Below are 72,089 nucleotides of genomic sequence, written 5' to 3'. Positions count from 1 at the left end.
TGCTATGTACTGATGTAATGTGATAGATTTGGTTACAGAAATACAATTCTAACTCAGTCATAGGCACGCCCCCAGGGACCCATACAGGACCAGGCGTCATTTGACAAGCCTGTTCTATGGGCACTATAAAACACCCCTTGATTTACATTTCCCCAGACCAGGCCTACACTCTATGGCCAGAGGTTTGACCATCCAAGTACTCTACTGAAAGTGAACTATACCACGTGGTTAACCTTTAGACTATCGATACTGACAGAATAAGAACAAATCTTTGATATTAATTATTAGTCTGCAGCTAAGTAAATTATATCATTGAATGCGAAGACCAACGAAACAACCATTCGATGACGACATTAATGAATGTCGCTTTGAAAGATCCATTCTAACCGAGAGAGAGACTCTCCAACAGAACCGAACTCTCCAACAAAGAACGACGACACACTGAGCGTAAATATATATTGATTGCAATTGTTCCCGAATGAGTGAGCCTTCAATTGTCAATTGTTAATATTAATGAACTCTGTGTAACTTCTCAGCTGACCGTTTATGACCCATTGTCTAACAGACCAGCCATGCTTGTTAGCCATTAGGGCACATTACTATACCAATCCTTTGTGATGATAATTACTGTTTATGTTTTCTGTTAATTACTTAGTGTAGTAAATAAATGATTTTAAGACAATTGATGTATGGATGATTTTAGTAAAGACTGGGTTCGTGCAGATACAACAATTTACGACGTTTGGAATGAGACTGGACTAGAGGTAAAATACACCATTTAAACCAGAAGATAATTGGCCTATACTATAATAGAATATAATATTATAGTACAGGAAAGTTATATTAGGAAAATTATAGCTTTGTAATCTGAATATTCTCCTTGGTGCCCCGATCTCCTAGTTAATTACAATTAAACGATTAATCAATTTAATCGCGTGATAATAATTACAGGGAGCTAATTGATAAACATATCTAAAGTTTAATGGTACCCCCAAAGACACGACATATTGGAGCCCCCGTGCGAGGAATCTAAGATAGAATTGGACTTTGCTGTGAAATTCTATATATCAATTGTGCAAACAGAATTGTACAAACAGCCTGCTATGTAAACAAAGTGATTGTGCATTTTCCATTGAGAGAAGCTATTTAGAGTAGCTCCGGTCTTATGTCGATAGCAGTGAGGGATAAATTCCAGATTTAGTCCGTTAGGCCAAACGGTACTATTTCTGTCGGTCAATATTAACTTCTAGAGTAAGGTTAGAAATTAGAAGTTAACTGTCCGGTAACCGAGCCGAAAGACAGTGTGGGCAGACCGTATGCGTATCGGTATTTAAGTACCGCGTCGCTCCGGTCAGCATAAACGCTAGCAGAATATGCGGAATGGGGTTAAGGTGAGACGTCACTAGAAAACCCACCCTTTCCTATTTTGGTGCTTGGAAGGATACTCCTGAACCCAGTAGCAATAGCTTAGCATTACGGGTAAGCTAACAGAGAGGGAACATTTTCCTCTCCCCGTAACACGTTTAAAATTCATCCGCTAGCGCGACGGAAGTCCGACCTTTGTACTTCCGTTTAATTTCAGCATTCTGCACCCTGGTGGTGAAGAATTGCCAGTACATCTCTAGGGGAAATTCAAACGTGGAGCACGGTAACATATCCAGACAATCACAATTGACTGGATATGACGTCTCATTCAATTTAACTAACAAGTGAAATTGCCAGATTTACCTTTTCAAGTGGATCTTTCAAATAATATCCAAAATTGATTGGGCGTCTACAATGAGACATGATTAACTTTTTCCAAACTTAACTTAGATGAAGCAATGCTCTCAGGTTAATTGAAAGTTAATTCCCAGATAGCCTATACAGGTTTGATATATCATAAATAGATTAATCAGTAAAATCTGCTTTAGCAAGGCACAGTCAGTAAAACCCCTTTACAGACGCTCAGCCCCAGGGAGGAGCGTACCCTAGTGGTGAAGGGTCCCAACATTTGACCTACGGTTTACACTTATGATATCCAATCAATGGAGATTGCATGGATTATCGTCTCATTCAATTTAATAAGTTAAATTGTCGAACATACCTTTCTAGGTTCTTCCAATTAAATGAGACAACTTAAACTTTGCATATTAACCTGGATGAAGCAACCTCTCAGGTAATTCAAGTTTAATACCCAGATAGCCTACCCAGGTAGGACTAATCATTGGCATTGATTAATTCAATTTGCTTTTGCAAATTCATTCACGTCCAACTTCCACAGTACTGTACAGTACTGATGGTTCATTAACGTCTATAAATAGATTAAAATCGTCTTTGCAGTTTTCCACATTCCAAAACCAAATTTTGGAATATTAGGAAAAACATTTTTTCCTTTCAAATGTTCTAATAATGTGCAAGCTATCAGAGGGGGTGGTTCCCACTCGCCCGCTAATTAGTGAACCTCCACCCGTAAATGGATTGATCTCTGACCTCAGCAGCGATAACAACCCTAATTATGCCATTAGTGGAAAAGCAGACAACAATGTTTTCCAAAATCAACCATCGGGCGCAGGCCTCGTAAAGGTTCTCTCCAGTCTAGCTCTGATGTCTTGCCATCCGAGATTGCCATCTGTCCAATACCGCAGTGCACAGCTGAAGCACGAGCAGGTAACGGTAGACATAAAGGGACAGGTGGAGAGAACCGGGAAACCAATGACAAATGCAGAAAAGGGAAAAATTCTGCTAGCTATGGAACTGCGTTCGAAAACTGAACAATTAAATGTAATTGCAAAAACGTATGACGATGAACAAGCACAAGCTCTTCAACAAAATCGTTTTCTACAGGAACAACTCGATTTAGCCAAAACTAAATACGATGATGTCCATGCCAAACTAGATAAATCTGAAGAGTTATCTACAAACAGGAGCGCTCAACTTGACAACGTGCATGCTGTTTTGTTGAATGTTACTCAAAATAACACGGTGCTCCTCAAAGCGCTGCAAACCAAAGACGATCAGTTAATGAACACAATGACAAAGTTGGATGATAAATCAGCAGAACTTATTGAAGTCGCTGACCAAATGAATGAAGAGAGAATTCAGGTGATGAGGATGGAAATATTGATTTCTAAGCAAGCAGAGGAAATCTCATCACTGAATCTCTCGCTCCGTACTCAAGACCTCTATCTGCAAACCATGACAGATAAGTTTGAGACCGAAAGGAGCAGGTGTGACACTCACGTGTCCAAAATCAGTACTCTAAGCGTTCAAGTGGACTCTGCAATGCAGCAGAATTCCACCCTTAGGTACCATCTGGAGGAAATCCAGAATGGTCACGCTCTACAGTGCGACTACCCATCCAAGCAACCAGACTCCGGTACTCAAAGGAGTGAAGACGATAGGTTTCAGACATTGCCTCCATCATGTGTCCCTCAGTCTTCTCCTCTTGGCGATTCGGCACTGAGTAATATGGAGCCTCTTGGCCAACAAAGCCAAAGCTTGGCTTCTCCTCTTGGCCTGTCGGCCCCAATTTCTCCACAGGATGAAGCCAACCCTCTCCGCCCGCTTTGCGCGGAATACCTTGACAAACTCGTCAAGAATTTCCCCACCTTTGACCCCGTTCCAGGTCAGCCAAACGATACTGAGACGTTCCTAGCTGACATAGAGGACGCGTTGGGTGGCTACCCGAATGCTACGGGTTCTGACAGGGTTTACCGGTTGAAGCGAACGTCGAATAGACACGTGACGAGGTTCATTCGCCTACAACAGCAACACGTGCTAAATGACTACGCTAAACTTGCCACAGCTTTGAAATTAGAATTCAGTGGTTCTGCGACTCGCAAACACGATAGCTCACTGTCTAACACCGTCAAACAAGCTCGGAACGAACACCCACAAGCTTACTATCATAGGCTTCGTTCAGCTTACTTTGGCCTACTCACTGAAACAGGAATGGAAGAGCTGTTACCATTCAAACAAATGTTTCTGTCAAACATGTATCCCACCTTCATTACCTACTTGGGCCCTGCAGCCCACGTTGGCTTGCCTATCTTACAACTCAGAGAGCTTGCAAGCACAGCTTTTGAGGCATCAAAAGTTCACAACGCTAAGAGCCCTGACCACTCAGTTTTGAAGTTTAACCAGGAGCACTCACTCCAGTTAGAGGGTGCATTATCAGGTATTGGAGCGTCGAGAGATGACGCACAACAACAGTTTCTACCACGAAACCATGATTCCAATAACCTCCGCGGTTGAAATAACTGTAAAGTACGTAGCCATCAACATGACTACCGCTACAATCGACCCGTTCGCTACGTTCCTGCACCCAACCCACAAAAAGTGTCAGAGCACAAGGGTAACAAAGGGTTGAAGGACGATCAAAACGTAGACCAATGTTCTCCAGAAGTCCCACTACGAGAAGAACTTAAGCGAGAACAATTTGAGAAAAGGGTAAAAGATAAGTCACAAGGACTAGACGGGGAATTACCGGACACCAGGTCCGCAGGAATTAACACCCATAGCATGGACGTTCAAGTTCAAATTTCTCCCGCTCTCATTCAAGACCCTATCCAGGGCCCGCTTGATCAAGAAACAAGCCCCCGGGCTCTGTCTATAGACTCTGATACAAAAGTTGCGAAGAAAAAGGTCAAACGCTTCGTTAAAGCCAAGCCCACTCAAAATCGGAAAAGTCAATCTGCTTCCATCTTGAACAGACATGGCACATCACATCGTTGCGAACGACCACTCCACTTTGTGGGGAATATGTCCACTAACCACGAATCTAAACGGCCATACCTGGAAACAGTCCTGGAGGACTGCTTAGCTTGTCATGCGCTAATTGATTCGGGTCCGACAATATCACTCATCTCTCAAACATTGTTTGATGATCTCAAAAGGGCTTTGAAGCCAACTAAACGTTGGTTAAAAGTGGAACGATGCGACACTAAACTTCGAGGGGTCACTCAGACTACCTCGCCTCTCACGTTGAGAGTCATGCTGAAACTACACTTCCAGGACGTATCGCTCGTTCACCCTGTGTATGTTACCAGCCTCGAAACTGTAACCCTGCTACTTGGAGCAGACTTGATGGATCGGTTACTCCCATTGATGGATTGGAAAACCAACCAGGTATGGTCACAGGCCACAGTGCCTTCTCCACTGACCACACCGTCTCCCCCTAACGCTAGCTGCAACGCAGTCATTCACGAGGGGTATCTGTCGAAAGCACCTTGGGAAAAAGACGTTTAGAAACATCTTGGTACAAAATCCGATCCACGGAGATAGTACGATATCTCGACACATTCCATCAGCCGACCTGATTGACCATTCTTTTCATGATTTCGAGCCAGCTGTCTCTGTGAATAAGCAACTTCCCTCCTCCTTGCAGTCATGCAATACGGTAGTTGAGATGAACTTTTCTTTCCCTTTGGACACTTCCGCAAGCACTGCGGCCGTCCCAGCAAGAAAAACATTGATGCGCAGAGTATACTCTGCTTCCGATGATACACCTTCCGCTTTGTTGGGGACTGTCACCCCTTACAATGACACTAATGGCGTCAGTCCAGCAACTGACCCGATGACTCCCACTTGTGAAACACTTTGCGATATCACAGACCGATATCCTCGTCTCAGTTCGCAGGTAATGAAGAGGTTGCCAACCGCGGACACGGTGGTGACTGACATGCCTCGACAGCCACTGAGCGTTTTGAAGCACAAACACCAGGAGATTTGGTTGAAAGGTTACAGCCACTCTCATAAAAACGCGGCCGCTGACAACTCGTACATAGGGTCCGACCTTTTCATTTGCGCATCGGACACCAACACCACCCGCTGGTGGGGGGGTCCCGAGGCACAAAGGGGGGGAATAGCAGCCCAGACCCATGATGAGCCTCATCGAGGCCGGTGGGGGGGTCAAGACTACGGACAACACCGTACGAGGCCGCCAGAGCATAAATCAAATCTAGTTGTAAACTCTCCTATGAGAACAGTGAGGAGCAGACAGGCCCCTAGACGGGGATTATCTTAGAAGACATCTAAGATAGTACTGAGGTGTACCACACTGGTCGTAAAGGAAGTCCAGTGGACTTGTCCACCTCCAAAACAAATGGCAACAATAATCATTCTTTGCCATGTGTAGGTTCAACTACAATACAACTAGTAAAATGCTCCAATCATGTGTTCCGGTAGATAATATTTCAGCATAAATCGGTAGGATAACTGGTCCCCTTGAGTACCAGTACCAATACTAGCAACAGTCAGTCCAGCTACAATCAGTAAGAAGGTTAGAGACTTAACCAATCAAATTACCATTGACAACAGCGACATAGGAGTCACTCAGAGTGCAACACGTGGAGGGGAATCTCCAGTGCACTCTTCCAATGGTTAACACACATGTCACTAATAAATAGGATCCTCCATTCAGGAGGAAAATTATTAGAAGTCATGAACCATGATCACACCACGTATGACTGGTCCAATACTTAAAGAGTACTTCCGTCGTGAGGTTAGCTCCTCCGTGGACAACATAGCTATGAAATAGACTTCATACCTATCGCCACTACAAAAGTGGAAGAAACAGTGACTTGTAGAAAAACTACTACTGTCACGTCCTGGCCAGTATATAAGGTTAATTGTTTTGTAGTTTGGTCAGGGCGTGGCAGGGGGTATTTGTTTTATGTGGTTCGGGGTGGTGTGTTTGTGTAAAGGGTGTTTGATTTAGTATTTCCGGGTTTTGGTTTATGTTTAGTTAATTCTATGGTTAGTCTAGTGTGTGTGTTTCTATGTTTGGTTGATTGGGGTTGGGACTCTCAGTTGAAGGCAGGTGTTGTCTATCTGCCTTTGATTGAGAGTCCCATATATTAGGGTGTGTTTGTATGTGTTATTTGTGGGTGATTGTTCTGTGTTGAGCCTATGCTTTGCCAGACTGTTTGTTAGTTGTTCATTTTTTTCGGTTTTGTTATTTTGTATGTTCATTTTTTGAAGATAATTAAAAATCAAGATGAGCATTCACGTACCTGCTGCGTTTTGGTCCTCATTCACCGACGACAACCGTGACAGAATCACCCACCACCAAAGGACCAAGCAGCAGAGGAAGGAGCAGACGGAGTTCGAGTTGGACTGGCGGGAGAAGTGGACTTGGGAGGAAGTTCTGGACGGGGCCGGACCCTGGCATCAGGCTGGGGATTATCGCCGCCGCAATGGGAAATTGAGGCAGCCAAGGCAGAGAGGTGGTGGTACGAGGCCATGGACACGCTGAAGGAGAAGCACGAGAGGCACCCCCAAGAAGATTTTGGGGGGGGGCACACGGGTAGTTTGGCTAGGCGTAAGAAGAGCCGGAAGCCAGCTACCCGTGGTTATATGGAGGAGCGTATGGGGTGGAGAGCGCGATGTTTCGCTGAGGAGCGCACTATCTCACCCATACGCACGCACAGTCCGGTGCGCGTTATTCCAGCCCCTCGCAGGTGCCGTGCTAGAGCGGGCATCCAGCCTGGTAGGAGGATGCCTGCGCAGCGCATCTGGTCGCCGGTACGCCTCCGAGGACCAGGCTACCCAACTCCCGCTCTACGCACGGCTACCATCAGGCCCCTGCACAGCCCAGTCTGCCCTGTACGAGCACCCCGCTCGTACAGGGCTACTAGTTCCATCCAGCCAAGGCGGGTTGTGCAGGAGGTAAGATCTAGACCGACTGTGCGCCTCCATAGCCCTGGGTTTCCAGCTCCTGTCTCTCGTGCGGACCCGGAAGTGCGTCCACCCAGTCCGACTCGTCCTGTTCCCGCTCCCCGCACTAGCCTGGAGGTGCGTATTCATAAGCTGGTATATCCGGTACCAGCACCACGCACCAGGATTATAGTGCGTCAGCCCGCCAGTCTACAGTCTTCATCAGAGCTGCCCGCCAGTCAACAGTCTTCATCAGAGCTGCCCGCCAGTCAACAGTCTTCGTCAGAGCTGCCCGCCAGTCAACAGTCTTCGTCAGAGCTGCCCGCCAGTCAACAGTCATCGTCAGAGCTGCCCGCCAGTCAACAGTCATCGTCAGAGCTGCCCGCCAGTCAACAGTCATCGTCAGAGCTGCCCGCCAGTCAACAGTCATCGTCAGAGCTGCCCGCCAGTCAACAGTCATCGTCAGAGCTGCCAGTCAACAGTCATCGTCAGAGCTGCCCGCCAGTCAACAGTCGCCAGAGCTGCCCGCCAGTCAATAGTCGCCAGAGCTGCCCGCCAGTCAACAGTCGCCAGAGAGGTCAGACTGCGCTGAACTGCCGGAGTGGCCAGACTGCGCTGAACTGCCGGAGTGGCCAGACTGCTGAACTGCCGGAGTGGCCAGACTGCGCTGAACTGCCGGAGTGGCCAGACTGCGCTGAACTGCCGGAGTGGCCAGACTGCGCTGAACTGCCGGAGTGGCCAGACTGCCCTGAACCGCCGGAGTGGCCAGACTGCCCTGAACCGCCGGAGTGGCCAGACTGCCCTGAACTGCCGGAGTGGCCAGACTGCCCTGAACCGCCGGAGTGGCCAGACTGCCCTGAACCGCCGGAGTGGCCAGACTGCCCTGAACCGCCGGAGTGGCCAGACTGCCCTGAACCGCCGGAGTGGCCAGACTGCCCTGAACCGCCGGAGTGGCCAGACTGCCCTGAACCGCCGGAGTGGCCCGAGTGGCCAGACTGTCCCGAATTGCCAGACTGCCCAGACTGTCCCGAACTGCCAGACTGAGCCTATGCTTTGCCAGACTGTTTGTTAGTTGTTCGTTTTTTTTGTTTTTGTTATTTTGTATGTTCATTTTTTGAAGATAATTAAAAATCAAGATGAGCATTCACGTACCTGCTGCGTTTTGGTCCTCATTCACCGACGACAACCGTGACAACTACAGACTCCCTTGACACCAATTCTGACTGACCTCCAGGCATTGACCAGAAAATTACCTGACTACGTCAGACTCATTCTGAACAAGTTGTAATCTGCCCGGATACTTGGTTTTCTTCCCTTGACATGCGCACTTGTGTAAGCATAAGCGCACATGCACAACGGAACATCCAATTAGGATTTATGCTAGGACCACTTAAGGGCCCAAGCAATATACCAGCCTTAGTAAAGTTGAACATTTACTTCTAGGCCTTTGACTCTACAGCACTCACCAGTTTTCTTCCCAGAAGTCCGTAGGTCATACCTGTAGACTGCCCAAAACCGGTGCATTACAGCTGTAGACTTATCATATAGTTATCAACTTAGGATAGCGCCTAAGCAACACACCAAGTAGGAAAAGCCCTAGATATGGCATTAGAGACAATGCCATGATAATCATTTTGCCAGAACATTGGACGTATATAGAATACAGTCCAATTAGATGATTTTTTTTGTGTGAACTATATTTTGTATATTTTTGTTTTGTTTATGCTTTCATTCCTTTTCGGTTCAGTTCCTTTGACACTTAGGAAGTGATAGAGCCATAAACAAAGTCCCCATACAACCATCACTTAGTGCCACAACGCCGCTCATTGGGGAATGAATGTAATTATATATATTTCATGAGTGTGTGTGCGTTGTTAACATCTGCCTAAGTTACTGCCCAGATCTTCTAGTCTGGACGACGGGTCCGGAACGGCGACCCCAAATCCGGACACCCACAGCCTATCCTTGTGGCGGCATGCCCGCTGTCAGAGAGACTACCAAGGTAAACCACCAGAGGGGGGGACCGCAACGGCGATCACCAACCAGGACATCCCCTGGCCCTTCCTCGGGTACTTTACAGCTTCCAGGAAACCTACCAAGGTACACCAATTGAGGAGACCGCAACGGCGATCACCAACCGGACATAAACTGCCCATCCTTGTGGTGGACGGCTCCGCTTTCAGAGAGCCTACCAAGTTCAACCACCAGAGAGGACTCCAACGATGATCTACCAATGGGACATCACGTGGTCATGATTTTATGTTGATTTGTAACTTGCAAGATAAACAAGATCCAAACCACCAGGGGGGGTATGTCATGATGTTGGCCTCTTTTGGTACAGGGAGGACAGTTGACCCCTCCCTTTTGCACCACCACCCCCTACCTTCCCCCCCAATCCACCCTGTGTGTAAAGGGTCGTAAAAACTCTAAAATTCCAGGAGAGTCTCTGGCCACATGGCCCATAGAGAGACGCAGGAAATTCTTCCAACTCATAGAATTGGAGAGCCAAGCGACATTTTGTGTTCTGGAGAAGGTATGGAAGATTGGTGAAGAATCCAGCTACGAACTGATCCGCTTGGTACAATTTTGTGATACTCAGAAGAGACAATATAGCCATATTACCATAAAACTGTTTATATAATAGCATCATAATGGTTGTATAGAATGTATTAATAAGGATAAAGCTTTTGTAAGACATTGAGATGCTATGTACTGATGTAATGTGATAGAATTGTATTTCTGTAACCAAATCTAACTCAGTCATAGGCACGCCCCCAGGGACCCATACAGGACCAGGCGTCATTTGACAAGCCTGTTCTATGGGCACTATAAAACACCCCTTGATTTACATTTCCCCAGACCAGGCCTACACTCTATGGCCAGAGGTTTGACCATCCAAGTACTCTACTGAAAGTGAACTATACCACGTGGTTAACTTTTAGACTATCGATACTGACAGAATAAGAACAAGTCTTTGATATTAATTATTAGTCTGCAGCTAAGTAAATTATATCATTGAACGCGAAGACCAACGAAACAACCATTCGATGACGACATTAATGAATGTCGCTTTGAAAGATCCATTCTAACCGAGAGAGAGACTCTCCAACAGAACCGAACTCTCCAACAAAGAACGACGACACACTGAGCGTAAATATATATTGATTGCAATTGTTCCCGAATGAGTGAGCCTTCAATTGTCAATTGTTAATATTAATGAACTCTGTGTAACTTCTCAGCTGACCGTTTATGACCCATTGTCTAACAGACCAGCCATGCTTGTTAGCCATTAGGGCACATTACTATACCAATCCTTTGTGACGATAATTACTGTTTATGTTTTCTGTTAATTACTTAGTGTAGTAAATAAATGATTTTAAGACAATTGATGTATGGATGATTTTAGTAAAGACTGGGTTCGTGCAGATACAACAATTTACGACGTTTGGAATGAGACTGGACTAGAGGTAAAATACACCATTTAAACCAGAAGATAATTGGCCTATACTATAATAGAATAGAATATTATAGTACAGGAAAGTTATATTAGGAAAATTATAGCTTTGTAATCTGAATATTCTCCTTGGTGCCCCAATCTCCTAGTTAATTACAATTAAACGATTAATCAATTTAATCGCGTGATAATAATTACAGGGAGCTAATTGATAAACATATCTAAAGTTGAATGGTACCCCCAAAGACACGACACTAGCTAACTATTTGATTTGACCAGCTAGTTAGCTGGGTTCCAGTTATTGTCTCGTTATTGTTCAGCTATCTTGTTTGAACACCAGATGAACACAGGCTGCTTACCAGTTGGTGCGGTAGCTAGCTAGCGATCCCTGCCTCAGCCATTGCGTTGGCTATCTTGCCAGCACGCATGGATAAATGCAGATGTCAGTCCTGTAACATTAGCAAGCGAAGACAACCCTCATTTTCAATGAATAAGCTGGCTTGGTAGCTACATCAGCACACAAATATTTCCTTACCCGATACTGGTTCCATAGCATGCCATACATGAGTTGCTGAGCTGGGGCTACGAGGTTATCAGAAAGCCTAGCTAGCTACTTGTCTGGCTACTACTACCAATTCTATCTTCTGAGATTTCTTTTCCATTTGTGCTGTACAATTAATGACCATAGCAATAAACACCAAGAAGCCAACCTTACTAAAGCACAGACTGAAAGCAGGACACAGCAAAGCAGGACACAGCTCTCGTTCCAAGTGGCGAAACGCGTAGTGCCCTCTCCATCTGTGCAGCAGACACACAAAAAATCAACACAAGTCCAGCTCCGGATACTTTGACCGAATTGACAGAACCCAAATTCTTCCTCACCCAGCCTGACACCACAAACGGATCGGCCAAAAAGCATGGATCCACTTTCTCCACAATCCATATTTTCCTGATCATTGGGGTGAGGATCGGAAGCCTTCACCTCACTTGACGGCGCAGGTTCTTCCTCTTCACTAATGTCAGGTTTGTCACGTCCTGACCAGTATAGGGGTTATTTGTGATTGTAGTTTGGTCAGGACGTGGCAGAGGGTATTTGTTTTATGTGGTTCGGGGTGGTGGTTTGTTTAGAAGGGTGTTTGATTTATTATTTCTGGGTTTTGGGTTATGTTCTATGTTTTTGTATTTCTATGTTCTTTCTAGTTTAGTATTTTCTATGTTAGGTATTGGGCGTTGGACTCTCAATTGAAGGCAGGTGTTTGTAGTTGCCTTTGATTGAGAGTCCTATATAGAGGGATGTGTTTTGTTTGTTAATGGGTAGTTGTCTTTAGCACTGCTGTTAAGTGTATAGCCTGCTAAACTGTTTCCTGTCGTTGTTGCTTTGTTTATTGTTTTTCTGTGTTCACAGTCTTTATTTAAAATAAATATTAAGATGAGCACGCAACCCGCTGTGCCTTGGTCCTCTCTACCCGAAGACAGACGTTACAAGGTTACATTTCAGGGTTTTCAGAAGCCTAACGGAATTATCTCTCCTGTACTGGAGTCAAAGGAGAAAGTATTCGGCTTGTATTTCGCAGATGTCGGTTTCGGTTTGAACCTCACATCCTTCTTTCTGCCTCGCTTCTTCTCACCATCTGCCATTTTCCTCACCCGGGCCTCCGACATGAATTCCATCTCCGTGTGTGGGACTTCCCCAAACGACTTCCTTCAGGCTCAGTCACTTCTATCCACGTTATCAATTGCGAACCAACGTGGCAAACTAACTTCACATAGCCAGGTAATGGAGGTAGTGGTTCACTACCGTCATCTGCTAGATAATTGTGAGATTACACCATGAAATAGCACTGCAACATTGACAATGATTCATGTTATTGGAAGGTCGATTTTTGTCAGCTCCTTACTGTACTGTCAACTACATTATGCAATTACTGATTTGTAAGTACAGAGCACAACCATGCAGAGTGGTTTTCATTCCCCAATCTACATATATTTAGTCCTCTGTTCCCCATCATGTCTTTGTGTGTAATTGTTTGTTACGTGATTATTTTGTCAGGCGCTGCACTTTTGTTATAGACCGTGTTTGTGGCACTAGTATGTTTTACGTGCTGTCGTTGTTGACCGGTATTAAAGTGCGCCTGTTCAATATACTCCACTCTCCTGCACTTGACTTCGCCTCCCATATACATGCCTAACACAGAGAACCATGCACAGAGCGCAACTTTTTTTCACCCAGAACTACATTTGTTTGCTATTGTGATATCATGGTGATCTCTCATATAGAATAGTGTAGTATACTGTAGAATACTATACTAGAAACTGTAGTATCCCTTGATCGTGTAGTGCTTACTATATATAGCATTTTGTAGTATACTGTAGAATACTATACTACACCCTGTAGTATCCCTCAATTGTTTACTCCTTACTATAGAAGTGCATAGTATACTGTAGAATACACTACACTGTACCTTTCAGTCATTACAGTTTCTCAATAGTGTACAATACATTTTAGATCTGTGTTAATGTAATCTATAGCAGAAAAGCAATGATCAAACTTCTGATCATTTTCTTCCCTTAGTACCTGACTTGCATATCTTAGACTACCTTTCGCAAAACATGACATAAAAATGTCATCAGTGAATACAAAATTCACTAAGTGTTTAGTTCACAGAATATTTGCAAATTGTTTTCATCAGAAGAGAAATATGTGCAATTGTGTTGACTGTTTCCGGCTATCAGTAAATGCTACTGCACAAAAGGAAGGACGCCTATATCTTTGTAGTGACTGGGTGTATTGATACATTTAACATTTAAGTCATTTAGCAGACGCTCTTATCCAGAGCGACTTACAAATTGGTGCATTCACCTTATGATATCCAGTGGAACAACCACTTTACAATAGTGCATCTAAATCATACACCATCCAAAGTGTAATTCATTGGAAAACCTCCCTGGTCTTTGTGGTCAAATCTGTTAAAAATGCACTGCTCGACTGAGGGACCTTACAAATAATTGTATGTGTGGGGTACAGAGATGAAGTAGTCCTTAAATAATCATGTTAAAAACTACTATTGCACACAGAGTGAGTCCATGCAACTTATGTGAATGTTTACTCCTGAACTTATTTAGGCTGCTCATAACAAAGGGGTTGAATACTTACTGACGAAAGACATTTCAGCTTTTCATTTTAAATTCATTTGTAAAAAAAAATTGAAAAACATTATTCTACTTTGACATTATGGGGTATTGCATGTAGGCGAGTGACAAAATAAATCTCTATTTAATCAATTTTAAATTCAGGCAGTAACACAACAACATCTTGAAAAATTCAAGGGGTGTGAATACTTTCTGAATGCACTCATAACAGTTGTGTTCCTACATTGTATTCACCTTTATTTCTATTGTGTTTCTGTGCAACAATGGAAAGTCTACAAACCTATGAGCAAACCAACCTTTGTATTGAACACATGTACTGTATTTGGATTGTGATAATACCGATGAATGAATGCTGCACACAACGTGCTTATTTTGATTATAAAAATGCATCAGAAATAATATTTGATTTGATGTGTAGGCAACCGTTTGGTTAAATATGCATAAAAGGAGAGTAATATCCCATAATGCTGCACCTTTGGATAGTTTTACTTCTAATTTTGATCATCATGATTTAGTGACTGGAAAGAAAATGTATTGATCTACTGAATTTTTAAAACAACTTTCTCTTTGTCTGCTTGGACTCAAGAGATAAGTATGGTTGCATAAATCTTTTTTCAGGCAGTCATGTTCTTTTGATGAATGTATTTGCAATTTTGATGGTGTTATATAGTTTTGATTAACATATTTGTGTTTTGAGAAGGCAAGTACTTTTATTTTTCTTTACCCACTTTTTCTCCACAAATTCGTGATATCCAGTTGCCGTTCCAATTACGATCTTGTCTCATTGCTGCGACTCCCCAACGGGCTCGGGAGAGGCGAAGGTTGAGTCATATGGCATGCTAAGCCACGCTTCTTAACACCCGCATGCTTAACCCGGAAGCCAGCCGGACCAATGTGTCGGAGGAAACACCGTTACACTGATGACTTAAAGTCAGCCTGCAGGCGCCCGGCCCGCCAAAAGGATTCGCAAGAGTGCGATGAGCCAAGTAATGCCCCCCCCGGCCAAACCCTCCCTAAACCGGACGACGCTGGGCCAATTGTGTGCCGCCCTACGGGACTCCTGGTCAGGGGTCAACTACATTTTGAAAACTCATTGAATGAATAAGATAACCTTGATTTATTTCCATAAATACAATTAACACCCTCATACCCACATGAAAAAATAATAGTTTACCATAGAATACTATAGAATTATGTAGTACACTGTAGTACACTGTAGTAAACTGTAGTATACTGTAAGGAATACTATATTCCCCTTATCCCAATTGTGCTACCCATGAGTGAGAAACCTACATGCCAAGTATAGACCATACTGTATATTGTGTTCGCTACAGGTTATAGAAAAGAGTAGAAACTTTGAACCTACCTATTCAAACCCCAGTCCTACCTACTTAAAAGTCATGGAAAAGGTGCTGCTGTTTTAATATTTGTCCAGTAGGTTTCCTCAAGGAGAAAGCCCATTCTTCTATGTCAAAGATAATAAAACAAAACTCTATAGTAAATACTACAGTATACTACAGTCATGTCCACAAAAACACTACAGTATACTACAGCCATGTGTTTTTGTGCACAAACTAGTGAATACTACAGCGAAGTCCACAAAAACACCACAGTGAATATTACAGTATATAAACTTAGTAATACAACAGCATTTATACCATAGTATACTATAATATTTTTTCATGTGGGCAGGCTCTCACAGATCTCTTCATAATATGGATTAGTCAGTCAAAGTTTTCATTATTGGTAGGCAATCTTGGTGTGTTTAATATCCATGAATCCATGAATTGCTGGCTTTATGTGAACGTCTATGGGTGACCAAGCTGACTATAAAATGCCGGTGTGGGATAATTCTTTCCTACTTTTTATAGTGAGGTACTTCCCAAATGGCACCCTATTCCATATTTAGTACACTAAATATTCCTATGCTCTGTTTAAAAGCAGTGCACTATACAGGGAATAGGGTCCCTTTTGGGATGCAACATGATCATGCCAAGAAACCACCATTGTAACTTATAGCACCCACTCAAGACAGAAAGCGCAGCTCCCAAAGACCATATGGGTGAACTGGAGGAACTGTAACCCCTGGGGCTTAATGCTATATTAATGGCGTACAGTATTAAGACTTCCTGCTTAAAAAAAAATGGATTATCTCGATCAATACACTGCAAGGTAATACTTTCAAGGGGGGCAGAGTAGGGGTGACAATAGGCTCATGCTCTAAGCTAACGTTATCCCCCTTAGTAAACAACATATTTCTTAGTAAGTGTTATTTGGTTTATTGGTCATTCAGCACTTTGTCGTCAGCAAGATATTGGAAGGCCACTATAGAGTGAGAATCACATTGTTGCCTCTTTTACTTTGCCAGAGCTGCAAGTGACAAGGTGTCTATGCTGACAAGTTACACACTGCTTTGATGATCTTTTTTTAAGGTAAACCCTGCCTTTGTGTTTCCTCGTGAAACATGACTGCTTATTTTTGACAGATTCATAGTTAAGGTGCTAGGATGTTTATGCATTTAACGTTATATATGTCTCAACATGAGTGATTCATATTTCATTTCAAGCTCTACATTAATTGAAAACCCTGGGTCCAAGTTCATTTCTGATATTGCCAAACTGTGTGCATTACGAATGACAATGGCATCACGGGCAACATTCTCATTTAGGGGTGATATACACTACATGACCAAAATGTATGTGGACACCAGCTCTTCAAACATCTCATTCCAAAATTATGGACATTCTTTGCTGCCATAACAGCCTCCACTCTTCTGGGAAGGCTTTCCACTACAGCTACAAGAGCATTAGTGAGGTCAGGCACTGATGTTGGGCGATTAGGCCTGGCTCGCAGTCGGCGTTCCAATTCAACCCAAAGGTGTTCGATGGGGATGAGGTCAGAGCTCTGTGTAGCCCAGTCAAATTCTTCCACACCGATCTCGACAAACCATTTCTGTATGGACCTGGCTTTGTGCATGGAGGCCTTGTCATACGGAAAGTTGGAAGCATAGAATCGTCTGGAATGTCATTGTATGCTGTAGCATTAAGTTTTCCCTTCACTGGAAGTAACGGGCCTAGCCCAAACCATGGAAAACAGCCCCAGACCATTATTCCTCCTCCACCAAACTTTACAGGTGGCAATTTACATTGCGGCAGGTAGCGTTCTCCTGGCATCCGTCAAACCCAGATTCGTCCATCAGACTACCAGATTGTGAAGGGTGATTAATCACTCCAGAGAACGCTTTTCCACTGCTCCAGAGACAAAGGCAGCGAGCTTTACACCTACCGACGCTTGGCATTGCACATGGTGATCTTAAGCTTGCTCGGCCATGGAAACCCATTTCATGAAGCTCCCGATGAACAGTCCTTGTGCTGACGTTGCTTCCAGAGGCAGTTTGGAACTCTGTAGTGAGTGTTGCAATCGAGGACAGACAATTTTTACTCGCAACGCGCTTTAGCATTCTGCGGTCCAGTTCTGTGAGCTTGTGTGGCCTACCACTTCACGGCTGACCCATTATTGCTCCTAGATGTTTCCACTTCACAATAACAACGCTTACGGTTGACCGCAGCAGCTCTAGCAGGGCAGAAATTTGAGGAACTGACTTAATGGAAAGGTGGCATCCTATGACTGTGCCACATTAAACGTCACTGAGCTCTTCAGTAAAGCCATTCTACTGCCAATATTTGTCTATGGAGATTGCATGGCTGTGTGCTCGATTATATGCACCTGTCAGAAACGGGTGTGGCAGAAATAGCCAAATCCACTAATTTGAAGGGGTGTCCACATACTTTGTATATGTATTGTGTCTCATCAAGGGATAAAATACAGCTGTCAGATTCTGCGCCTCAGGACTAACCCTGAGTGACAGTGTGAGACAGTACATCTGAAACTGGGAGGGGAGGGTACATTTGAATTCATGTGGTGTTACAGCACAGCAGATGACATTGCACAAATGGCCGTCCTCATGTAGTTCATCTTCAATCGCCCACTGGCGCAAACCACTGTAGCCTATCTACTGACTCTCTGGACACCAAAGATATTTTGGGAATAGCTGGTGGTTTGTTTCCAGTGCCGGAAGGAGTAGCTAAGTCATACATTTTTTGGGAGGGGAGCACAGAGCATATTCTTTTCAAATGCATCTGTTTCAAAATGTGACTGTACTGACATGTTCATTGTAGCCTTTCATGACTTTTAATTCTCTAATTTGTCTTTTGTTTTTGAAGCTTTGGTGCGTTGTTGAAAAACCTCTAAATGACCTCTAAAGTAACAAATATCATTGGAAGAGTAGATTCTGTTTACGTTAAAGAAAATGTTTGAAACCTAGCTATTTCTCTATAAACATTTGCTTTTAACCAAAATGCTTAGCAAACGAACAATTAAGTCAAATGTTACACTGGCGTCCATTCAATCTCTCCCTTTGCAAAGCTTGTGGAAGTGGGGGCTATACATGTTCCCGAAGGCAAAATGTCACTTGAAGTCTGCAAGTTTTGATGACAAGATGCAAGATTAACTTCCTGAAATGACTCTGTGACCCAACACTTCCTCTACATTAGACAATGAACTGACAATGGTGCTTTCCCCCCAAGTTTCATCATTATGAAGCAAAACACAAAGTACATACAATAGAGGGTGGCCTCCAACTGCTCTTAAATGCTATAAAAACAAAATACATGCTCTTCAACTGATCGCTGCCCGCGCCCGCCCGCCCGTCCGACTAGCATCACTACTCTTGACGGTTCTGACTTAGAATATGTGGACAACTATAAATACCTAGGTGTCTGGCTAGACTGTAAACTCTCCTTCCAGACTCATGTTAAGCATCTCCAATCCAAAATGAAATCTAGAATCGGCTTCCTATTTTGCAACAAAGCCTCCTTCACTCATGCTGCCAAACACACCCTCATAAAACTGACTATCCTACCGATCCTTGACTTCGGCGATGTCATTTACAAAATAGCCTCCAACACTCTACTCAGCAAATTGGATGCAGTCTATCACCATGCCATCCATTTTGTCACCAAAGCCCCATATACTACCCACCACTGCGACCTGTATGCTCTCGTTGGCTGGTCCTTGCTACATATTCGTCGCCAAACCCACTGGCTCCAGGTCATCTATAAGTCTTTGCTAGGTAAAGCTCCGCCTTATCTCAGCTCACTGGTCACCATAGCAACACCCACCCGTAGCATGCGCTCCAGAAGGTATATTTCACTGGTCATCCCCAAAGCCAACACCTCATTTGGCCACCTTATCTTCCAGTTCTCTGCTGCCAATGACTGGAACGAATTACAAAAATCACTGTAGATGGAGACTTATATCTCCCTCACTAACTTTAAGCATCAGCTGTCAGAGCAGCTTCCCGATCGCTGCAGCTGTACACAGCCCATCTATAAATAGCCCATACAACCAACTACCTACCTCATCCCCATATTTGTTTTTGTTTTTCTGCTCTTTTGCACACCAGTATTTCTACTTGCACATCCTCATCTGCACATCTATCGCTCCAATGTTAATTGCTAAATTGTAATTACTTCGCCACTATGGCATATTTATTGCCTTACCTCCTTACTTCATTTGCACACACTGTATACAGAGTTTTTTTATTGTGTTATTGACTGTACGTTTGTTTGAAAATGTTTGAAACCTAGCTATTTCTCTATAAACATTTGTTTTTAACCAAAATAATTAGCAAATTAACAATTAAGTAAAATGTTACACTGGCATCCATTCAATCTCTCCCATTGCAAAGCTTGTGGAAGTGTTCCCGAGGGCAAAATGTCACTTGAAGTCTGCAAGTTTTGATGACAAGATGCAAGATTAACTTCCTCAAATGACTTTCTGTGACCCAACACTTCCTCTACATTAGACAATGAACTGACAATAGTGCTTTCCCCCCACAAGATTCATCATTATGAAGCAAAACACAAAGTAGACACAATAGAGGGTAAAAGGAAATTGTAAAATGTGTGTTGCTTAATATGCTTACTCACCTTATCCCAAAGCGGAGTTCACCTTACCTCCTTACTTAATTTGCACACACTGTATACAGATTTTTCTATTGTGTTATTGACTGTACGTTTGATAATCCCATGTGTAACTCTGTGTTGTTGTTTTTGTCGCACTGCTCTGATTTATCTTGGCCAGGTCGCAGTTGTAAATGAGAACTTGTTCTCAACTGGCCTACCTGGTTAAATAAAGGTGAAATAAATAAAAATGTGTGTGGCTTAATGTGCTTACTCAACTTATCCCAAAGCTTAGTTCTCCTCTGAGTCCATTTTTTCATGTAATGTGGACGGGCCAACACATGGTGGTGCTTGAGTGTTATTTTACAAGACTTAACATATCAATAATGACATTTCATGACGACAGATGAAGCAATGCCTTGTCGTGTGTAGTTCACTTGCAGTACAATAAGTGATTATTAATTTAAATGCTGTTTTTCATTTTGTTTCACAATTTCTAGTCCTCTGACTCACTTTATGTAAATTAATCTGTGTGTATCATATGGATAAAATACATTCATAGGTCATAAATGGATGAAAGTATAAAATCTAATAGCAATGGTTATACATTTTCATTGTATTTCACAATTTCTAGTTCTCTGATTCACTGTATGTAAGTGAACCTGTGTGTTTCATGGGCATATAATCACTAAAGTAAAAATATCAGCCAAATAGCAATGCTAATTCAGGGTAACAGTATGAGTCATGGTGTATAATATGAACAAGTCATATGGAGATTTTAATTTCCTTAACCTCTGACAGGAGTAGTTACTGCCCACTCAAAATTGTGTGTGTGTGTGTGGCATGCTTGCTCCACTGGGTCCCAATGACGTGTGTGTCCCAGCCACCCTGCCCCTGGCCTAACTTTATTTACGCCCTCTGCCAGGGCATTCAGATTCAGGTTATTCTGGTTTCATACTAGAGCAGGCCATGAGTCACCCCGCCTTCTTACAGATAGATACTGATCCCCACCTGATAGAATCTAGACTAAAACACTACTTAGCAGCTATTCTTGTTCCACAGCCACTTGTCTTTGACACAATAGTGTTACAAGATTTGCAAGCAACGCTGGACAACACCTGTGATGTTCGTGTACGCAATGTAAATTAAGCCCCAGGTTCAAATTTTCTAAATAAAATCCTATTTTATTACTTAATTTAGTAAATGTGTTAACCTTTATCAGTGAGCGTATGTCACACTGAATGCCAACATGTTACACTTCCATAGTAAATGTCACCAAATGATATTGCTGATGTAATATGTTTGTGAATAATGTTATTCTATCTTAGGTAATGACACCTGTCTCACTCTGACTGCATATACCAGTGCCTTGCAGTGGGAAACAGTACTAGGAGGTGTGGTGTACCTGTTATTAGAAATGGGGAGGACCATAGAGATAAGATTGTTAAGAGAAATAAGAATGCACCTGATACGTGTGACACACAATACAACAAAAACATCACTGCAATAAACAGGTTAAAGCACACTTCATGTCACAGAGATCCATGACCCTTTTGTTAGGTCCTCTGACTTGACAAAATGGGACTCTCAAGGGAAAAGGAGATTAGAATGAAGCTACGTTCTTGATTCACCTAACACTGTGCCTGATGAAAAATGTATAAGTGTCAATATCAGACATCAGCCCAGTGGCTTGAAATGGAACCCTGTTGGAGGTGATACATTACCCTATTTTGTCGTTAACAGCTGTCAGCTCCGAAACTAAAGATAGACCAAACAAACAATAAAATGGGTAACCAGTCTATGAGCCTACAAACACTTTGGATCGTTGAAAAGAGCTAGCTATATTAAAGATAATTTGCAATTATCACTAATGTGTCCTACTATAGTCTTAGATTGTCTCATAAAACCTTTATTAGAACGTAACAGTAGGTGGATCCATCAAGTTCAACATTTTACAGAAATGCTATCAGTAGCAAAGCATATAAAAACAAGCAAACAAACATTTCATTACATTTTACATTTCTGGTTTGTTCAATAAAATGTGGTAGATTAATTGAAAAAATTATAAAAGTAAAAAATGGTAAAATCATTTTGCAACTGTAATAATTGACTTTGTAGCCCATCATTACTTTTTAATTCTAGGTTTGCTTTCATATGGTTAGTCCTCCGAGAGAGATCTGGTTCTGCATCCCAATTCTCTACCCGTCTACCCTAAGTGTGCATATGTTCACTTCCCTTCATGGATTTAAAAAGAAAGGACATGTAGGCCTATGATGGCAATTCCCTCTAGTCTAAACCACGCTTAAACCAATACTTTGCTTTTGAATATGTAGGGGGAGAATGAGGAGAATGATAGAGAATTGGGATGCAGAGCAGGTAGATTTCTTCTTTACCTCAGGGTATAGGCCATGCAGTACATTACACCACAGCCCTCCATGGTTTCCAATAGTAGACTTAAGACCTTCTCTTCTTTGACTGAGAACTTGTTCTAGTTTAGAAGGACTTCCTCCTGACGGCCTGAAAGATGGTGTGGATGAAGTACAGGAGTGTGGCCACGTAAGAGAACACCTGGGAGAGTAAGACTATACAGTGGGGAGAACAAGTATTTGATAACCTGCAAAATCGGCAGTGTATCAAATACTTGTTCTCCCCACTGTATATCAGCAACAAGCGGGGGTGACATTGCACAGATAAAGATATTCAACTGGGACTCAAACTCTGGTCCAGTGACTGTCAACCCAACACCTTAGCTGTTAGGCCAAGACATCCGAACTCCTTGACAAGGTCACTAGGTGTTTGACTGAAATCGCAACAATATCTTCCGCCTTTGGATGGGTAACAAACACACAATGAATACGCCAAAGTTTGGGGAACTCAGTACATAATCTAGCCTACTGTTAGACAGTTGAACGCCCACAATCCCTACTAATAAGCAAGAGTACCAAAATGATTTCAAGCAGTGTCACAACTCCTACCGTAGGTAGCTCCCCCTCCTGTTCGGGTGGCGCTCGGCGGTCGTCGTCGACGGCCTACTAGCTGCCACTGATTCCCTTTTCCCCCTTTTCGTTTATTGTGTGCACCTGTTTTTGGTTTGGGCTGATTAGCTGGGCTATTTTAGCCAGGAGGCCCGCCTGCTCTGTGTGTGGGATTATTTGTTCGTTGTATTGCTTGTGAATGCACGCGCATTTGTAATTTTGAGGTGCGAGTGCGTATTTTGCGCCGACCTGTTTTGTCCCATGTGTTTGGGCACTTTGGTTTTTGTGTGAGCTCTAGTTCACTGTTGGGGCGGCTTGTGTTTTGCCGTTGTGTGTTGAATAAATAACACTACCCTGCATTCTCTGCTTCCTGCTCCTGACTCTGCACCCACTACGCCCAAGCGTTACAAGCAGAAACAGTAACTCCAATTTAGGAGTGCACAATTCTAGTTAAATATTACTGTACGTAATAGGAAATGATTCTGTGGTCGAATCTGTAACTAATTAAAGAGGATGAAATACTTTCAATCATTCATATTACTTTGGGATTGAGGCCTCCTAATGCATTGAGTAAAATATACACTGAGTGTACAAATCATTAAGATCACCTGCTTTTTCCATGATATCGACTGACCAGGTGAAAGCTGTGATCCTTTATGGATGTCACTCATAAAATCCACTTCAATCAGTTTTGATGAAGGGAAGGAGGCCGGTTAAAGAAGGATTTTTAGGCCTTGAGACAATTGAGACATGGATTGTCTATGTGTGCCATTCAGAGGGTGAATGGGCAAGACAAAATATTGAAGTGCCTTTGACCAGGGTATGGTAGTAGGTGCCAGGCGCACCGGTTTGTGTCAAGAACTGCAACGCTGCTGGGTTTTTCACGCTCAACAGTTTCCCGTCCACCACCCAAAGGACATGCAGCCAACTTGACACAACTGTGAAGAAAGCATTGGAGTCAACATGGGCCAGCATCCCTGTGGAACGCTTTTGACACCGTGTAGGGTCCACGCCCCGACGAATTGAGGGCAAATAGGGCGGTGCAACTCAATATTAGGAAAGTGTTTTTATGTTTTTTTCCACTTTGTGTACATAACGAATGGTGTGGATTATGGATTCAACTCGAACTCAGACCACTTTTGAGTTGTGAAAACATCTGACAAATTCTGATTTAGGGACATAACACGTTTTCAGACGTCAAAAGTAGTTTAAAGTCAAGATGAATCCACGACACATACAATCAGTTGTATAGATCCAGCTATTTCCCTCAAACTAATATGCATAGAGGAAAAATAAGCACAGAATAAAACCTTGAAATTATATGGTGCTTTTTACCCATTCATTTTGGAATGAGGCATGTAGCTGGATCTACTGAACAGATGGCCTGGGAGTCTAGGACCAGGGATGTACTGCTGCCAGAGCACAGGGGACTGGCGCTCCCTCACTTTTTTTGATTTGAGAATACACAGAGCTGGTAAATCTCTTTCTGGAAAATGTATTCTGATAAATTCTAAATAAATTCTATTTAATTACCAATAAAACTGTCATTCTATACTTTTTCATGTAAACCAAATAAATATGTATAGCACCCTAGAGGTAGGTAAATGGTGGTTTCTTCACTGTCTTTTGTCTGGCAGTGGCGAGAATGATGAAGAACTGTAGGCTACGTCTGTGCACTGGAGAGGAACATTGGAAGCTTGAACACTTTAAAAAAAATCTGCAATTTCATCATGATTTAGTGACTGGAAAGAAAATGAATTGATCTGCTGAGATTTTTTAAACACAGACTAACTTTCTGAGCTTGGCTATGATGATGCCGACAGAGACGGTCGCCTCGCTTCGAGTCCTTAGGAAACTATGCAGTATTTTGTTTTTTTAACATATTATTTCTTACATTGTTAGCCCAGAAAATCTTAAGTGTTATTACATTCAGCCGGGAAGAACTATTGGATATAAGAACAACGTTAACTTATCAACATTACGACCAGGAATACAACTTTTCCAAAGCGGATCCCTTGTTCGGATCACCACCCAGGACAGTGGATCTAATCCCAGTAGCCGACCCATAACAACGTCGTCGCAGAAGAGGCAGACAGAGCGGCCTCCTGGTCAGGCTCCATAGGCGTGCTCCCCGCTTCCGAGTATACTACTCCTCAATGCCCAGTCTCTTGACAACAAGGTAGACAAAATTAGAGCAAGGGTTGCCTTCCAGAGAGACATCAGAGATTGTAAAATTCTCTGTTTCATGGAAACATGGCTCTCTCGGGGTATGTTGTCGGTGTCTGTTCAGCCACTGGGCTTCTTCATGCGTCGCGCCGACAGAAATAAACACCTCTCTGGGAAGAAGAAGGGCGAGGATGTATGCTTCATGATTAACGACTCATGGTGTAATCATAACAACATACAGGAACTCAAGTACTTTTGCTTACCCGACCTAGAATTCCTTACAATCAAATACTGGCCATATTATCTCCAAAAGAATTCTCGTCAGTTATCGTCACAGCTGTGTATATACCTCCTCAAGCAGACACCACGACGGCCCTCAAGGAACTTCACTGGATTCTATGTAAACTGGAAACCATATGTCATGAGGCCACATTTATTGTAGCTGGGGATTTTAACAAAGCAAATTTGAGAACAAGGCAACCTCAATTCTATCAGCCTATTGATTGAAGCAGTCGCGCGAGCAATACACTCAATCACTGCTACTCTAACTTCTGCGATGCATACAAGGCCCTACCTCACCCTCCCTTCGGCAAATCTGACCATGACTCCATCTTGCTCCTACCGTCTTATAGGCAGAAACTCAAACAGTATGTACCCGTGACTAGAACCATTCAATGCTGGTCTGACCAATCGGAATCCACGCTTCAAGATTGTTTTGATCACGCGGAATGGGAAATGTTCCGGGCAGCCTCAGAGAATAACATCGATCTATAAGCTGACTTGAGTGAGTTTATAAGGAAGTGCATTGGAGATATTCTACCCACTGTGACTATTAAAATCTACCATAACCAGAAACTGTGGTGAAAGCGCGAACAACCGCATGGAAAGAGGACTGGGAATATGGCCGAATATAAACAGTGTAGTTATTTCCTCCGCTATAAAACGAATGCGAAATGTCGGTATAGGGACAAACTGGAGTCGCAATTCAACGGCTCAAACACGAGACGAATGTGGCAGGGTCTACAGGAAATCATGGACTACAAAAAGAAAACCAGCCACGTCACGGACACCGACGTCTCGCTTCTAGACAAACGAAACACCTTCTTAACCCGCTTTGAGGATAATACAGTGCCACCGTCGTGGGCCGCTAACAAGGACTGCGCCCCCCCCCCCCCCCCCTTCTCCGTAGCTGACGTGAGTAATACATTTAAATCAAAATCAAATCAAATGTATTTATATAGCCCTTCTTACATCAGCTGATATCTCAAAGCGCTGTACAGAAACCCAGCCTAAAACCCCAAACAGCAAGCCATGCAGGTGTAGAAGCACGGTGGCTAGGAAAAACTCCCTAGAAAGGCCAAAACTTAGGAAGAAACCTAGAGAGGAACCAGGCTATGAGGGGTGGCCAGTCCTCTTCTGGCTGTGCCGGGTGGAGATTATAACAGAACATGGCCAAGATGTTCAAATGTTCATAAATGTCCAGCATGGTCAAATAATAATAGGGCACTGCTGGCCCAGACGGCATCCCTAGCCGCGTCCTCACAGCATGCGCAGACCAGCTGGCTGGTGTGTTAACAGACAGACATATTCAATCGCTCCCTATCCCAGTCTGCTGTCCCCACATGCTTCAAGATGGCCACCATTGTTCCTGTACCCAAGAAGGCAAAGATAACTGAACTAAATGACTACCGCCCCGCAGCACTCACTTCTGTCATCATGTCATCTTGGGGCGACAGCATAGCCTAGTGGTTAGAGCGTTGGACTAGTAACCGAAAGGTTGCAAGATCGAATCCCCGAGTTGACAAGGTACAAATCTGTCGTTCTGCCCCTGAACAAGGCAGTTAACCCACTGTTCCTAGGCTGTCATTGAAAATAAGAATTTGTTCTTAACTGACTTGCCTAGTTAAATAAAGGTAAAATGTAACTAAAAATTAAGTGCTTTGAGAGACTAGTCAAGGATCATGTCACCTCCACCTTACCTGCCATCCTAGACCCACTTCAGTTTGCATTCCACCCCAACAGTTCCACAGACGATGCCATCACACTGCACACTGCCCTATCCTATCTGGACAAGAGGAATACCAATGTAAGATTGTACTGACTACAGCTCAGCATTTAACACCATAGTACCCTCCAAGCTCATCATTAAACTGGAGGCCCTGAGTCTCAACCCCTCCCTATGCAATTTGGTTCTGGACTTTCTGACGGGCCGCCCCCAGGTGGTGAAGGTAGGAAACAACATATCCACTTCGCTGATCCACCACAAGGGTGTGTGCTCAGCCCTCTCCTGTACTCCCTGTTCACCCATAACTGCGTGGCCATGCATGCCTCCAACACAATCATCAAGTTTGCAGACGACACAACAGTAGTGGGCTTGATTACCAACAACGACGACACAGCCTACAGGGAGGAGGTGAGGGCACTCAGGAAAACAACCTCTCACTCAACGTCAATGAAACAAAGGAGATGATCGTGGACTTCAGAAAACAGCAGAGGGAGCACCCCCCTATCCACATCGAAGGGACAGTAGTGTAGAAGGTGGAAAGTTTTAAGTTCCTCGGCATACACATCACAGACAAACTGAAATGGTCCACCCACACAGACAGTGTGGTGAAGAAGGCGCAACATTGCCTCTTCAACCTCAGGAGGCAGAAGAAATTTGACTTGTCACCTAAAACCCGGACAAACTTTTACAGATGCACAATCGAGAGCATTCTGTCAGGTGTATGGTGCCTGGTATGGCAGCTGCGCCGCCCTCAACCGCAAGGCTCTCCAGAGGGTGGTGCTGTCTGCACAACGCATCACCGGTGGCAAACTACCTGCCCTCCAAGACACCTACAGCACCCGATGTCACAGGAAGGCCAAAAAGATCATCAATGACAACAACCACCTGAGCCACTGCCTGTTCACCCTGCTACCATTCAGAAGGCGAGGTCAGTACAGGTGCATCAAAGGTGGGACTGAGAGGCCAAACATTTTTACCACCTCTTTCTCTCCAATTTCGTGATATCCAATTGTGATCCAATTACAGTCTTGTCTCATCACTGCAACTCCGCAACGGGCTCAGGAGAGGCGAAGGTCGAGTCATGCATCCTCCAATCAAGGCTTCTTAACACCAGCACGCTTAACCCCGGATGCCAGCCACACCAATGTGTCAGAGGAAACACCGTTCAACTGACAACCAAGGTCAGCCTGCAGCCGCCGGCCCACCACAAGGATTCGCTAGAGTGCGATGAGCCAAGTAAAGCCCCCGTCCTCGGCCAAACCCTCCCCTAACACGGACGTCGCTGGGCCAATTGCGTGCCGCCCTATGGGACTCCCAGTCAGGGTTCAACTGCATTTTGAAAACGCATATAATGAATAAGATAATTTTATTTATGGAAATAAATCAAGGTTAACACCCTCATACCCACATGAAAAATATTATAGTTTACCATAGAATAATACATAGAATTATGTAGTACACCATAGTAAACTGTAGCAAAAAAACAAATATTTAACCTTTATTTAAGTCAAATTCTTATTTACAATGACGGCCTACCTAAATGCAAAAGGCCTCCTGCGGGGACGGGGACTGGGATAAAAAATAAAAAATAAATCAAATGTAAATATAGGACAAAACACACATCACGACAAGAGAGACAACACAACACCACATAAAGAGAGACCTAAGACAACAACATAACAAGGCAGCAACACATGAAACACAGTATGGTAGTAAAAAAACATGACAACAACATGGTAGCGACACAACATGGTAGCAACACAAAACATGGTACAAACATTATTGGGCACAGACAACAGCACAAAGGGCAAGACGGTAGAGACAACAATACATCACGCAAAGCAGCCACAACTATCAGTAAGTGTCCATGATTGAGTCTTTGAATGAAGAGACAGATGAAAGTGTCCAGTTTGAGTGTTCGTTGCAGCCCGTTCCAGTTGCTAGCTGCCACGAAATGAAAAGAGGAGTGTCCCAGGGATGTGTGTGCTTTGGGAACCTTTAACAGAATGTGACTGGCAGAACAAGTGTTGTATGTGTGAAGGATGAGAGCGCAGTAGATATCTCAGATGGGGGAGTGAGGCCTAAGAGGGTTTTATAAATAAGCATCAACCAGTGGGTCTTGTGATGGGTATACAGAGATGACTGGTTTACAGAGGAGTATAGAGTGCAGTGATGTGTCCTATAAGGAGCATTGGTGGCAGATCTGATGGCCAAACAGTAAAGAACATGTAGCCTCTCGAGAGCACCCCTACCTGTCGATCAATAAATGATGTCTCCGTAATCTAGCATGGGTACGATGGTCATCTGAATCAGGGTTAGTTTGGCAGCTGTGGTGAAAGAGGACCGATTACTATAGAGGAAACCAACTCTACATTTAACGTTAGCCTGCAGCTTTGATATGTGCTGAGAGAAGGACAGTGTACCGTTTAGCCATACTCCCAAGTATTTGTATGAGGTGACTACCTCAAGCTCTAAACCCTCAGGAGGTAGTAATCACACCTTTGGGGAGAGGGGCATTCTTCTTACCAAACCACATTACCTTTATTTTGGAGGTGTTTAGAACAAGGTTAAGGGTAGAGAAAGCTTGTTGGACACTAAGAAAGCTTTGTTGTAGAGCATTTTACACAAATCCAGGGAGGGGCCAGCTGAGTATAAGACTGTATGGTCTGCATATAAATGGATGAAAGAGCTTCCTACTGCCTGAGCTATGTTGTTAATGTAAATTGAGAAGAGTGTGGGGCCTAGGATCGAGCCTTGGGGTACTCCCTTGATGACAGGCAGAGGGTGAGACAGCAGATTTTCTGACTTTATACACTCTATGAGGGAGGTAGTTAGCAAACCAGGCCAAAGACCCCTCAGAGACACCAATACTCCTTAGCCGGCCCACAAGAATAGAATGGTCTACTGTATCAAGAGCTTTGGCCAAGTCAATAAAAATAGCAGCACAACATTACTTAGAATCAATGGTAATGGTGACATCATTGAGGACCTTTAACGTTGCAGTGACACATCCATAACCTGAGCGGAAACCAGATTGCATACCAGAGAGAATACTATAGACATCAAGAAAGCCATTGGGGTAAGTTCAGAGTCACTCGCCCCAACAGCGCGTGTGTGCTAGAGGCAAGCGAAAGCTCAGGAGAGAGGGGGGAGTGTGGTATACCAGACATGTGGAGACAGGACAGGGCAGACGGTGAACAGATCGCCATGTGGAATCCAAGCAGCAGTGCAGCAGGCAACGGGAGTAGGTGTCACACCAACTTGGGAGAATCTTTTATTTCTGGAGGCAGATTTCTTGTAGAAAATGCCAGTGGATGGTCTCTGAACAGCAGGAGGGGGCATCAAAAAACAATTGTTCTAAATAGCATCAGATCAAACACAACTAACTCAGTTCCAGGTTGGATGGTGTCCTCAGGTCTCTGCTGTTAGTTTGTTAGAGCACCATCTGTACAGCTTGGAAAAAAGGAAACCTTGGTAGCAGTAATCTCTCCAGTTAATTTTGGCCAAAATTAGGTTGTAGGTTTGGAGTTTTGATCTGGAACGAAGAACATGCTGTGGAGGGTAGCATCCTGCATACGCCCCTGCCGAAAAATCAAAGTTTATATAACTCAAAATCTATCCTTTTGTGAAAAATATGTTGAAAAATGTGAGAGCTCACATGCAGCTGTCTCACTGTCTCTCTGTCTTACTCTCTTATATATGAGTGATTAAAATTTAATTTCAAGATCTACAATAACTGAAAACCCTGGGTCCAAGTTAATTTCTGATATTGACAAACTGTGTGCATTAACGAATTACAATGGCATCACTGGGGCAACATTCTCATTTAGGGGTGATATACCCTACATGACCAACGTATGTGGACATCTGCTCGTCGAACATCTCATTCCAAAATGATGGGCATTCATATGGAGTTGGTCCCCCCTTTGCTGCTATAACAGCCTCCATTCTTCTGGGGAGGCTTTCCACTACAGCCACAAGAGCATTAGTGAGGTTGGGCACTGATGCTGGGTGATTAGGACTGGCTTGCAGTCAGCATTCCAATTCAACCCAAAGGTGTTAGATGGGGTTGAGGTAAGAGTTCTGTGCGCCCAATCAAGTTCTTCCACACCGATCTCAACAAACGATTTCTGTATGGACCAGGTTTAGTGCACAGGGGCATCGTTTTGCTGAAAGTTGGAAACACTGAATCGTCTAGAATGTCATTGTATGCTATAACTTTAAGATTTCCCTTCACTGGAACTAAGGGGCCTAGCCCGAACCATGAAAACAGCCCCAGACCATTATTCCTCCTCCGCCAAACTTTACAGTTGGCACTATGCATTGGGGCAGGTAGCGTTCTCCTGGCATCCGCCAAACCCAGATTCGTCCGTCGGACTGCCAGATGGTCAAGCGTGATTCATCACTCCAGAGAACGCTTTTCTACTGCTCCAGTCCAATGGCGGCGAGCTTTACACTACTCCAGCTGACGCATGGAATTGCGCATGGTGATCTTAGGCTTGTGTGCGGCTGCTCGGCCATGGAAACCCATTTCATGAAGCTCCGGACGAACAGTTCTTGGGCTGATGTTGCTTCCAGAGGCAATTTGAAACTTGGTAGTGAATGTTGCAACTGAGTACAGACAATTTTTAAACGCTAGGCGCTTCAGCATTCTGCGGTCCAGTTCTGTGAGCATGTGTGGCCTACCACTTCGCGGCTGAGCCACTGTTGCTCCTAGATGTTTCCACTTCACATGAAAAACACTTACAGTTGACTGCAGCAGGTCAAGCAGGGCAGAAATTTGAGCAACTGACTTGCTGGAAAGGTGGCATCCTATGACAGTGCCACGTTGAAAGTCACTGAGCTCTTCAGTAAGGCAATTCTACTGGCAATATTTGTCTATGAAGATTGCATGGCTGTGTGCTCGATTTTATTTCCCTGTCAACAACGGGTGTGGCTGAAATAGTCAAATCCACTAATTTGAAGGGGTGTCCACATACTTTGTATATGTATTGTGTCTCATCAAGGGATAAAATACAGCTGTCAGATTCTGCGCCTCAGGACTAACCCTGAGTGACAGTGTGAGACAGTACATCTGAAACTGGGAGGGGAGGGTACATTTGAATTCATGTGGTGTTACAGCACAGCAGATGACATTGCACAAATGGCCGTGCTCATGTAGTTCATCTTCAATCGCCCACTGGGGCAAACCACTGTAGCCTATCTACTGACTCTCTGGACACCAAAGATATTTTGGGAATAGCTGGTGGTTTGTTTCCAGTGCCGGAAGGAGTACCTAAGTCAAACATTTTTTGGGAGGGGAGCACTGAGCATTTCTTTTCAAATGCATCTGTTTCAAAATGTGACTGTACTGACATGTTCATTGTAGCCCTTGATTACTTTTAATTATCTAATTTCTCTTTTGTTTTTGAAGCTTTGGTGCATTCTTGACCTGAATGACCTCTAAAGTAACAAATATAATTGGAAGAGTAGATTCTGTTTACATTAAAGAAAATATTTGAAACCTAGCTATTTCTCTACAAACATGTTTTTTTTACCAAAGTGCTTAGCAAACGAACAATTAAGTCAAATGTTACACTGGCATCCATTCAATCTCTCCCTTTACAAAGCTTGTGGAAGTAGGGGATATACATGTATACATAACTCTGTGTTGTTGTTTTTGTCGCACTGCTTTGCTTTTTCTTGGCCAGGTCACAGTTGTAAATGAGAACTTGTTCTCAACTGGCCTACCTGATTAAATAAAGGTGAAATAAATAAAATAAAAATGTGTCTGGCTTAATGTGCTTACTCACCTAATCCCAAAGCGGAGTTCTCCTCTGAGTCCGTTTTTTCATGTAATGTCGATGGATTAACAGATGGTGGTGCTTGAGTGTTATTTTACAAGACTTAACATATCAATAATGACATTTCATGACGACAGATGAAGCAATGCCTTGTCATGTGTGGTTCACTTGCAGTACAATAAGCGATTATTGATTTAAATACTGTTATCCATTGTATTTCACCATTTCTAGTCCTCTGACTCACTTTATGTAAATTCATCTGTGTGAATCATATGGATAAAATAAATTAATGGGTAATAAATGGATGAAAGAATAAAATCTAATAGCAATGGTTATACATTTTCATTGTATTTCACAATTTCTAGTTCTCTGATTCACTGTATGTAAGTGAACCTGTGTGTTTCATGGGCATATAATCACTAAAGTCAAAATATCAGCCAAATAGCAATGCTAATTCAGGGTAACAGTATGAGTCATGGTGTATAATATGAACAAGTCATATGGTGATTTTAATTTCCTTAACCTCTGACAGGAGTAGTTACTGCCCACTCAAAATTGTGTGTGTGTGTGTGTGTAGCATGCTTGCACCACTGGGTCCCAATGACGTGTGTGTCCCAGCCACCCTGCCCCTGGCCTAACTTTATTTACGCCCTCTGCCAGGGCATTCAGATTCAGGTTATTCTGGTTTCATACTAGAGCAGGACGAGTCACCCCGCCTTCTTACAGATAGATACTGATCCCCACCTGATAGAATCTAGACTAAAACACTACTTAGCACCTATTCTTGTTCCACAGCCACTTGTCTTTGACACAGTAGTTACAAGATTTGCAAGCAACGCTGGACAACACCTGTGATGTTCATGTACACATTGTAAATTAACAAGCCCCAGGTTCAAAAATTCAAAATAAATTAGTTGGTGAATATGTTAACCTTTTTCAGTGGGCGTATGTCACACTTTGAATGCCAACATGTTACACTTCCATAGTAAATGTCACCAAATGATATTGCTGATGTAATATGTTTGAATAATGTTATTCTATCTTAGGTAATGACACCTGTCTCACTGACTGCATATACCAATGCCTTCCAGTGGGAAACAGTACTAGGAGGTGTGGTGTACCTGTTATTAGAAATGGGGAGGACCATAGAGATAAGATTGTTAAGAGAGATAAGAATGCACCTGATACGTGTGACACACAATACAACAAAAACATCACTGCAATAAACAGGTTAAAGCACACTTCATGTCACAGAGATCCATGACCCTTTTGTTAGGTCCTCTGACTTGACAAAATGGGACTCTCAAGGGAAAAGGAGATTAGAATGAAGCTACGTTCTTGATTCACCTAACACTGTGCCTGATGAAAAATGTATAAGTGTCAATATCAGACATCAGCCCAGTGGCTTGAAATGGAACCCTGTTGGAGGTGATACATTACCCTATTTTGTCGTTAACAGCTGTCAGCTCCGAAACTAAAGATAGACCAAACAAACAATAAAATGGGTAACCAGTCTATGAGGCTACAAACACTTTGGGTCGTTGAAAAGAGCAAGCTATATTAAAGATAATTAGCAATTATCACTAATGTGTCCTACTGTAGGCTTACAATGTCTCATAAAACCTTTATTAGAAAGTAACAGTAAGTGGATCCATCAAGTTCTACATTTTACAGAAATGCTATCAGTAGCAAAGCATATAAAACAAGCAAAAAGACATTTCATTACATTGTACATTTCTGGTTTGTTCAAAGAAATGTGGTAGATTAATTGAAAAAATTATAAAAGTAAAAAATGGTAAAATAAAAAAATGGGACCTTAATTTTTGCAACTGTAATAATTGACTTTGTAGCCCATCATTACTTTTTAATTCTAGTTTTGCTTTGCTTTCATATGGTTAGTCCTCCGAGAGGGATCTGGTTCTGCATCCCAATTCTCTACCCGTCTACTCTAAGTGTGCATATGTTCACTTCCCTTCATGGATTTAAAAAGAAAGGACATGTAGGCCTATGATGGCAATTCCCTCTAGTCTAAACCATGCTTAAACCAATAATTTGCTTTTGAGTATGTAGGGGGGAGTGCACACTTTAGGAGAATGACTGAGAATTGAGATGCAGAGCAGATAGATTTCTTCTTTACTTTAGGGTATAGGCCATGCAGTACATTACACCACAGCCCTCCTTGATTTCAAATCGTAGATTTTAGACCTTCTCCTCTTTGACTGAGGCCTTTAGCATCGTTCTAGTTTAGAAGGACTTCCACCTGAAGGCCGAAAAGATGGTGTGGATGAAGTAGAGGAGCGTGGCCACGTAAGAGAACACCTGGGAGAGTAAGAACATATATCAGCAACAAGCAGGGGTGACATTGCACAGATAAAGATATTCAACTGGGACTCAAACTCTGGTCCAGTGACTGTCAACCCAACACCTTAGCTGTTAGGCCAAGACATCCGAACTCCTTGACAAGGTCACTAGGTGTTTGACTGAAATCGCAACAATATCTTCCACCTTTGGATGGGTAACAAACACACAATGAATACGCCAAAGTTTGGGGAACTCAGTACATAATCTAGCCTACTGTTAGACAGTTGAACGCCCACAAACCCTACTAATAAGCAAGACTACCAAAATGAGTTCAAGCAGAAACAGTAACTCCAATTTAGGAGTGCACAATTCTAGTTAAATATTACTGTATGCAATAGGAAATTATTCTGTGGTCGAATCTGTAACTAATTAAAGAGGATGAAATCATTTCAATCATTCCTGTTACTTTGGGATTGAGGCCTAATGCATTGAGTAAAATATAAATTGAATGTACAAAACATTAAGAACACCTGCTTTCCATGACATGGACTGACCAGGTGAAAGCTATGATCCTTTATTGATGTCACTTGTTAAATCCACTTCAATCAGTGTAGATGAAGGGGAGGAGACAGGTTAAAGAAGGATTTTTAAGCCTTGAGACAACTGAGACAAAACGGCGCACCGGTTTGTGTCAAGAACTGCAACGCTGAGGTGTTTTTCACACTCAATAGTTTCCCATCCACCACCCAAAGGACATGCAGCCAACTTGACACATGTGGGAAGCATTGGAGTCAACATGGGCCATCATCCCTGTGGAACGCTTTCGACACCTTGTAGAGTCCACGCCCCGATGAATTGAGGCTGTTCTGAAGGCAAATAGGGCGGTGCAACTTAACATTAGGAAGGTGTTCTTAATGTTTTGGACACTTAGTGTCCATAACAAATGGTGTGGATTACATACTCAACTCGAACCCAGACCACTTTTGAGTCGTGAAAACATCTGACAAATTCTGATTTAGGGACATAACACTCGTTTTCAGGCGTCAAATGAATCCACCCCACATACCATCAGTTGTGTAGATCCAGCTATATGCCTCAAACTAATATGCATAGAGGAAAAATAAGCACAGAATAAAACCTTGAAATTATATGGTGCTTTTTACCCATTCATTTTGGAATGAGGCATGTAGCTGGATCTACTGAACAGATGGCCTGGGAGTCTAGGACCAGGGATGTACTGCTGCCAGAGCACAGGGGACTGGCGCTCCCTCACTTTTTTTTTATTTGAGAATACACAGAGCTTGTAAATCTATTTCTGGAAAAAGTATTCTGATAAATTCTAAATAAATTCTATTTAATTACGAATAAAACTGTCATTCTATACTTTTTCATGTAAACCAAATAAATATGTCTAGCAGCCTAGAGGTAGGTAAATGGTGGTTTCTTCCCTGTCGTCTGTCTGGCGGTGGCGAGAATGATGAAGAACTGTAGGCTACAGAGTCTGTGCACTGGAGAGGCCCATCAGAGGCTTGACCACTTTTTTTTAAAATCCGCAGCTCGGCTGAGTGTGAGAGGGGGTTCAGCCACATGAGCCTTATCACACCAACAAGCTCTAGGTCCAAATTCATTGTGTATCTGCCTTGATGTTCACAAAACTCCACGTACCACCTCTTGTGCAGTGGAACCCAGAACAATATGTGACTACTTGGTTACGGCGACACAGTTCTGCCGAGGGCACATAAACCAGAGTGGCCACCGCAAAGCCCAAGCAGCTTGACCCTCTCTGGAAGTTGCTGTAGCCCTGCCTGGGATATTTTGCCTATTGGTTGAGACGCAGGCCCCATTCTAGCTTGGGACAGTATGTCAAGGTGGGCAATTGGAAATGTGAATTGGGCCAAGTTGGAGGTAATAATGCATTTAGTTTATTGAGATGCATGAATACACCACAACAAAGGCTTGATTTAATGGCTGTTTTGAAACAGATTTCCTGCAATTCTACATAGTAATGATTTACGTTCACTACTTGGTCAATTGATTTGATAGCGTGTTAATCTATGCAAATAAATTATATGAATTGATAGTTCACCTCTCTGTTTTCTTTTATTCTGTTATAGGGTATATTGTAACCATGTGTTCAAGTTAATCAAATCAAAGTTTATTTACGATACAGCGTAGTGTAAGCTACACAAAACAATGAAATGCTTCCTCGCAACAAAAGCTCTCCTCGCAAGCAGTGCAATGATATAGCCTTCCCTGTGGCTCAGTTGGTAGAGCATGGTGTTTGTAATGCCAGCATGGTGTGTGCAACGCCAAGGTTGTGGGTTCGATTCCCACGGGGGGCCAGTACAAAAAAAATGCATGAAATGTATGTATTCACTACTGTAAGTCGCTCTGGATAAGAGCGTCTGCTAAATGACTAAACTGTAAACTGTAACTGTATATTAAGCTATATGCATTTACATTAGGCTATAGCCTACAAATAGCTATACCACGTAGTCATAGGCCTATTAGGATTTACTTTAAATTATTGTATCCTTCAACAACCCAAGTTGGTTCAACTTCTTTAACATCATTGTGTGATCCTGGCATTGTCCCTTAGGCAAGACACAGTGCATCCGGAAAGTACTCAGACCCCTTCACTTTTTACACAATACCCCTTAATGACAAGGTTATTAGAAATTTCAACAACAAAAAACAAACAGAAATACCTTATTTACATAAGTATTCAGATCCTTTGCTATGAGACTCAAATTAGTTCTGGTGCATCCTGTTTCCATTGATCATCCTTGAGATGGTTCTACAACTTGATTGGACATAATTTGGAAAGGCACACACCTGTCTATATAAGGTCCCACAGTTGACAGTGCATGTCAAAGCAAAAACCAAGCCATGGGGTCGAAGGAATTGTCCGTCCGAGAGAGGATTGTGTTGAGGCACAGATCTGGGGAAGGTACCAAAACATTTCTGCAGCATTGAAGGTCCCCAAGAACACAGCTGCCTCCATCATTCTTAAATGGAAGAACTACCAAGATTCCTACAGCTGGCCACCCGGCCAAACTGATCAATCGGGTGAGAAGGGCTTTGGTCAGGGAGGTGACCAAGAACCCGATAGTCGTTCTGACTCACAGAGCTCTAGTGTTCCTCTGTGGAGATGGGAGAACCTTCCAGAATGACAACCAGCTCCGCAGCATTCCACCCATCAGGCCTTTATGATAGAGTGGACAGATGGAAGGCACTCCTCAGTAAAAGGCACATGACAGCCCGCTTGGAGTTTGCCAAAAGGCCCCTAAAGACTGAGACGATGAGAAGCAAGATTATCTGGTCTGATGAAACCAATATTGAACTCTTTGGCCTGAATGCCAAGTGTCACGTCTGGAGGAAACCTGGCACCATCCCTACGTTGAAGCATAGTGGTGGCAGCATCATGCTGTGGGGATGTTTTTCAGCAGCAGGGACTGGGAAACTCGTCAGGGGCAGGGAAACTAATGGATGATATTTGATACTAAGCTGTGCAGGAACTGTTACAGTGAGAAAGACGTGAATATTTTAGATTGTTTTTGGCATCCCTATATATTTCCTAAGATTTGCTGTTATGGAAGACTTACCACTGCAGAAATGTCAAGTCGATAGTCAAAGATGGCTCCGCTTTTCTTATCCATGGTCACTTTGGCGAGTGCCACTGAGGCACTGAGGTAGAAGAAAGCTGCTATGCCGTGATATGCAAAGTCCTGTGTGAGATAGAAAGGGAAGGATGAAGAAATTATTTTCACTGCGTTTGACTGGATCATGGAAAAGATCTGGGGTGAAACTTAACCAACAATGCAGTGTGACTGCTTTTTGGAGCCAGAAGATTATCTTACAGCGAAGAGCACGGCATAGGTGAAGTCTGCTTGAGCCAGCGCTACATTTATTTTCCTTAGACCAGTTTTTCCCAATCCATTTCTGGCCAGCCTCCGGGGTGTGTACATTTTAGTTTTAGCCCAGCACTAGCACACCTGATTCAACTAATCACCACGCCTTTGATTAGTTGAATCAGGTGTGTTCGTGATGGAATCTAAAATGGCTACACCCTGGGGAGTCCGCTAGGAATGGATTGGGAAACACTGCCTTATAACTTATGAGATCTAGCATTTTCTGAAGAAGTACACTTTTCATCATCAATACATACATATATTTATTATCAATGGCGATTATGACTGTTGAATATAGTGGGCCTCCTCCAAAGAGAGCCATCATAACTGGGGCGGCAGGTAGCGTAGTGGTTAGAGCGTTGGACTAGTACCCGAAAGGTTGAAAGATCGAATCCCCGAACTGACAAGGTAAAAATCTGTTGTTCTGCCCCTGATCAAGGCAATTAACCCACTGTTCCTAGGCAAACATTGAAAATAAGAATTTGTTCTTAACTGACTTGCCTAGTTAAAAAACATTGATTTCATACTCAGGTGCTTCTGCTGCTTTTCCGTCTAGGTCTAGTATGCCAACTATCATGTAATTCATATTAAGTGCAAATTTCTATTTCGACAAAGCTAGGTTCCTGGCTAATTCATTGAAAAGTTCCCCAGGATTGCCCCCTCAATTTGACTAGATTTTTAAAAATGAAATATACATGCTATGTTACTATTTGTGTGTGCTCGTTGAACTTATCCTTTGTCTGGTTGGTCGATTAAAAAAATCTATCCAAGGTGCTTCCGCCCCCCCCATCCCAAAAAAAACAGGAAAGACTCACAGCAGTTGCCCATCCCCCGCTGTTGCGATGCACTCCGAAGGCGAACATGCACATCCAGATGAAGGTCATGGTGAAACAAAAGACGGACACGAACATCACCCAGCCCTGTGGGTTGGCGGGATCCACCAGTGTACATGCCACCAGGATCCATACCAGACCTCCAAAGACCTGAAACAAAGCATTGCAGTAGAGTAAATGGTTTTATGGTCCATTCAATTAAAATGTAAAGAAGAAGTCAATTTTTCCACTCAATTAGATTTGCACTTATGGTAATACTCAAACTAAATATGATTTTCAAATATTGAGAACAATATACAGCATATCCAAAAAACATGTGGGGAATCCCCTACAGCCAGGGTAAGTGGAAAAATAATGTTAGGTTGTATTTTCAGTGGAACATCCAGTGGCCTTGGTAGTAAGGGATACAGTGTATTCCTACAATTATTTTGTTTCATTGGTTTGAAAATGTTGGAGTCTGCAGTTTTTTTTAGGGACACCCTAGGAGATCTGCAGATCTGTGACACCCTAGGAACTAATTTGGTGCTATTAGTGAGTTTGGGGAGAAAACAAAATTGGCATTCCTGAAGCTAAAACTACACTACTGTAATAGCACTTATTCCATTGTTGTAATCAATTATATAACATAGTGACGTAAACAGATTATCATTTACCAGACCTACCTTAGAAAACCAACAATGGCCTGCCCTTCCCCAATCCCTATGACATACGATTTATGAAAGGTACAATTAGTTGTTTTTCATCAAGTCACACCCTTTCTGTTACTCCACCCTGACAAGCTCCAGCAATTAATCTGTTGCCTGGGAATGCAAAAGTAGGGTGTGTGTGTGTGTGTCAGAATCCACCTGTCTTGTTCATTTAGGATATCTTGTCAGTAGCCATGGTCCAGTCTGATTGTGCCATCATGCCACTCCTTGTCATGCCAAACATGTTTGGTAAGACAAGGAGTTGACATGATAGAACTGACAGATCTGTGACCAGGCAATTGTATCAGGGCCAGGCAATGGCAAAGCTAGGCATACAACATTCCACCAGTGGTCTGAGATATCAGCATGAGTGTGGATACTTGTGGTGATTGTGAAATGTCTACAAACTAATACCAGGATATCTTGACATTTCACACACTTTCTATACTAGATGTGATGGTTCAGTAGATATACTACTCATAGTCATAATAACTGCAAGGCGCACGCTTCTTCTAAAAACAACCTGCATTTAACATTATATCAAATAAGTGTTTTACTGAATGATGACTTGTAGAAAATGCACCCCATACAGTCCATACATAAAGGCTATGTTCCTCCCCAAATCATAAGAGCAACATGTGCTGAATTTACACAGGCAGACCAATTATTGTCATTAATTGGTCATTGGACCAATCAGATCAGCTCTGAAAAAGATAACGTGATTGGTCAAAAGATCAATTAGCAGAAAAAAATATCAGAATTGTGCTGCTTGTGTAAACCCAGCCAAACTTTCCTACCCACTGGGAACACTGGTTCGATCAACGTTGTTTCCACGTAATTTAAATGAAATTACGGCAACGTGGAATAGACGTTGAATTTACGTCTGTGCCCAGCGGGTAGAGGCAACATTTTGTCTCAAATTGGAACACACATTAAAAGGTTCTACAGGTGCACGACCATGGGAAGTGCGTCAATTGACGTCATTAAAATACTATCACGTTTGTGTACAATATATGCCTAGCAAAAACAGTAAACCATTGTAACTCACAAGCTCCGGTAGGTAGAGAATGTCTGGAATAGTTGTGCATATTCCTAGTCCACTGGGTAAATTCCCCATAGTGCCTGTATTTGATGTCATGGTTGCTCTCCGGTTTCGCGTACCTCAAATGTAGTAATGGTAGAATAGGTGCAGGTGCCCGTTTTAAGAGAGATGCCAACTTGAAAAACCTGCTTTCCCATCCCGATACCTAACTGTCACACCCGACCAAATAAAGACCAGTTTTGTAGTTTACCTACACGTGAATTGTAGGCGAACCTACCAATTAGTCATATCTATGATATATTCAAGAAGTTTGTCTGAACTTGTAGAAGCCGCGCTATACATTTTTTTCAAGTTGACTCATTCGTCACACCCAACTGTTGACAAACTCACCCTCGAAGTGTGCCTTTGGCAAATCAACACGAGTGAGCAACAAGTGATCAACTCCTAATTTTAAAACTCAAGATCGAAAAAATAGTTTTACAATAGATGCTTTAGTCATTGTGTGAGAATGAGACAATTGTCCTAATAAAAGTTGTTAAAATGCCTGATCTAATTAGTCAGTTATCCACAGAAAGACATAATTATTGCCTATAAAACGTGTAGTTCCTGAAAAACAATAATCCGTTCTATTCAGACTTTTTTTTTCAATAGAATAGAATACAATAACTTTATTTTTCTCAGAGGGATATGTGGTCCGATTTGTCTACTAGGACAATTAAGATAAATTAAAGTGCAGTTTTTCAATTTATCATGTCATAACTGCCAAAATAAAGGAAATACCAACATAAAGTGTCTTAATAGAGCGCTGGGCCACCAGAACAGCTTCAATGCGCCTTGGCATAAATTCAAGTGTCTGGAACTCTATTGGAGGGATGCCACACCATACTTCCACGAGAAATTCCATAATTTGGTGTTTTTTTCGAAAACACTGTCTCATGCACAGCTCCAGAATCTCCCATAAATGTTTCATTGGGTTGAGATCTGGTGACTGACACACACACACACACACACACACACACTTTAAGCCCCCTGAGATTTCTTCTTCTAGCCAAAATAATAGGCAACTGAGCATTGCCTAGTCTGGAAGGACCAGCTTTTAATATACTTTGTATCCCTCGTTTACTCAAGTGTTTCCTTTATTTTGGCAGTTATTATACTTTAAAATGATCCATTGTTTTGTAGGTCATTTATAAACTTAACACTAACAACGTGTAGAATAATGTAGCTAGGATCCTATTAGACAATATCCAATGTATAATAAGTTGCCACTAACTTCCCCCATTGATCTAACTGGGTATTGCTACAAAACATTATCATTTGTGTTCTGGGGTTTAACAGTAATGTACGTCCCAAATATAACCCTGTCCCTATTTAGTGCACTACTTTTGAACAGGGCCCATAAGGGCTCTGAACAAAAGTTGTTCACCATAGGGAATAGGGTGCCAATTGGGATGAAGCCTGAGTGCATGTGTGTGGAGTTTGTATGGGCATGTCTCCAGACGAGACACTACACACCAATGTCTCCAGGCACGCCACTCTCCAAGTGACAATTATGTCGTTTGAGGGAACTATTATCCTTTCACACTATCATGCTGACCCAGCTCAGTTCCACAGTGACTATGGTGGAGGCAGAACCAGGCTGACCCAGTACAGTTCAACTTGGCTCAGCCCAGTAGTGGGAAAGGGATATAACTTAACTGACACCTTTAGGATGACAGTGCTATGTTGTAATATGGTTATGTTTTGTCTTATGGAACATTTTAAACTGGTAATACAATAAATATAATTTGATGTGCAAACTCCCCCTTACTCATGTATGGTTGTGTGAATGTGACGAGAGAAGGTGGCTTGAACCTTTTCATGTTTTCAGGCCGTCATTGTAAATAAGAATTTGTTCTAGTTAAATAAAGGTTAAATAAAATAAAAAATGTTGTGACCATCCCATGTGCAGGAAATTATGAGTGACATGGGTTTGGGTAAGGATATTTTCAATCAAAGTATTGTTTGACAACCACTGGTCACTGTTAAACCTATTGCAACCTATTTTAAAGTCAGCACATGTATAGCTAGCCATCCTCTCATTTGCTTCTATGAAGAACATATAGAAATGCTTTCATAACATGACCTGGGTATACATTGCCACCTAGTGGATATTCTTTAGCTTACTTAAGAGATGTCCCGTCTTGTTCAAGTCTTATGGTAAATTGTTGGCTTCTTCAGAGCGGGAGAGTCCCAACTCCAGGAAAAATCTGTCTCCTTTTTGTGTGGAGGTCAATGAGAATTAATGGCTTATTTGCTACGTGAGGTTTATTTGATCGAATAGAAGTTTTGTAATGCTTAAGTTGTTACGAGTGTAATGATATAAGTAGGACGCGTGACATCCCGGCAACTTGAAAAAAAAGTTTTATATCGGCTATGATATGTATAAGTTGCCCAGCCAGGCAACTTATACATTTGATCTCCACTATAAAAAGCATATAGACATTATCTCACATTTCTTTTAGACTAACATTTCGTTTTCAACAGCTGAGATGTGTATAAACCTTGCTGTCGGTCTCTCCAAAATTTGCAACATTGTTTCAATATTGAAATGGGATCTCCTGATGTCCGATAGTAATGAACTTGTCAGGAGTGGGGAGGAGACAAACAGGCAGTCAGCGTTTCTCAGCCAGTCGAAATCATGAATCAGCTGGCATCAATTTTATGGATAAATATATTGTAACGACCCGGTATTGTGTTCTGTGTTTGTGGGTGTGTTATGGTTCTCATGGCTACTAGCAGGGGTTAAATATGTCAGGACAGAGGGAAAGGTTGGGGGGGTATGATGGGTAATCCCGCGGGATTTGGAAATGCATAAATAGGGATTACTGTCTCATCTTCTCTCTCTTTCTGTTCGGGGCCTTGATCTGTTCCTATGGGAGTAAACATTAATTAGACTTGGTATAGTTGTGTACGTTCGGCATTTAGCGGCGTGGGCTGTGGCCTGAACAATAGCCCAGTTTAGGAATAAACCTGTGTTCTGACCTGCACACCTAGAGTCCGTCTCTTTTTCCTTTATGACCCAGCCGGGTCATTACATTGGCGTCAGAAGTGCTTTCGAACTACGGGATCAAGACTAGGCGAGTTAGCTGTTCAGTATAGGCCGGGTTAGCTTTAGCGTGACTCGCATCTACGGTCATGATGCTTGGGGCGAGGCGGAAAATTAAGGAAGAGTCGGACAATGTGTCCGTTGTGGGCTCGGGGGTACCCGGTCGGGAGGGTCGGGCGGCGACTGCCGTAGAAGAGCTGGAGGGCCACATGGCGGGAGTTAAATTGTCAGTCAGCAAGATGGCAGAACTGGCGGGTTTTCCTTCACACCGCTCGAGAGCAGACGTTACGGCGACGGGGATATCGACGTCACCGGGTGCGGAAATGGCGGGGCCTGCTTATGTAAACAGAGATGGCAGCGGCCTATTGCCATTAGCCACGGTAGCGGCTAAACTACCAAAGTTCAATGGACAAGGTAAATGGGACGTTTTTTTTCACTCAATTCGAGTTGTTGGCTAGAGCCGGGAGGTGGTCTGACGAGACGAAAGCGTTACAGCTTGCCCTGAGCCTGACAGAGGAGGCGTCGGAATGCCTGTTAACGCTAGCCCCGGACGAGAGGGGCGACTACGGTGCGCTAGTGGAGGCATTGGGGGGTCGTTTCGGCAGCGACGCGCAGCCCAACATGCTGCGGATTGAACTGAGTAACAAAAAGAGACTTCAGGGGGAATCATTAAAGGCGTTGGCAAGTGGTATTCTGAGCCTGACCAGGTGGGCTTATGCAACTATGCCGATTGGGGTGCAAGACGAGCTGGCACGGGACAGTTTTATTAGAGCGCTCTCTTCCACCGAACTGGGTAAGCATGTTCAGATGGCGGACCCACCATCTCTGCGGGCTGCAGTGGAGATAGCAAGGAAGAGGGAGCTGATCTGGGGTGAGGGAGTGAGAGTGGAAGTCGCCAGTCAACCAGAGGTGAGAGCAGTGGTGGCTGGGGTGCCAGGGGTCACGAAACCAGAGTGGGTCGACGAGTTGGGCGGGCTAGTCAAGACTGCTTCGCTTGTCATGGAGAGGGGCTCCAGGCAGCGTCGCAGTGTCAGCTCAACTCCTATTGTCTGCTGGGGTTGTGGCCAGCCTGGCCACATTCAGCGGGAGTGTGGCAGATTCCCCCGTCACCAGGGAAACGACGGCGGGTTCTCGCGCAGGGGGCAGCGCGGACCCACCCCCCCGCCCCCGAACCCACTGTAAGCAAAAGAGGTACCCAGCAGCGCAGACAAGAGGGTGGGGACCTGCTCCCCCAGGGTGTAGCTGCCACCGTGTTTCCTAGTCCAGTAGTTGTGGTGGGACGTACCACCGTTGGGGACTTCTGCAATGTCATCATCAAGGTAGAGGGGGTGGAATGTTTGGCCCTGGTCGACACGGGCTCTACAGTAACCCTGGTGAGACCCGACATACTACCTGTTGGGGTGCGGGTGGAGCCGACCCTTGTCCAGCTACGGACTGTCACGGGGGAGCTAGCCCCCATGTTAGGGAAGTGTCAGCTATCTGTGACTGTGGGGGGGAGAACTGTGGGGTGTCTGGCGTGGGTAGCAGCGGTGCAGGACCCCTGTATACTGGGAATGGACTTTTTGAAAAACTGTGGGGCTCAGTTGGACTTAGCGTCGGGCACTTTGAGGCTGTCGGGGGGGCCCACAGTGGGAATGTCGCCTTCGGGAGAGCCAGCAGCGGGCAGGGCTGTCCCTCCGTCTTCCTCCAAGCTTGCAGAAACTCCACCGGTCATCCCGGCTGCTCCCTTGGTCGTTGTGCCATTCCAGCAGCTGCCTCCGGCGGCGACGGCCTTCACTCCCCATCATGGTGCAAACACAGGCAGCTCAGTAGCCCAAAACACACTGGCTCCTTGACTTGGAGTTACATTGTGTTGTTTAAGTGTTCACTTAATTTTTTGGAGCAGTGTATATTTAATGGTCTCGTTGCAAAAGCTAAATTGTCGCAAGGGAACTTTTATTTATTTTATTTCACCTTTATTTAACCCGGGTAGCAAAGATTATAGCAAACACCACTGAAACGGAATTGGTGCTCGCTAGCTTTGCAAATTCAGCTGTTGTTGGAAGCCAGCCAATATGAAACAAACGATTAAAATTACAAAAGGTTGCAGCATATGTTGTGTAAATGGTGAACTCATACAGCTGTCAACTCTTGTCACTGCAATCCGTTTCACATTTGCTAGCTACCTTTTAGATCAAAGCCCATATAGAATGATAGAAGATAAGATGATAGAAGCCCATCTCCTACTGTAAATAACCTACACACTGTGTGTGTGTGTGTAGCCAGCCAGGTAGAAAAATGTCGGAAAAAAGACAGACATCAGAGTATTTTTCAGTACACAAAAACGCAAAGTAAGAACCCTAGTAGCCTAATATCCCAAAGACTAGTTGATAAAATGTTCATAAGAAAGAAGTGAAATGCTAATGGAAATGTTTCACAATGATGTCATTAGGCAGAGCAGGCAACAGATGGCACACAGACAGCAGAGTTGTGGACAGATAGGCAGGGACAGACTGGCAGAGACAGGGAGTCTCAGGTAAGTTTGTTGAGTCTTTGTTTGGCAACATTATGAAAGGTTCTCAATTTTTTTTACTTGTAAAATAGGAACATAATTGGAAAATGCCATGGATACCCCCATGTAATATTCATATGTGAATACATGCTGAGTTATGGTTGGATGCATTTTGCCGCCGTGTCATACTGTGCGGTGATTGGTTGGGACCACCCAGACGGTTGGGTCGTGGGCAGTTGATCGTACCAACTGAATCAACTACTTAGCCAAGTTCGCACCCAGCCTCTCCAATGCTAATGCACCCCTGCGTCAACTGCTAAAGCAGTCCAGTGAGTTTCTTTGGGACAAGCAACACGACATTGCTTTCCAGAATGTGAAAGACTTGATCACGAGAGAACCAGGACCAATCCTTGCCTACTACGACCCAAACAAAGAGCTCAGACTCCAAGTGGACGCGTCGAAGTATGGACTAGGTGCAGTGCTACTGCAAGAAGGAAAGCCCATCGGCTACGCTTCCAAATCTCTCACAGACTGTGAAATCAACTACGCCCAAATCGAAAAGGAGCTCTATGCCATTCTGTTCGGATGTAAACGTTTCCATCAGTACGTATATGGACGACAAGTCATTGTGGAATCCGACCACAAGCCCCTTGAGTCAATCATGAGGAAACCACTAGCTGCAGCCCCGCCAAGGCTACAGAGAATATTCCTTCAACTACAAAAATACGACTTCACAATCACTCACCGTCCAGGCAAAGACATCCCTGTCGCAGACACACTCTCCAGGAAGTTTCTTACCTACAAGGACAGCAGCCTCAGTGAGGGCATGGACATGCAAGTGCACACTGTGTACAGCAACTTACCAGTTAGTGACACGAAACTGAAGGAGATCCAAGCTGAAACAGACAAGGACTCACAACTCACACAGCTGAGGAAAGTCATACAGGATGGATGGCCTGAGGAGAGGAGAAAATGCCCTCAGAGCGTCTCAGAATTCTGGAACCATCGTGATGAACTATCACAGATCAACGGAATCATTTTCAAAGGAGAGAAAATCATTATTCCTACCAGTCTCAGAGAAGAGATTTTGACAAAGATCCATGCTGGACACATGGGCATGGAAAAGTGCAAACAGAGAGCACGGGACATTTTGTTTTGGCCTGGAATGTGCAAACAAATAGAGGACATTGTTGGTAGATGCACCATCTGTCTTGAAAGACGCCCCTCAAACACCAAAGAGCCAATGTTACCTCTCAACTTAAACTGGTGACTGAACTAAGATATGTTAAAGGTAATGGTATTGCTGTTGTGATTAGTTGTCTAGTTTTGGGTACCGGTAGTTAGGAGTACGGCAAACACCTTATTTCTTTGGTTCCTCAATATACATTTACCATGTTACAACGTAGGCTATGTGTTACAGCACTACTTTTGGTGTCCCCCTCAGGAATTGCTCCTGAGAAAATTTAATGTAATTTTCCCCTCCAAAGTTGATATCAGATTTTCGCCCCTGGTGAGCTCTCACATTTTTCAACATGTTTTTTTTACAAAAGGATAGATTTGGAGTTAGATAAACTTTGATTTTTCGGCAGGAACACATGCAGGATGCTACCCTCCACAGCATGGCCTTTCGCTCGAGATCAAAACTCCAAACCTACAACCCAATTTTGACCAAAATTAATTACAGCTACCAAGGCTTAATTTTTTATAAGCTATACGGAGGTGCTCTAGCAAACAAACAGCAGAGACCTGAGGACACCATCCAACCTGGAACTGAGCTGCCAGGCTTGCAAGGACAGACCACATACAACTTCAATTAGCACTGAGGTGTGAAGTAAATGGTGTCGAGGCCTTTGGGCCCATAAAGTGGCAGGAGTCTTTGAAGCCCCTTCCTGCTGTTCAAAGTCCATTCACTGGCATTTTCTACAAGAAATCTGCCTCCAGAAATAAAAGCTTTTCCCAAGTGGGTGTGACACTTACTCCCATTGCCTGCTGCATTGCTACTTGGATTCCACCTGGCGATCTGTTCACCGTCTGCCCTGGCCTGTCTCCCCCTGTCTGGAACAGGTACCCCCACCACACTCCCCCCTTTCTCATGAGCTTTTGCTTGCCTCCAGCACACATGCACTGTTGGGGCGAGTGACTCTGACCTTACAATGGCTAGCCCCAAGTCATTCTATATTTAATTTTTTTACTGTGCATTTTGCTATTTGCCTCATGACTCCTGCATGTTTTGTTGACTATTAACTTTTTTTACCCAACCGTGGGACAGACGATGTTTGTTCCCACACTCGGGACTCTGACTCTCAATTGGTTACACGGACCTTTGGCCTCCCATCCTATTCTAACCACCTCTCGCCGGCGTTGTATTCATGCTACCTGATGAAATTGCTGCACAATATGATCTTGTTGCCATCTGATGCACATTCAGATGTCATAAATCAGCACTGCAGAGCTCTCTCTGTCCTATGCCATGCCTTGATTGTATTACTGTTGATGATACCTGGAAATGTGCATGTACACCCTGGCCCATCTACTGTAACTGGCCCCAATTCTGACTTGTGCTCTGATATTTGCTTCACTGATTTCTGCTCTCGTAAAAGCCTGGGTTTTTTGCACATTAACACTAGAAGCCTATTACCTAAAATGGATCAATTGAAAGTGTGGGTTCACAGCTCCTATCCAGATGTGTTGGTCATTACTGAGATGTGGTTAAGAAAGAGTGTTTTATGTTAACCTTTCTGCTTACAACCTTTTTCGGCAAGACAGATCTTCCAAAGGTGGGGGAGTGGCAATCTTTACCAAGGATCACCTTCAGTGGTCGGTTGTCTCCACCAAGTCTGTCCCCAAACAATTTGATTTGCTGGTTTTAAGCATTCAACTTTTAAATATCTCTTTGTTGACTGTTGCTGGGTGCTATCGTCCTCCATCAGCACCGGCCTGAACCCTACCTGCCCTAAGCTCTCTCCTGGCCACTTGCACTAAGTCTGAATTTGTCCTGCTAGGTGACATAAACTGGGACATGCTTAAACCACCTGACCGAGTCCTAAAGCAATGGGACTCCCTAAATCTTTCTCAGATTATCACCAATCCCACAAGGTATGACTCAAAACACCCAGAAAAGGCTACTTTCCTCGATGTTATCCTCAAAAATAATCCTGACAGGTATCAGTCTGGTGTTTTCTGTAATGACCTTAGTGATCACTGTTTTCAAGCTCTTCTCAATTTACATCAACAACATAGCTCAGGCAGTAGGAAGCTCTCTCATCCATGTATATGCAGATGATACAGTCTTATACTCAGCTGGCCCCTCCCCAGATGTTGTGTTAAATGCTCTACAACAAAGCTTTCTTAGTGTCCAACAAGCTTTCTCTACTCTTAACCTTGTTCTGAACACTTCCAAAACAAAGGTCATGTGGTTTGGTAAGAAGAATGTCCCTCTCTCCACAGAAATGATTACTACCACTGAGGGTTTAGAGCTTGAGGTAGTCACCTTGTACAAGTACTTGGGAGTATGGCTACATACTAGTACACTGTCCTTCTCTCAGCACATATCAAAGCTGCAAGCTAAAGTTAAATCTAGACTTGGTTTCCTCTATCGTAATCACTCCTCTTTCACCCCAGCTGCCAAACTAACCCTGATTCAGATGACCATCCTACCCATGCTAGATTACGGAGATGTAATTTATAAATTGCTATGTTGTTACCTTAGGTCTCGCTTTATGTAGTGTTGTCTCTCTTGTCATGATGTGTGTTTTGTCCTATATTTATATTTTATGATATATATATATATATATTTTTTAATACCAGCCCCGTCCCCGCAGGAGGCCTTTTGGTAGGCCGTCATTGTAAATAAGAATTTGTTCTTAACTGACTTGCCTAGTTAAATAAAGGTTAAATAAAAAAAATTAAAAATTAATAACAACACCTGTACCCATATATCCTCCAAACACCGGCTTCTCAGGCATTATTACTTAAGTATTCACCAATCCAAAGAAAGGATAGGCGGGAGCTAGACAGCCCACTGTGCCTTTGTGCACAACGACTCCCATTGTTAGGGCGACGTGTATGGGGTCAATTTCACACCATATGTATTGAATTCAAAATAAAATAAATTGTGAACATGAAAAATAAAGTTGAGAATGTATATTGTATATTATATTTTCGAGGACGGGTGAAATAATGGATGTTGAAATCAAAAACCAAACAATTGAAAGCTAAATGTATAGAATTGTAAACAAAAATAAGACATCAAAACCCAAAAACTTGTAAACAAATAATTTTAAAGTGAGAGCAAATCTCTATGACAAATGATTAAAAAAAAAAATAATTGAAAACGAATGCAAAACTAATGCCAAATGAATGCAAAACTTTCCCAGCAACCAATCTTATTGAATACATTTTGCCTACGCTCTTGTCTGCATGTACTTACCTTTTGGTTACGCTACTAGTATTTTTGCTTCTATGTCTGTTTCTTTGCTTTCACTGCCAGTCTTTTCGATTGCGAGTTTTGTCATTATTTTTCCATGAAGGGCGGGATTTAGAGGGAGGTGTAGACAATGAGTCTCCATTGGTTCGCTAGTTTTGGAGTGACGGTTCGTCTTAGCCCAATCAATGAACATGATAGACAAGCTTTTTTCTATTGCCTACTTAAGTAGACGGTCTGACGTCACCACTACGCGCTAAATCTTCCCCCCTGTTCATGTTCTGAACATGGCGAACCAGTTACCAATACCTGCGCCGAACGTTGTGCAACAGGTAATTCATATGTTTACCTAAGTAGTTAGAAGGGTCAGCGCCAGTGATACATCAAATCATTGATTGGGTTGAGACAAACCGTCACTCCAAAACCAAACCACAGGAGATGGAAATATGTGGTTTTAGGTAATAGCTTTATGGGATAGCTAGCAACTTGTGAACAATTACCCATTACTTAAAGTGACTACTTTTTAATAGTATTGTTGAATAATACACAATACAATAATATTGTATGGCCTTCCATTTAAGTGTATTGTGATAATGACGTTTGTTTTTTAATTATAATTATTAGGTGGAGCTTGCTAGCTACAATGGTATCTTCAACCTAGCCTTGCTTTAGCTAGCTGCTGATCTGCAGTGCAAACTATCTTGACTTTCTATAAAGGTAGAGAAACAAGTTCAGGGAAAAGTAATTAAACATGTTTTATAACCTCAAGTTATATATTTATCCTGTTTCTTGAACGAAAAGGTCATATTTTGAAATATCCCAAAATAATTTAAATCTCTGACGAGACAGGCTCTCCTCCATTTTCCGATTTTTACAAAGACCACAGCAAAGATTTTTTAACTAACCCAAGCTAGACCACAGCCTGTCCTTTCCAATGGAAACAAATTCATCCAAGTGGGCAGAGCCAAGTACAAGCTAGCGAAATCATATTGGCGCGTTCTAGCAGGTATTTGCATATTCTGTAGGGAACGCCTACTCTGTAGCGTGCGCATGTGCAATAACCCAATTCGCCCTTGCACTCCTAAACAAAGCCATTTTTGAAAACTTTGGCAAAGGCTAAAATCTACAAAACGTAGTCCACTCTGTTCGTAACATGTTCTAGTTTTGGAAACATTGAGATCAAATGTTTCATCGATGAGAATATTTCACCTCGCTCAATCTTCTCCCACTGCCACGACTGGGCTTCCTCTCATCACCATATTTTGTAGTAAGTGGGTACGCCAACCGGATGCTTCAAATTTATACAGCTGGTGAAATATGTCTCATCGTTCTGTCTCATTGTTCAATCTGTGGCTAGTCAGTCTTGTCCGTTCGGTAGCCGGGCAAGACTCCGTGAAAACGACGTAAAGAAATACGTTACGATGTAAACGGGGCATCAGGTGTTGTTTGAAGATCACCATTTAAAATAATGCAGAACTTAAGTGCGCATTTTGAAACATAACCCTTGATTCTAGCTACGGCAGCCATGTAGCAACTATGTTACCAAATTGGAAGTTATGGTGAGAGTGTTTATTTGTTGCTTCCACCATATATCTAACGCAGTATAGACTAAGGAAAATAGATGTTTAATATTTTGCTGCTATTTTTTTCCTGGACAGCACAGTAGTCTATTTAGTAAAGGAAATAGGCTTATGTTGATCGTTCTATTCTCTGCATGTTGACCCGATTATGCACAACGGTGTGCAGTAGCAATAGCCAGGTAAAGTGGGGCACTAACTCGCTTGTTACCGATATAATCTTAAAATGTACAATCAAACGAATTTGTATCGCGCTGTAATTGTACTGGTTCAAACAATGGATTATATACCAATTAGCTATACACTGTGAAGTCAGACGTGACATACGGTCCCGTGTGACTCAGTTGGTAGAGCATGGTGTTTGCAACGCCTGGGTTGTGGGTTCGATTCCCACGGGGGACCAGTACGGGAAAAAATGTATGAAATGTATGCATTCACTACTGTAAGTCGCTCTGGATAAGAGCGTCTGCTAAATGACTAAAATGTAAATGTTAATGTTGCCATACAGTAGTTGAAGCTTTGGGTACAGTCTACACCTGGCTATTCATGTTATTTGGGTGTGCCTCCAACTTGAATAGCCTGAACAAAATTAATAACATTATTTTTTTTTTTATATAGTTTCTCCTGGAACATGGGATCTAATGGAACCGTGGAATGCTACAGGTAGCAGCAGTGTTTGTAGATGGTCGTACAGTTGGAGACTTTTAATTGTCTTTTCCTTGGCCAGAGATACTTGGACAATATCAAACGTGGATTTCTACTTTTGTACACATTTTGCTGGAAGGATGAAAGCTATGAAAAGCAACCATATCAATGCTTTGCATACAGAGCTTTTTCTTTTGCTTTGACATCAATTGTTATTACACTAGTACGCCTGTAGCCACCACACTTCTTTCACACAGCCAACCTGGAAATTAACAGTTGTACAAAGGCGTTGCCCAACCCTAACATTGCAAACAGCTCAGAGCAAACATCCCCTTTTACATAAGATTTGTTAAATCATTGTTGAGACCTGAATCTTTTTTTTTTTAACTTTTCTTTTTACTCAACACTACAATACTCATCTTTATCAATGCCTCGATGGAAAGCTCTGGCGAGCCAGCATTTACGGTGGTCCAGCCCTGTTGCCCAAGGACTAGTTTTGTGTATCATAACGTTTGGCATCGTACTGCCGTTGTGCTGCCACAGGCTACTCTATTCCTACTACTACATTAAATCGATGTACTTGAATGACATGAGCGATCAGTTTCTAGCGGAGAGCTACGAGAGAGGGCAGGAGGCTTTGGAATTCTGGGCGGCATCACGGTCTACCACCGGGTCGGCTGGCTTTTCCAACATCGCTAAGGGATCCGAGCTATTGATCACTGTGGTAACGGCCAGGCGAACGGAGGGCAAGGAATTTCACTACCTGCTTCAAGTGATGCAGCGGCTGGTGTCCCTCCTGAGAGGATGCGGCGAGGGGCGGCGTTGCGCTGAAGTGCTGGTGTGCGACGTGGAAAGCGGTCCCCTGGACAACGAGGATGCGGCGCTACTGGAGAGCCAGTTCCTGGTGGTGAGGAGGTCCCTGGAGGAGCAGGGGAAGAACCAGGCTCACGCCAATACCTTTGAGAGGGAGAAGAGGGACTATGTCTACTGTCTACGCAAAGGATGGGAGCTGGCAAGGCCCAAAAACTTGATAGTCCTCGAGGACGACGCACTACCCAGGGCGGACTTCTTTGCCGTGATCCGAGATTTGCTCTCGCGGCGCTTCGCCCTCCACACTCTCTACGTCAAGCTCTACCACCCGGAGAGGCTGCAGCGCTACTGGAACCCCGAACCCTACCGCATCCTGGAATGGGTGGGACTTGGACTAGTCGTGGCTACCGCACTCCTACTAATCCTTAGTCACGGTGCACCTTTCTCTTTCTCCCTCTCCACCACCCACCTCCTCTTCCTCACCTTGTACATCATGGTTGCTGTAGAGCTGGCCGGTCGGCATTACCTACTCGAGGCACGGCGCTTCTCGCCGCAGCTCTACGCCGTGTCCCCGGCGACCGAGTGCTGCACACCTGCCATGCTGTTTCCGGGTAACTCATCACTCAGGGCGGCGGAGTACCTGGATGGATCATTCTGCGTCAAGGGCAATGCTAAGGACATGGTTCTGTATCAGATGGCTCGGACTATAACCGGAGAGAGAGCGCACAGCATAGAGCCCAACCTGGTCTCCCACATCGGGGCTTTCTCCTCAGTCAGGGCCAATCCATCTAGGCCTAGACTTCTTTGAGGAACAACTGAAAAGAGATTTGAGGCTACGTCCCAGATTGCACTGTATTCCCTATATAGTGCACTATTAGGGCCAATAGAGCTCTGGTCAAAAGTAGTGCATGTAGGGAATAGGGTGCCATTTAATCAGGGTTGGAGACAATTCCATTTCACCTCAGGAAGTTAACTGAATTGAAATGGAATTTACTCCAATCCTTTGATAAATATTACTGAATATCACCATACAGGGTTACCTAACACTCCATAGGGATACATATCACTATGCTAGCATCCCTGACATATACCCAAATCCAACCAATGGTGCCTGTAATGAGAGTCCTTGATGGATATTGAAGGTCTCTCCTGCCTACTGTAAGATTTTACCCATGTAAATGGATCTATTTAACCCATCTAGGCAAGATCTATTTCTCTTATGCAATATTTGGGTACACTCCACACACATTGGGTACACTTTGGAATACAGTATGTTCTATGTTGGCATAACCATGTACTGCATATCCCCTGAAGGTTCAAAAGAGATGTATCATGTAAAATACCAAAACGTGTTGCTGTAGTTGTTGAACTAAGGCTAATAGGTTGTTAAAATCTAATTTAACCATTGGACAATGGCATTATTGCTGTAATGTGACACTTTGAATGTCTGACACTTTGAATGTCTGAAAGAAAAACAATTAAATATATGAAGATATACTGTTTAACCCTTAGTGTTTATTTAGTGATTTGATGCTGTGTGCTTACATCATACATGCTGGACACTGAGTGTACAAAATGTTAGGAACAGGAACTCTTTCCATAACATAGACTGATCAGGTTAATCCAGGTGAACGCTGCTGGGTCTTTCACGCTCCAGTTTCCCATGTGTATCAGGAATGATCCACCACCCAAAGGACATCCAGCCAACTTGACAACTGTGGGAAGCATTGGAGTCAACATGGGCCAGCATCCCTGTAGAACGCTTTCGACACCTTGTAGAGTCCATTCTCTGACGAATTGAGGCTGTTATGAGGGCAAAAGGGGGTGCAACTCAATATTATGGTGTTCCTACTGTTTTGTACAATCATGTTGACCTTAGACACTGTATAACTAGTATCCATGTGTTTTATCACTTGTTATTTTAATACTGCACTGGGTACACTTAACACTTCTAATAAAATAATACATATCATGTAAAGAATGTTTGCCAATACTTAATTAATACATTGACTTCGGATGGAATGTTTAACTAATAGACCTGTTTATAAAACAAAACAAGTTCTCCCACTTTTTGATGTGCCACAATACCTATATATACAGTGCACTGTGTATACATAGTAGTCACACAGCCTCGACTCCGGAGGACTAATGCCCATTTCGTAAGAATGACAATACAGCATTGATGGGTATGTTATTGTGAGACTAAATAAACAGGGACAGTGTAAGTACACATAGTTAGTTACTTATACTGAACAAAAATATAAACTCAACAATTTGTATGATTTTTACTGAGTTACAGTTCATATAAGGAAATCAGTCAATTGAAATAAATGCATTAGGCCCTAATCAATGGATTTCACATGACTGGGAATACAGATATGCATCTGTTGGTCACAGATAACAACAAATAAAGGTATGGGCGTGGATCAGAAAACCAGTCCGTACCTGGTGTGACCACAACTTGTCTCATGCAGCGCGACACATCTCATTCTCATAGAGTTGATCAGGCTGTTAATTGTGGCCTATGGAATTTTATTATACTCCTCTTCAATGGCTGTGTGAAGTTGCTGGATCTTGGCAGGAACTGGAACACGCTGTCGTTCCAGAGCATCCCAAACATGTTCAATGGGTGACACGTCTGGTGAGTATGCAGGCCATGGAAGAACTGTGACATTTTCAGCTTCCAGGAATTGTGTACAGATCCTTGCGAGATGGGGCCATGCATTATCATGCTGAAACATGAGGTGATGGCAGCGGATGAATGGCAATGGGCCTAAGGATCTCATCACAGTATCTCTGCATTCAAATTTCCATTGATAAAATGCAATTGTGTTTGTTGTCCGTAGCTTATGCCTGCCCATACCAAAAACCCCACAGCCACCATGGGGCATTCTGTTTGCAACGTTGATAGCAAACCGCTCTCCCACACGACGCCATACCCATGGTCTGCGGTTGTGAGGACAGTTTGACGTACTGCCAAATTCTCTAAAACGACGTTGAAGGCGGCTTATGATAGAGATATGAACATTCAATACCCTGGCTACAGCTCTGGTGGACATTCCTGCAGTCAGCATGCCAATTGCACGCTCCCTCAAAACTTGAGACATCTGTGGCATTGTGTTGGGTGACATTTTAGAGTGGCCTTTTTATTGTTCCCAGCCCATGGTGCACTTGTGTAATGATCATGCTGTTTAATCAACTTTTTGATATGCCACACTTGTCAGGTGGATGGAATATCTTGGCAGAGGAGAAATGCTCACTAACAGTGATGTAAACCAATTTGTGCGCAACATTTGAGAGAAACAAGCTTTCTGGGATCTTTTATTTCAACTCATAAAACATGGGACCAACACTTTACATGTTGTTTATATTTTTGTTCAGTGTAGTTACAAGACAATTATACGTATTTACGGTTTGTGTGATTACACATTGACATTTTTCTGTGCTTCAGATTTAAGTAATTGAAATTGTGCCTAAACGGCTCACCTTAACACTTAAATTTTAGATCATAATTTTATGACAATAGTTGAAAGTACTGTGTAATACTGTATTTGCACTGTACCCTTCTATGTAACATGGCTGTAAATGCAAATATGTAGAGACACTGTGGAATCCATCCTGTTTTCTCCTATCACAGCCATTAAAGTTACCATTGGCCTAATGGTGAAATCCCAGAGCGGTTTCCTTCCTCTCCGGCAACTGAGTTAGGAAGGACACCTACAGTTGAATTCGAAAGTTTACATACACTTAGGTTGGAGTCATTAAAACTCGTTTTTTCAACTACTCCACAAATGTCTTTTTAACAAACTATAGTTTTGGCAAGTCGGTTAGGACATCTACTTTGTGCATGACACAAGTAATTATTCCAACAATTGTTTACAGATTATTTCACTCATAATTCAAATGCCTGAAGGTACCACGTTCATCTGTACAAACAATAGTACGCAAGTATAAACACCATGGGACCACACAGCCACCATACCGCTCAGGAAGGAGACGTGTTCTGTCTCCTAGAGATGAACGTACTTTGGTGCGAAAAGTGCAAATCAATCCCAGAACAACAGCAAAGGACCTTGTGAAAATGCTGGAGGAAACAGGTTCAAAATGATCTATATCCACAGTAAAACGAGTCCTATATCGACATAACCTGAACGGCCGCTCAGCAAGGAAGAAGCCGCACATGGGGGCAAAGATTGTACTTTTTGAAGAAATGTCCTCTGGTCTGATGAAACAAAAATAGAACTGTTTGGCCATAATGACCATCGTTATATTTGGAGGAAAAAGGGGGAGGCTTGCAAGCCAAAGAACACCATCCCAACCGTGAAGCTCGTGTGTGGCAGCATCATGTTGTGGGGGTGCTTTGCTGCAGGAGGGACTGGTGCACTTCACAAAATAGATGGCTTCATTAGAAAGGGAAATTATGTGGATATATTGAAGCAACATCTCAAAACATCAGTCAGGAAGTTAAAGCTTGTTCGCAAATGGGTCTTCCAAATGGACAATGACCCAAGCATAGTTCCAAAGTTGTGGCAAAATGGCTTAAGGACATCAAAGTCAAGGTATTGGAGTGGCCATCACAAACCCTGACCTCAATCCTTTAGAAGTTTTGTGGGCAGAACTGAAAAAAGTGTGTGCGAGCAAGGAGGCATACATACCTGACTCAGTTTCAACTGCTCTGTCAGGAGGAATGGGCCAAAATTCACCCAACTTATCGTGGGAAGCTTGTGGAAGGCTACCCGAAACGTTTGACCCAAGTTAAACAATTTAACGGCAACACTATCAAATACTAATTGACTGTATGTAAACTTCTGACGCATTGGAAATGTGATGAAGGAAATAAAAGCTGAAAGTCATTTCTCTACTATTATTCTGACATTTCACATTCATAAAATAAGGTGGTGATCCTAACTGACCTAAAACAGGGAATTTTTACTAGGATTAAATGTCAGGAATTGTGAAAAACTGAGTTTAAATGTATTTGGCTAAGGTGTATGTAAACCCTCGACTTCAACTGTATTTCTTTGTAGTTACTAGGTGTATTGATACATCATCCAAAGTGTAATTAATAACTTCACCACGCTCAAAGGGATATTCAATGTCTGTTTTTAATTATTTTTTACCTCTCTGCCAATAGGTACCCTTTTTTGCAATGCATTGGGGAAACCTCCCTGGTTTTTGTGGTTGAATCTGTTTGAAATGTACTGCTCAACTGAGGGACCTTACAATTATTTGTTTGTGTGGGGTACAGAGAGGTAGTCATTACAAAATAATGTTAAACTCTATTATTGCACACAGTGAGTCCATGCAACTTATAATGTGACTTAAGCAAAGTGTTACCCCTGAAATTATAGTGCCTTCAGAAAGTATTCATACACCTTGACCTAATTCCACATTTTGTTGTGTTACAGCCTGAATTCAAAATGTATTAAATATATTTTCTCACCCATCAACACACAATACCCCATAATGACAAGTGAAAACATATTTTTATACATTTTTGCAAATGTATTGATAATTAAGTACAAAAAGATCTAATTTACACCCCCCTGAGTCAATACTTTGTAGATGTAGAAGCATCTTGGATATGTCTATCAGTTTTGCACATCGGGATTTGGGGATTTTCTTCAATTTTCCTGGCAGATTTTTTCAAGCTCTCAAAAGTTAGATGGGGAGCGGCGGTGAACCACTATCTTCAAGTCTTTCTCCAGATTTTCAATGGGATTCAAGAATGGGCTTTTGCTGAGCCACTCAAGAACATTCTTGTTCTGAAGCCATTCCAGTGTTGCTTTGGCTGTATGTATGGGGTCATTGTCCTGTTGAAACGTAAATCTTTGCTCCAGTCTAAGGTCGTTTGCACTCTGAAGCAGGTTCTCATCAAGGATTTGCCTGTATTTGGCTACATTCATTGTTCCCTATATCCTTAGTGTCCCAGTCCCTGCTGCTGAAAAGCATCCCCACAACATGATGCTGCCACCACCATGCTTCACGGTAAGGGTGGTGTTAGACGGGTGATGAGCTGTGCCTGATTTTCTCCAAACATACAGTAGCACTTTACATTCAGGCCAAACAGTAAAATGTTTGTCTCATCAGACCACAGAATCTTTTCATGCCTTTTTGCAAACTCCAAACATTCTGTCATGTGCATCTGGTGAAAACATATCTCCCATAAAGCCCAGATTGGTAAAGTGCTGTAGAGACTGTTGTCCTTCTGGCAGGCATCTCAGGCAAGCAAATCTGTAGTTCTCTCAGAGTGGTTATTGGGTTCTTGGTCACCTCCCTGACCAAGGTCCTTCTTGCCCGGTTGCTCAGTTTGATTGGACGGCAAACTCTAGGCAGAGCCTGGTTAGTTCTATATTTTTTTTCATTTCCTAATGATGGAGAACACTGTGCTTTTGGAAACTTTCAACACTCTAGAAATGGTTTTATACCCTTCCCCAGATATACACCTTATTAAAATTCTATCACGGCAACAGTTCCTTGGAGAATCATGGTATAGTTTCTGCTTTGACATGCACTGTCAACTGTGGGGTCTTATATAGACAGGTGTGTTTCTTTCTAAATCATGTCCAAACAATTGAATTGGCCACAGGTGGACTCCAATCAAGTTGCAGTGACATCTCAAGGATCATCAGAGGAAATTGGATACATCTGAGCTCAATTTGGAGCGTCATAGCAAAGGGGTGTGAATACTTAGTATTTAAATGAGATTTTTGTATTTAAATTTTAAATACATTTGCAAAAATGTCTAAACATGTTTTAACTTTGTCATTATGGGGTATTGTGTGTAAATGGGTGACAAAAAAAACCAAGTAATCCATTTTGAATTTAGGCTGTAAAACACAAAATGTGGAATAAGTCAAGGGGTATGAATACTTTCTGAAGGAACTGTATTTAGGCTTGCCATAACAGCATAGTTGAATACTTATTGACTCAAGACATTTTCAGCTTTTATATTAATTAGTAAACATTTCTAAAAACATAATTTCACTTTGACATTATGGATTATAGTGTGTAAACCAGTGACACAATCTCAATTTAATACATTTTAAATCCGGGCTGTAACACAACAAAATGTGGAAAAAGACAAGGGGTGTGAATACTTTCTGTAGGTACTAATATATATATACACACACACACACACACACACACTGAACAAAAATATAAATGCTCATGATTCATGAGCTGAAATAAAAGATCCCAGAAATTATGTGATGTGTGTATGGTGTCCAAGGCTATTTGCCTAGAAGGCCAGCATCCTGGAGTCGCCTCTTCACTGTTGACCTTGAGACTGGTGTTTTGCGGGTACTATTTAATGAAGCTGCCAGTTGATGACTTGTGAGGCGTCTGTTTCTCAAACTAGACACTCTAATGTACTTGTCCTCTTGCACAGTTGTGCACCGGGGCCTCCCACTCGTCTTTCTATTCTGGTTAGAGTCAGTTTGCGTTGTTCTGTGTAGGGAGTAGTACACAGCGTTGTACGAGATCTTCAGCTTCTTGGCAATTTCTCGCATGGAATAGCCTTCATTTCTCAGAACAAGAATAGACTGGCGCGTTTCAGAAGAAAGTTCTTTATTTCTGGCCATTTTGAGCCTGTAATCGAACCCACAAATGCTGATGCTCCAGATACTCAACTAGTCTAAAGAAGGCCAGCTTTATTGCTTCTTTAGTCATAACAGTTTTCAGCTGTGCTAACATAATTTGATGTAATTTTATCTGTGGCCAATGACCTTGAGCCTTCTTGGAAGGGCATTTCTAATGTAACTATATAGCAGGACCCAAAGGGCTAGAATTTTCTATGTCTATCCTTATTAAGGACTTAGACTTGGCGGTAACGTAGAGTCCCCATGAGTGACAGAACACTGAGCAAATCACGGCGCAACGCTCCTATTTTCTGCTGGCTTGCCCCACCACCACAGAAAGCACTGAGCTAGGATGAAACACCTGCATTTTGGAGCTGCCTTACTCAAGAAAACAAATAAGAGACCATGTTTTTATGCAGCTTTATTAACTCAATGATTTATATTTTTTACATTGTTTGCAAACGGATAAGTGACACATTAATGGCCAAAAAAAAGGCAAGCCCATATTTTTTGGAGGTGCTGAAAATGTGGGGCTCAAAACACCAAATATTTGTAAATGTCCCAATATTTCTGGAGATCACTGTAAGTGCCTTATTAACCAAAATACCATTTGTAAAGATTGTGAACAACTCTGTACTCCTTATGTGTTCCCACATGGTCACAGGCATAACAAATAGCATGGGTGAACTCTTGATATTGTTGAATTAGATGGCGCTGAGCAGAAAAGTGTTCACGCCACTGAAAGTAGTGCAGATATGCCTCATCATCCTTGTTCAACTTCAGGAGGAATTCTGCCAAGGCTTTCGCATCTGGAAAGTCGTTAACATGGATGAAGGAATCTCCTGGGACAAAGTCCTCATAGTTTTGTCTGGGTGGGCCCAATACTACTGGTACAGTTCCTGCTGCAAGTGGTCCATTTAGCTTCTCAGTGATGTAGTCTCTGTGGACTGAGTTCTCAAAGGAAAGGTAAAACTTACAGCTGGAGATGGTATTGTAGAAGTCCTCATAGTTCAAGAAACGGCCAAAGGCCTTGCCAAAGACTTCCACCTTAACGTGTTTGACAAGTTCTCTGTAATAGTTATACCTTTGGCCTGCTCCAGTGGCAGGGTTATTGTTACTCACAATCCAGCAAACTAATTTATTACATTTACATTACATTTAAGTCATTTAGCAGACGCTCTTATCCAGAGCGACTTACAAAATGGTGCATTCACCTTATGATATCCAGTGGAACAACCACTTTACAATAGTGCATCTAAATCTTTTAGGGGGGGGGGGGGGTTAGAAGGATTACTTTATCCTATCCTAGGTATTCCTTAAAGAGGTGGGGTTTCAGGTGTCTCCGGAAGGTGGTGATTGACTCCGCTGTCCTGGCGTCGTGAGGGAGCTTGTTCCACAATTGGGGTGCCAGAGCAGCGAACAGTTTTGACTGGGCTGAGCGGGAACTGTGCTTCCTCAGAGGTAGGGGGGCCAGCAGGCCAGTGGTGGATGAACGCAGTGCCCTTGTTTGGGTGTAGGGCCTGATCAGAGCCTGAAGGTATGGAGGTGCCGTTCCCTTCACAGCTCCGTAGGCAATCACCATGGTCTTGTAGCGGATGCGAGCTTCAACTGGAAGCCAGTGGAGAGAGCGGAGGAGCGGGGTGACGTGAGAGAACTTGGGAAGGTTGAACACCAGACGGGCTGCGGCGTTCTGGATGAGTTGTAGGGGTTTAATGGCACAGGCAGGGAGCCCAGCCAACAGCGAGTTGCAGTAATCCAGACGGGAGATGACAAGTGCCTGGATTAGGACCTGCGCCGCTTCCTGTGTGAGGCAGGGTCGTACTTTATCTTTTTTGGGCAGCACAAAATCCTCCCCCTGGCCTTTCCTTGCAGTCAAGCGCCAACGAATAGGGATGTCTGCGTCCTGCCTGTAACTCAAGGTCAAATTGAAAAGGTTCTCTAGACCAGATAGCCTGTTTGTGTTTGTAGGGGATTCAACATGGAACCAGATCCACTTCTGGAATGGTGGCCTGGGTGATCGAGGCAAGTTGGATAAATCTCGCTTAATGGATTTGTGAAAGATAAGCACCCCGTCTGCCTTGTTGTACATTGACCTGTCATCAGTCAGGAGACAGCTATCAATGTTGAAGAGAGTGGCGCAATCGCTTAAGTCAAACCTGTAGTGTTCAGGCCAGAACCACAACAGCATAATGGGCTTGTCTGGTAGGGTCTTAGCCAAGGAGCTGTTGTGCTGGCCTTGGGGTCTCTCTGAGTACTGAGGTGGGAAAGCAGGCAGGGGAGGGCAGAACAGAGATGGTGCTGAGCTGTAATGCATTAATAACAGCGCCACAAATCCTCCTAAACTAATAATCGATAGCAGAATGACACGTAAAACTCCAGTTAGGTAAATGCTAGACAGCATTTTGTCTCCTGTAAAGAGAGAACATGTATCATTAGGAATTTGAATGATTGTAACAATGGGAGAAAGTCAGTACTTTGCTCTCATCCTGTACCTGTAAAACAACTTTTTCATAATACCAATAATGAGCATGTAAACAAAGCGCTATTAAGGCTGAAATTGTCAGTCCACGAATCAGATTTCTTCTATTTCAAATAGGAATTGTCTCTTTCTTTCAGCACATACCTGACTACATCAGGAATCAATTTCTATGTAATTTATTCATCATTAACATTTACTCTCTGCAGTTCCTGTTGCAACTACAGTTGAATTTGGAAGTTTACATACACCTAGAGTCATTCACAAGGTCTTTTGCTGTTGTTCTGGGATTGATTTGCACTTTTCGCACCAAAGTATGTTCATCTCTAGGAGACAGAACGTGTCTCCTTCCTGAGCGTTATGACAGCTGTGTGGTCCCATGGTGTTTATACTTGCTTACTATTGTTTGTACAGATGAATGTGGTACCTTCAGGCGTTTGGAAATTGCTCCCAAGGATGAACCAGACTTGTGGAGGTCTACAATTTTCTTTTGAGGTCTTGGCTGATTTCTTTTGATTTTCCCATGATGTCAAGCAAAGAGGCACTGAGTTTTAAGGTAGGCCTTGTAAAACATCCACAGGTACACCTCCAATTGACTCAAATGATGTTAATTAGCCTATCAGAAGCTTCTAAATGTAACCGATGTGAAATGGCTAGTTAGTTAGCTGTGGTGCGCGCTAATAGCGTTTCAAATCGGGTGACGTCACTCGCTCTGAGATCTGAAGTAGTTGTTCCCCTTCCTCTACAAGGGCCGCGGTTTTTGTGGCGCGATGGGTAACGATGCTTCGTGGGGGTGTCGGTGGTTGATGTGTGCAGAGGGTCCCTGGTTCAAGCCCAGGTTGGGGCGAGGAGAGGGACGGAAGCTAAATTGTTACATAAAGCCATGACATCATTTTCTGGATTTTTCCAAGCTGTTTAAAGGCACAGTCAACTTAGTGTATGTAAACTTCTGACCCACTGGAATTGTGATACGGTGAATTATAAGTGAAATAATCTGTCTGTAAGCAATTGTTGGAAAAATTACTTGTCATGCACAAAGTAGATCGATGTCCTAATCGACTTGACAAAACTATAGTTTATTAACAAGAAATTTGTGGAGTAGTTGAACGAGTTTTAATGAATCTAACCTAAGTGTATATAAACTTCTGACTTCAACTGTACATTTTTATTTCAAAATGATAGGAGAGCTGATAAGTGATCCACCCTTTTGCTTGACTGACCTGCTACTCTGCTTTTTGTCAATTTCATCTGGTGACAATTGGAATGCATTATTCTTGACTCTATTTTAAAGAGCAGAGGAAAATGAACTGCTTCAACCTAGTCATCTGGCAGTACTTCACCTGCCATGCACCTTTCATGTTGAGTTTCTTAGTGTATTGGTATTTCAGCATTTTTACAGGTTCTTAACAACAGTCATTAAAACGTATTGTGCTGTTACAGTAAAACATCTACATTTTAATCAGAAAAAATCTAAATGCTATAGCTAAATCTCTTTGCTAATAAAATAATCTGTGTAGCCAATATAGAAAACACTCGTTATAAAAGTGAATCCTGTAAGACAAATGACATTCATGTTAATTCTTCTTTAATTTTACCATTCAACGAGGCACTAATAAATTATAAAGCCTGGGTTTTAGAATTTTAGTCGTAATCGTAATCCTAAAATATTTTTGAAAAGGAAAGAGGAAGTCTCACCGTTCAAGAGGTTTGTACTCGTGCTGTATTCAGAGCTGCTGCTGACGTCATTCCTACACACTCTCCATGAGAACTGTGCACCTGTGTTGTCCATCTTCTCTATTCATCATCATTAGTTCAATACAGTTATAGGAAACAGTGATCGTTTGTTTTAAATTATTCTCAAAATATATCAAAGGGGAAGAAATATAACCCTTCTGGCCACCCTAACAGCAAGAACAGAAAGCATTGGGTGGGTTTGTTTTGCATTTCCGTGGGTGGAGGTTTCAATGGAATGGTCTAAAATGTACAAACACTGGCCATGGAAAATGAACTCGCCCATTCTCGTCAAGGGAAAATGGGTGGGTCGTGGGGAGCCCGGGCTTGGTAAATGTTACTTTTCAGCCACAGATAATAAACAGTGACGTCAGAACCTGGGAGAAAAATGTTTTATCTTTTCCCGCAATGAGGCGCACTGTGGTCATTGGCGCCACCTGGAGGCAAATACAGAGTAAAGATAATAAAACGAAAAATACAAGGCAAACATAATATAACTGCAAATGATTAAACAAATGCAAAAACGATAGTAAGCTTAATCCAAGGTGGTCAGTTGCACCTCGTCAAGGTGGTTGGCTGAGCGTCTTCTACTCCTCTCTGACCTTGCCGAAGCATCAAGTATCTTTGAAAAGTTTAAAACACAATCAATCCCTTATTTTCCACACTTTATTAAAATCAACAGAGCTACTGGCTCAACCAAAGTACCACTTATAAAGGTTGTGGACATCATAATAACATGCTAAACAGACAGGTTGAATTACCTCTTCCTAGATTGTCAGGAGGTGGGGCGTGGCCTTGAGGTACCTCCTCCATGTGTCGATATCTTGCTGTGCCAAAGATGAGAACAAAGCATGTCAGGTGTGAGGCTAAAGCGCACCTGAAAGGTCAAAGTACAACATCCTGAAACCATTTAGGACACCAGAGGTGACAAAGTGAACTAGTCTGACAAGGTGATATGGTCATAATACATATTTCTGGCATTGGCAAATTTCTTGAGTGGAAACTTGAACATTTTAAGCATTCTGTGCAACTTCTGGCACAAGTTTACCGTGAACACTGGCTGTACCTGCTTCAGTTACAGTTTTAGCCAGTGGCCAAGCAGGCTACTGTGGCTATTTGGGCATAACGTAGGCCTATCAGAACAGTTTACCAACAAAACCAATGGAACAAATGCACCCCATAACATTTTAACATGGAAATAGCTATTGATTTCTATGATATAGAACCTAGAGTGAGTTGTGTGGGAAAAAGTGGGAGTATACAGCTGGTTAGTGGGCATTGCAAAGGGCTCTGTTTTGTAGCCCTAGACTCGCCTTATCTACCCCACCCAACTCACTCTAGCTATAACTAGCATAATTAAAATATTTAAAATAACCTACCAAGTTGTTGACCATATGAAGAGTACAGTATTAGATAAATAGGCTTGTTGTTCAGGCTGTTGTTTATAGGCTTGTTGTGTAGGTGCAAGTTAAGACTAAACTTGCCAATTCCTTTGTCATGTATCAACCACAGGAGTTTGGTGACACCTTCATTCGGGAGAACGCGCTCTGGGTAATGACTGGAGCGGAATAAGTGAATGCTTTCCAGGTGTTTGATGCCGTTCTATTTGCTCCGTTCTGGCCATTATTATGGCCGTCCTCCCCTCACAAGCCTCCTGTGGTATCAACCTGGCAATATGCTAAACCTGTTGTGCAGAATGCTAGGGAATCGGACCATGACTATATGTCTATGTCTCCCTTTCCATTTGTTGTTTAGGCATTAGACCATTTCAATGTTTTTTTGTTTGTTTTTAATTGTAGTTTGCAGAGAGTCTAGTGTTGTGAGAGACGATAAACAATAACCATACAGACAGTGACTAACATTCCAACTATGGAGACAAACAATGAGACTATATGCCGATGCACTCGTACAACAAATTAAAAGTTAATTTGCTTTAAGTTATATTCAAAAGGGCTGATATTATGTTGCTTCAATCACAATTCCTACATTAAAGGGAATCTGTTTAAGGAAAGATAGTGTAAACTAATTGGGCAACTATATAGTGATTTGAAGTTCATTCTCTTAGCCCACTGGGCACACCACGTCATTTCAATGTGGAAATGTGTGTAATATTTGGTGGAGACATTGATCCTTTATTCACCCACTCTAAAAGACAGCCAGAAGTTTGGGAATTCATCAACGTGTTATCACTATGCTTTTAACCATATAAAAGCACAACTAAATTCCAATGGAAAAACAATGTCTGATTTTTGGTTTAGTTGTCATCTAAATGTGTTATAACCGCGCTTTCAACCATTTAAAAGCACAACAAAGTTCAAATGGGAATACAATGTCACATATTTTGTATTTATACAACAACTTACATTTTATCACTGTGCTTCCTTCATCTATATAATAGTACAACCAAATGACCTGGATTGCAGTTGAGATTATATTAAAAGTACATAGTCCAAGTGAGCAATGCTGTTTGGGATTCTGCACAGATTATTATAGCAATTGTGAAGATCTCCACAGACCTGTGACCTTTGCATGCTATGTTGAGCATGCAAACTTTCTATGATTACATAAGAAGACATTTATAGTTACAGTAACCTCAACATGTGTCCATGGATGGGTAACTCATGTTAAGGTCGAATAAATACTGTTAAATTACTTTGTAAGAGCCTTAACTTTAGGCTATTTACTGTCTTACAAAGGTCATACTGAATTGTGTTTGGTTGACAAGAAACCAAATAGCAACATTTAAAGAAGATGTATCTAATGCTTGGATAGTTTCATCTGAGCCACTGGATTAATCCTATTCTTGAACTTTTATTTTACTTGGAGATGTGAATCTATACTGAACAAAAATATAAAACACAACATACCACAATTTAATTGATTTTACTGAGTTTCAGTTCATGAGGAAATCCAATTAATTCATTAGGCCCTAATCTATGGATTGCACATGACTGGGAATACAGATTCATCTGTTGGTCACAGATACCTTAAAAACAATGGGCCTCAGGATCTGGTCTGAGTATTTTTGTGCATTCAAATTACCATCACTAAAATGCAATTGTGTTCGTTGTCCGTAGCTTATGCCTGCCCATACCATAACCCCACAGCCACTAGGGGACATTCTGTTCACAACGTTGACGTCAGCAAAGTGCTCGCACACACGATGCCATACACCTGGCCTGTGGTTGTGAGGCCGGTTGGACCTAGTGCCAAATTCTCTAAAACAACGGAGGTGTCTTATGTTAGACACATGAACATTCACTTCTCTGGCAACAGCTCTAGTGGACATTCCTGCAGTCAGAATGCCAATTGCCTGCTCCCTCAAAACTTGAGACATCTGTGGTATTGTGTTGGGACAAAACTGCACGTTTTAGACTGGCCATTTATTGTCCACAGCACAAGTTGCACCTGTGTAATGATCAAGCCGTTTAATCAGCTTCTTGATATGCCACACCTGTCATGTGGATGAATTATCTTGGCAAAGGAGAAATGCTCACTAACAGGGATGTAAACAAATTTGTGCACCAAATTTGAGAGAAATATGCTTTTTGTGCATATGGCTCTAAGATATGAATAATATTACTACACACATCATACTAGCGAGCCAGCCAGCTAACGTTAGCTCGATACAGTTGAAGTCGGAAGTTTACATACACCTTAGCCAACTACATTTAAACTCAGTTTTTCACAATTCCTGACATTTAATCCTAGTAAAAATGCTGTTTTTAGGTCAGTTAGGATCACCACTTTATTTTAAGAATGTGAAATGTCAGAATAATAGAGTGATTTATTTCAGCTTTTATTTCTTTCATCACATTCCCAGTGGGTCAGAAGTTTAAACGCGTCGGGAAGCCTTCCGCAAGCTTCCCACAATAAGTTGGGTGAATTTTGGCCCATTCCTCCTGACAGAGTGGGTGTAACCGAGTCAGGTTTGTAGGCCTCCTTGCTTGCACACACTTTCAGCTCTGCCCACAAATTTTCTATAGGATTGCGATCAGGACTTTGTGATGGCCACTCCAAGACCTTGACTTTGTTATCCTTAAGCCATTTTGCCACAACTTCAGAAGTATGCCTGGGGTCATTGTCCATTTGGAAGACCCATTTGCGACCAAGCTTTAACTTCCTGACTGATGTCTTGAGATGTTGTTTCAATATATACTGCTCAAAAAATAATGGGAACACTTAAACAACACATCCTAGATCTGAATGAAATAAATAATCTTATTAAATACTTTTTTCTTTACATAGTTGAATGTGCTGACAACAAAATCACAAAAATAATCAATGGAAATCCAATTTATCAACCCATGGAGGTCTGGATTTGGAGTCACACTCAAAATGAAAGTGGAAAACCACACTACAGGCTGATCCAACTTTGAGGTAATGTGCTTAAAACAAGTCAAAATGAGGCTCAGTAGTGTGTGTGGCCTCCACGTGCCTGTATGACCTCCCTACAATGCCTGGGCATGCTCCTGATGAGGTGGCGGATGGTCTCCTGAGGGATCTCCTCCCAGACCTGGACTAAAGTACCCGCCAACTCCTGGACAGTCTGTGGTGCAACGTGGCGTTGGTGGATGGAGCGAGACATGATGTCCCAGATGTGCTCAATTGGATTCAGGTCTGGGGAACGGGCGGGCCAGTCCGTAGCATCAATGCCTTCCTCTTGCAGGAACTGCTGACACACTCCAGCCACATGAGGTCTAGCATTGTCTTGCATTAGGAGGAACCCAGGGCCAACCGCACCAGCATATGGTCTCACAAGGGGTCTGAGGATCTCATCTCGGTACCTAATGGCAGTCAGGCTACATCTGGCGAGCACATGGAGGGCTGTGCGTCCCCCCAAAGAAATGCCACCCCACACCATGACTGACCCACCGCCAAACCGGTCATGCTGGAGGATGTTGCAGGCAGCAGAACGTTCTCCATGGCGTCTCCAGACTCTGTGACGTCTGTCAAGTGCTCAGTGTGAACCTGCTTTCATCTGTGAAGAGCACAGGGTGCCAGTGGTGAATTTGCCAATCTTGGTGTTCTCTGGCAAATGCCAAACGTCCTGCACGGTGTTGGGCTGTAAGCACAACCCCCACCTGTGGACGCCGGGCCCTCATACCACCCTCATGGAGTCTGTTTCTGACCGTTTGAGCAGACATATGCACATTTGTGGCCTGCTGGAGGTCATTTTGCAGGGCTCTGGCAGTGCTTGTCCTGCTCTTCCTTGCACAAAGGCGGAGGTAGCGGTCCTGCTGCTGGGTTGTTGCCCTCCTACGGCCTCCTCCACGTCTCCTGATGTACTGGCCTTCTCCTGGTAGCGCCTCCATGCTCTGGACACTACGCTGACAGACACAGCAAACCTTCTTGCCACAG

The 72,089-nt window shown here is 42.9% G+C and overlaps 4 protein-coding genes and 2 non-coding genes across 10 annotated transcripts; 3 read left to right on the top strand and 3 right to left on the bottom strand.

Annotated features, from left to right (window-relative positions):
- The first annotated feature begins 15,646 nt into the window (after nucleotides 1-15,646).
- Nucleotides 15,647-15,703, top strand: LOC123725766 (U7 small nuclear RNA). Its single transcript, XR_006758280.1, has one exon. It is a non-coding gene; the product is annotated as a U7 small nuclear RNA (small nuclear RNA).
- Nucleotides 15,704-34,735: 19,032 nt separating this feature from the next.
- On the bottom strand, nucleotides 34,736-42,044 carry mal (mal, T-cell differentiation protein). The gene is given in 4 exon segments (NM_001141320.2): nucleotides 34,736-35,453; nucleotides 39,041-39,163; nucleotides 40,162-40,329; nucleotides 41,914-42,044. Coding segments are annotated over 4 exon segments (456 nt in total). The 5' UTR covers nucleotides 42,004-42,044; the 3' UTR covers nucleotides 34,736-35,378.
- On the top strand, nucleotides 37,682-37,777 carry trnat-ugu (transfer RNA threonine (anticodon UGU)). Its single transcript has 2 exons — nucleotides 37,682-37,721; nucleotides 37,742-37,777. It is a non-coding gene; the product is annotated as a tRNA-Thr (tRNA).
- A 10,084-nt stretch (nucleotides 42,045-52,128) lies between the features above and the next one.
- pgap4 (post-GPI attachment to proteins GalNAc transferase 4) lies at nucleotides 52,129-56,436 on the top strand. Of its 5 annotated transcripts, none has more exons than XM_014131185.3 (2): nucleotides 52,129-52,241; nucleotides 54,105-56,436. In XM_014131185.3, exon 2 carries the CDS (start codon nucleotides 54,559-54,561, stop codon nucleotides 55,747-55,749), a length of 1,191 nt encoding a protein of 396 aa, XP_013986660.1. In that variant the 5' UTR covers nucleotides 52,129-52,241; nucleotides 54,105-54,558; the 3' UTR covers nucleotides 55,750-56,436. The 5 variants fall into 5 exon arrangements, with proteins under 5 accessions (XP_013986660.1, XP_013986662.1, XP_013986663.1 ...); XM_014131187.3 differs by having other exon boundaries at nucleotides 52,192-52,367; XM_014131188.3 differs by lacking the exon at nucleotides 52,129-52,241 and adding an exon at nucleotides 52,966-53,176.
- Nucleotides 56,437-62,927: 6,491 nt separating this feature from the next.
- Nucleotides 62,928-63,667, bottom strand: LOC145859579 (4-galactosyl-N-acetylglucosaminide 3-alpha-L-fucosyltransferase 9-like; the record flags this gene model as incomplete). The annotated part of the gene is made up of 1 exon (XM_082959551.1): nucleotides 62,928-63,667. A coding segment is annotated over one exon (552 nt), but the record flags the coding sequence as incomplete, so codon positions are not given.
- A 74-nt stretch (nucleotides 63,668-63,741) lies between these two features.
- LOC106564979 (uncharacterized) lies at nucleotides 63,742-67,347 on the bottom strand. The gene is made up of 2 exons (XM_045691309.2): nucleotides 66,693-67,347; nucleotides 63,742-64,930 (listed from the first exon to the last, which is right to left on the bottom strand). The coding sequence occupies exons 1-2, from the start codon at nucleotides 66,784-66,786 to the stop codon at nucleotides 63,822-63,824; spliced, it is 1,203 nt and encodes a 400-aa protein (XP_045547265.2). The 5' UTR covers nucleotides 66,787-67,347; the 3' UTR covers nucleotides 63,742-63,821.
- Nucleotides 67,348-72,089: the final 4,742 nt, after the last annotated feature.

Source organism: Salmo salar, chromosome 12 (assembly GCF_965601325.2).
Source record: "Salmo salar chromosome 12, fSalSal1, whole genome shotgun sequence".
Lineage (NCBI taxonomy): Eukaryota > Metazoa > Chordata > Actinopteri > Salmoniformes > Salmonidae > Salmo > Salmo salar.
The sequence above is the reverse complement of the archived record's forward strand: the minus strand, read 5'-3'. Positions and strand labels throughout refer to the sequence as shown.

Coding starts and splice junctions, on each gene's coding strand:
- pgap4 (XM_014131185.3), top strand. CDS start 54,559: ATGCCTCGATGGAAAGCTCTGGCGAGCCAGCATTTACGGTGGTCCAGC.
- LOC106564979 (XM_045691309.2), bottom strand. CDS start 66,786: ATGGACAACACAGGTGCACAGTTCTCATGGAGAGTGTGTAGGAATGAC. Junction 64,931..66,692: donor GAGTACAAACCTCTTGAACG/GTGAGACTTCCT, acceptor CTCTCTTTACAG/GAGACAAAATGCTGTCTAGC.